The sequence below is a fragment of the Leptosomus discolor genome, chromosome 14 (assembly GCF_034619465.1).
Source record: "Leptosomus discolor isolate bLepDis1 chromosome 14, bLepDis1.hap2, whole genome shotgun sequence".
Classification (NCBI taxonomy): Eukaryota; Metazoa; Chordata; class Aves; order Leptosomiformes; family Leptosomidae; genus Leptosomus; species Leptosomus discolor.
Window position 1 is genome coordinate 17,304,836 of NC_141404.1, and position 55,805 is coordinate 17,360,640.

The 55,805-nt window shown below is 40.1% G+C and overlaps 1 protein-coding gene across 1 annotated transcript; it reads left to right on the forward strand.

The window, feature by feature from the left end:
* The first annotated feature begins 240 nt into the window (after nucleotides 1-240).
* On the forward strand, nucleotides 241-52,721 carry BMERB1 (bMERB domain containing 1). The gene is made up of 6 exons (XM_086473123.1): nucleotides 241-346; nucleotides 28,307-28,430; nucleotides 46,085-46,158; nucleotides 49,365-49,479; nucleotides 51,107-51,189; nucleotides 52,609-52,721. Exons 1-6 carry the CDS (start codon nucleotides 241-243, stop codon nucleotides 52,719-52,721), a joined length of 615 nt encoding a protein of 204 aa, XP_086329249.1.
* The last annotated feature ends 3,084 nt before the right edge of the window (nucleotides 52,722-55,805 follow it).

Consider the following 55,805-nt stretch of genomic DNA (forward strand, 5'->3'; position numbering starts at 1 on the left):
GCGGGGCGTGCGCGCAGCACGTGCCAGGTGACGGCCCCCCGCGCGGCTGCAGCGCGCATTGTTTCCCTGCCTCCCCCCGCCCCGGCCCCGCACTGAGCATGTGCGCAGCGCCCCTTCCCCCGCCCGCGGGCGCCCGTTCCGCGCAGAGGGGCGGCGAGCTCCGCGCCGTCTCCGCGGCAGTCGGGCCGCGGCCCCGCTGGCATGGAGTGAGCCGGGGAGCCCGCGCCGCCCGTCTCGGCCATGGAGCTGCGGAGGTCCATCTCGGCCAGCGCGGAGGCCGCGAGACCGACCAGGCGCTATGGGGCGGTGGAGGAGACGGAGTGGAAGGCGGAGGCGCTGGGGAGAAGTGAGTGGGGGGCGCGGGTGGGGGTCTGGCTGGCCGAGGCGGCCCCGAGTGGCGAGGGGCGGCCGGCTGCGGCGCGGCGGGGCGGTCCTGCCGGCCCCGCGTCCGGCGGCGAGCGCTCGCCGGGGGTTCCGTCAACAGGGCGAAGCCACCGGGGGCTTCTCGGGGAGGAAGGTTCGTGTGACCATTCTGCCCTCTGAGGCTGGTGCTTCCCGAGGGGCCGTGTCGGAGGCGAGGAGCCTTCCTGTGTCGGGGGACAGGGACGCCAAGGGCGGGAGCCGTGCCGGTGCAGCCCCGGGCGCTCCAGCGTTTCCTTGCGAAAGGGGTTGCTCGCTCCGCGAAGTGAAGGGATGAGCGGGCGGCTGAGGAGGGATGGCTGGGACCTTAGCTCTCCTTCGTTGTTTGTTAGGTGGGGTTTAATGTATGGCTTTTCGTAAATATTGGTGGTCTTTAATGTGCTTCACATCTGAAAGGCACAGCTGACAACCACGTTATTCCCTCTTGTTATCTCGGGCAGAGGGTACAGGAGTACAGCACTTGGTTCTCCAGTGGTTGCACTGTATTTATGAGCCCAACAAACGCCCTGTGGTGGAAAAGCTTTCCTGAAATTATAATTTTCCAGAAAGCACCAGTTGACAGAACCTTGGAATGATGGAAAGAGTAGTTAAAAAGATACGTAGTTGCCAATTCAAGTTATCCATGGGAACTTGTCTTCTCTAAGATACTGTTTATTATTCTTTTATTGGCAGAACTATCTTCTTTACAACCTGATAAGCCTGTAAACCCCTTCTAATTTTCCAGGTAACCACTGAGGCAAGAAATCTTGAAAAGACTGTCACAAAAAGCTCCGTACTAGTATAAAGAAAAATATTTTCTAAGTTTCATCAAGTGTTTGGTTGGGCCACAGGAGAAAAAGCTTTCTGGGTATCTGTTGTGACACCTTCATCTTGACTGATACGGGGGTTGCTGATATTCTTGATTCACCATCCATCTTTTGATGTGTGTCCCACATCCCATGGCTTTGCAGCAGCCTGGTAACAGATTTTAGCCAGCACTATGTTTAGACTTTTCAGATACTGCTGTGTTCTGGAATTGTACTTCACATCTGGCTTCAGTTTTTCATGCATATATTATTGTCTACCGTACACTGATGACGGGGTGTAACTCCCCCACTCTGATGCTTCAGTTGCAGCGTTGGTTTTGTTGCAGTGTCTGGCATAGGTTCAGGGCTGAGTAACTCCACACTTTCTAAAATGGAATTGAAGACTGAAATCACTGTTGACTGAGTTGGTTGACTCAGACACACACAAGAGTTTTGCAGGTTCTCTGGCATGATACATGTTCTTATAAATATGTCTGGTTTTGTTCCAGAGCTCAGGAGCCGAGGGCAGTGCAGCACTTGTAATAATATTAATAACTGGTATCTTGAGGTGACAGAAGGGTTACGTCTTGCAAGCTTTGGACAAAAAATCATCTGTTTGGCAGAGGGTAACGTGGAGGCTGAGTGGGAGACCCGATCTGCTAAGAAATCTGTGCTCAGCGTTGAGCTTCTACCCAAATCACAGCTTGACCAGGTACCAGAATGGGCTGTTGGCAGGACTAAAAGCGAGTGTCCATGTGTCTGCACCCTGGCTCTGCTGCTGAGCTGCCCTTGATCACGCTAGATTCAGTTTAATGAGAATATTTTTTCTGTGTATAATGATTTAGATATAGAATAGGAAGTAATCTAGAGGCCATGGTCTGTTCTTTGAAAAGTAGAAAATTATTATATTAAGACTTTGCTATTTGAATAATTTATCTGTTTTGTTTGCTCATAGGCTTCAACTTTCTCAAAATACTGTGGAAAATGCTATTTATGGTAGCTGGTTTAGATTATCTCTGCATATCTTTCCTATTTTAATACTAACACTGACTTCTGGTCACACTTTTGTATTGGTTAAAAATAAATAGATTGTACTATTTACTTCAATGTTCTCTTACAGCATAGGTCCTAAATTGTATGGCATGACCACAGTAGTCTCCAGAAGGTCTGGGAAGAAGCTAAAAAAGCATCATCCCCTTTTTTTACTAATGTCAACAATTAGCCTTTGGTATTTGCATATTGCTTTAAATATGAAATGCTAAATGATAGTATTAATAAAAGCAGAAGCCTATTGCTGCATATGCATTTGCCCTTTTTACTCTGATGATTTGTGGTGTCTTAAATCAGGATCTCTTTGGAGGTAGAACTTGTGTATCTACAGCACTGCATGATGGAGTGCCGTTTCCTGGTCAATGCCTTCTGATGTGAGTGTAGTCATATCACAAGAGAACGTACATGCCCGTTACAGAAAGAATGTCATGGAAGTTAGGTAGTTTCTATTTAATTTGATAAATGGAAAGGGAGCTCTGTGCTAAATTCTCTGTATGTGGTACAGAAAGCATTGCTTGTTATTGGTTATAACCAAAGATGTGTTATTTCATAGCAATGAAATGTAACATCAAGCACATTTCTATTCTACAGTGGCCTCTTTCAGCCAGATTATCAATGGAGTTAATCTGGTTCACAGTAGCTGAGGATCTGACGCCCTACAACCTGAGGGTGTAATGATCTTCAGTGGGTTTGCATGCAAAATACGAAGCAGGTTGTTTAAAGATGTCTCTTTAACAAGGCACTGAAGCCTTTCTCTTCGCATACAGGAGGGAATTTCCAAGGAGTAGAGAACGTTAAAAATGACAGTTTACCATGTACAGAGCAACTCACACATTTTCTAGTAGATGCATGTAAAACAGTTTGGCTTATAAATTGGCAGTCTTGGATGGTAATAATACTGTGGTTACAGCCTTCTCAGTAAATGATCTTTACAGTATAGTCTTGGGGAGTCTGGCCTGAAGCAGAGTACTCAAGCATTTTGGTCAGTCCTCATTACCAAGTGCGTAGCTTCATTTAGAATCATCAGTCTTGCTGTTGGCAGGGACTCATAATGCTCTGATAAAATAACTGCATGCCACACCAGGGAAAGAGCCACAAAGAAACAAAGTTTTTCACCCTCCTTTTGAACATTGCACTTCTTGGATACATTTCTGCTGATCTTTTCCTTCCTCTTTCAGTTTGTGTGAGGTCTGGAATTAAACGCAAAATTCATGATGAATGCCTTGGCTTCAGCCAGTATAAGGAAGCAGAAATGCCAGAAAAGCGTGAAGGTTATGTTTTGATGCAATTTAGTGTACCATGAAATTTGCTTATTGTTTTCATTTGAATGGTAAGTCAGCCTTGGAGGTAAGCTGCCACACTCCTGTATTGCAGAGGTCTGCCTTGTCAACTGTTTTTGAATATGAAGTCTAGATGAGGGGAAAGGGGCCCTATTACAGGCCAGCACTGAAGAGGAAGCTGGAGATTCCCAAGAAGAGACTCAGTAGTAGCATGAAGCCTTTGTAGCCAGCTTTACTTGCTCTTCCTTCGTACTGTGAACGTTGTATCACACGTTATGTCCAGGGAAGGTACTGTGAGATGGCAGGGCACTCCAGAACAGCACCAGTGGGGTGATTTTTGTCTAGTTCTGAGACTGCTCTGATTTGTTCCAACAGCAGAAGTATAGTACTGTTCCCAGGGTACAGAGATCCTGGGCTGACACGTGTGAAAGCTTATATCGCCATATTCAGTTAGTTCATCTTGAAAACCTGTCTAAACTTGTTAGCCAGAAAGAGACTCTTGTATGTATTTATATGCTCCGCTGCTGAGCACTGAGGGTGGTTCAAACACTGAAAATATGCACTATTTAATATTTTGCATTTGCATCTCTTGGCAGCGTCGGAAGGTGGATGGCTTATATCTATCCGGAACAATTTTGGTTCAAGACTTGTTTGTTTTAGAAGTGCTGTTATGTACAGAGATGGTCTTTCAGCTTGCAGAAGCTTGAAAAACTAAAAATAAAATGACCATAGATTGCAATAACATGGTTAGTGGTCCTCTAGCCAGGTTGTCTTTTCTCTTTGGTGAACAAAGAGTGAGGAAAAGGCATTTATACCCTGGTTATGGGCACTTGCTTTATCTGTCTACTGGAAACTGCTTGTGTCACCTTTAAGGCCGGATTTCATTAACAGAACAGAATGGCTGCATCTCAGAACAGGATCTAGGTCATGATGTTTTAATCTTGCTTAATAAAATTTTATAATAATCTGAAAAATTTCTGTGGCAATATTAAAAAATCAATCAAGTAGCAACAGAGAAACACATTTCTCTTGCACAGCAAAGCCTGCACAGCTAGCACCTTTGACATCTGTCTGTCATTCTGATCACCAATGAGTAGTTAGGATGGGTTTGTGTTAATGATATGCCTCTATGTATTAGTCAAAAAGTAGGTAAATTCCAATTTGTTCTTGGATTTTTGTCAGCTTTATAAAATTTGATGATTTAATAGCTCTCTCTATATCTCATACAGACAGTCTGGATAGTATGTTGGTTCCTGTGAGACATCAGTGCACTCCTGTGTATTCATGCTGGATTGGTCCCAACTGACTGTAGAAAAGCAAATGTATTTAAATGTAGCCCTGGCATTTGATGGGCAGAACTGAATTCCTGGGTACACTGAATGTCCTCATTCTTCTTCCTCCTGTATTGCTTCATGAGAGTGAAAGGTGACTTGTGTTGTCTCACAAGACAGGGAAGGAAATGTGATCAGAAAGTTGCAAGGGTGCTCAGGGCTGCCAAGTCAGAAACTACAGAGCAGTGCTGGGAATTCAGGAGTTCTCAGCATGAGGGAAGACTCATGAGGTGGGACTGACAAGGGGATGAAGTTTACTCCACGTTGCCCACAGTTAAATCCAAACCTGCATCAATTCTATATGTTTCTGTGATCTGGTAGTTCAATATTCAAATTACATACCTTTGGGTGCTGGTCGCTTCTCACGGGTAATTAATGATGGAACAAGAGGGAATGGACTCAAGCTGCACCAGGGTAGGTTTAGGCTTGACATTAGGAAAAATTTTTTCACTGAGAGGGTTGTCAGGCATTGGAATGGGCTGCCCAGGTTGAGTCACTGTCCCTTAATGTGTTTAAAGGCCATTTAGATGTGGTGCTTGGAGATATTAGAGTGGGGTTGATGGCTGGACTCGAACTCAAAGGTCTTTTCCAACCTGAATAGTTCTATGGTAGTACCCCACATATTGCACAGACATCCACAAACCCACTTCAGTGCTTTGTATAAAAACTCTGTTACTGTAACACCTCTCCAGTCAGTCGGGAATGCAGTGTGACCCTGCCTATCATGTTTTTGTGATACTGTCCCCCAGTCTCATCATATCTCCATTCTGATTTAAAAAAGAAAAAAAAAAAGACATTTCACAGGCACAAACAGAATTCAGTGATGCCCTTGTGTTACTACTGTAAATTCCCCTAAATTTGTTAATTGTGTCCATTACAGGCAATAAAACAGACAAAACAGGTTATGCTTATTCAGACCATCTATTAAGATAGGTGGAATGAAGCTAACTGAAGGATATATACAATTACATTTCTTCTTATAGAAGCAGCAAATCTGCTGGCTTTATGAAGGTCTGAGGACAAGCTTCAAATAGAGAATATGATTAATATTCCTTCCATGTCTCCATTTAAAAAAAAAAAAAAGTGTAAAAAACATTGAAAAGAGAGTGACCGAGAAATTCAAGTGTGACAATAAAACACTAATTTTAAAACACACGCCTTTTTAGAAAATACTTGACAAAATACTGTAATCAACAAAGAAGTGATTCAAAGGATGATGCCAGTTCTAGATTTTTTCTTGTTTGAAATTATTAATGTTAACATTTATATTGTAGTTCAAGACGAAAAGCAGCCTGTGTCTGATCTGTGAAACCAAGACACAATTCCCCCACTGAAAATCAGAAAGGATTTCTGGAAAGGATTGAGGCTCTTTTCTACAAAACCGTTGCAAAACTCACCTCCTTCAATGGCAGTCAGGTGGCTCTCAAATTCTTCTACACAGCTTAGCGTTTCTACAAGTCACTGTGATTTTGGCTAGCAGTATGCATATACAATTTATCTGCGTTTTCATTGCTTATCCATTTTTACACATACTATGCCCTGATCCTTCTGCTTGTACAAAATATTTCTTAAATACAGAACCTACCATGTAATAATCTCTACCAGGTAATTCCTGCATTACCTATAACTTATAAAGGAAGGGTGTATCTTGGTTTTGTTTTACTTCACAAAGAGCCAGGAGAATGATTTACAGAATGAGACTAATCCAGTTTATATTATCTACACATTGTCTCATTTTTCTAATTCTCCACTTGCAGCTGGATCTTCCAGGCAGCTGCTGAGACAGAGGAAGAAGGAAAAGCGAGAACTGGAAACATTTTAGTGCCTCAGAGTACATTCCTGCTAAAATATTGGTAAACAATGGGAGGAACTGTGACCCTTAGAGCAGCTTCTTCCAAGTGATACTTCATGTTGGTCTCCCAAGTCCGCAGAATTCTATAGCACAGATCCCCATAGAAATACACTTTCCTATCCAGTGACAGAAATAAACTCAGTTAATGGGCTACCCTTGCCCCTACAGTCTTCCCATCATATTGCCTTAGTTTTGCCCTTCCTTCACTTTTCTGTCTAGCTATGGGCTACGTGAGTTCAACATTTCTCCACAAAAAGTGCAGCTAATTTACTCCCTAAGTTGTCCCATGGTTCTGAACATAATGCTCTCTTGATCATACTTTGTATCCTGCAAAGTCCCACCTGCCCTACAAAACACAGACAAATGATAAAAACAACCACCAAACCCACCCCAATCTAATCAACGCCAAGGGGGCTGATTGTAGCAGGAGTCTGGCTAATTCTGGATAGGGGCTACCTTGCAAAAAACATGTTGGTTATTATGGATCAGGATCTTACTGCTGCACATCTACTTGGATATGTTATCAAAGACATTTCTCTCGGCTGAGATATACATAAATCAGAGGATTAATGACTTCCAAAATCTTTGTGCCCAACTGTGTGTACCAGGCAGGAAGTGAACACTGAATCTGTCACGCAGTGTTTATATTCAAACCAGCACCAACCAATAATTCTTGGAAAAGTTATAGATGAGGCTAAAGTGTATTAATTGGAACTGTTGCTCATCAATTTTCCTATTTCCTTTAATGATATTTTACAGAAAAATGCATTAGACCTGGAAAGTAGGACACTTTGAACTATACACATCATCCCTGCTGCTGGTAGCCTGTGGGATTATGAACTCAGTCTGTGTAATTTTTTTTAACTATGTTTGATAATTGATCCCTTAGTTGCATAGCATGTTTTCATCAGAGTAACCACTTGTGAGAGAGTGTGCCTGTCTCAAGGGTGTGTTATAAAATAGGATTAAAAACTTACATTCAGGATTGGGCATGAGCTGCCAAGTACTGTGTATCATGTGTGAAGTTTATAGAGTTTTCTTGTAGTTACTGAGCACAAGAAAGGCTGGAGCTCAGCACTCTAATTCTGAATCCCAAAGTGCTTTTTCTCTGTAGCTGAATATGTTTCATTTTCATATAAGTCTTACTTAGTGAAATAGTCCCAGAGACTCAACAAATAATGCTAGTTTATTTCCATGGAACATGTTCTACTGTCTAACTACATAAAAGGCATAGTATAAATACATTCAAAATTCAAAGATGAAAAATGTGTGCTTGGAGGGCAAACTATGAGAAATCTGCAGGAGCACCCTTGGATAATTATGTTAGTTGCCCTTCAGGATCAGCAATGAAACGTGAATTATCAACATTTTGTCAGTTCATAAAGGGCAAAATATTTGAGAAAATAATTTTAAAAGAATTTGCCGTTAAATGATGAATGATTTTCAGTGAGACAAGCTGCTCATTGCAAAAGCCCAATGATTTGCAAACACTACCAAAATGCAGGAGGTAATTTAGTATTGTAAAAGTATCAGCAGTGTTTAAGGATCTTTTTATTGCCCTGAACTCATCCCCCACCCAAACCTTTATTGGTTAGAGATTTAAGAGGTTTTGTACAGACACATTTGTTTTTTTATATACTGATAAAATTGGAACAAAGTATTCTTATTATAAAGTGTTTTAATGGTTTTGTTCATCGCTTGGAGAAAACAACTCCAAAACCAGAAAAGGAATCAACAGTCAGTTCTACCACTAATGCCCTTTCAGTACATGAGGCCAAAGTAAGTTTTAGCACAATGGTGTTGAAGCCAAATGAGCAAGACAGTGATGTGACCTTACAATGACAGAGAAGCCTGACTGACAATTTCTTAGTTACAAATATGAAACACAATCCTGACTTCATTGACATCAGTGGAAATTTCTTCACTGATTTCAATAAAAGCAAAACTGGACTGGGCTCTGTGCCTTTGTCTCCTGGAGCCCTGTTCACCTCAATTCTTTTTAGAAAACTCTGTTGGGGGAGTTTGGGGGCAGTGTCAGTTCCATGAGGATTCTCCTGGGGAGCTGTGTCAGGCTGCCCTGTGAGTTTGGTCTCTCTGCCCTCACCTCTCACTAGGCACATCCTGCAATGCCTTAGCAAGTGGTGACAAGCATCAGCTCCCTGGAGAACCATTTGCACTGGCAGGGGTAACACTATTTCAGTCTTCTTGTCTCTGAGCAGTGAATCATTAGCTAATACATTGGAGCTCCTATGGTAAGTGGCTGTTCCTCAAACTGTCCTTTTTCACAGGAGAAGAAAGAAGTCACAGAAATTCAGTTACACATTTGTGCCCCAGCTCTCCTTATATAATCTGTAGTTTCTCTCCTCTCATCCTGTCCCATACAGCTTCCTCTGGGCACTGTGCCGGGGAGGGAACTGAAGTTACTGCAGTTTGGCAGATCTTAGGCAGAGACATTTTCCTTCAGGCTGATACATGTCTGTAGCACAGACAGATTATGTGGGATGTGATAGTGAAGGGCACAGCCATGGAGGTTCGAAAGCCAGTAAAATCAAGGTCCATTCGTCTCTGCCTTGCTAAGGTGTGAAACATCCTACGATTACAAAATTTCTTTCTTCTCATACAAAGAGAAGGTGACAGCCAGCTATCTGTTTGTCTCAGTCATATAGATTAAGACTCTGCTAAACTCCCTTTGTTTCCTCACCTCTGAGACCTCCAGGGAGGCAGTCAGCTCAGCCTCTCATCAGCCCAGTGCCAGTTGTGAGGAAGAAAATACTGGCGTGTTTAAAGAAAACTGAATCAAAATAGGTATGCAAAAGCAATTAACTTGGTGAAAACAGAGGTTGCTAGAGAATGACTCCACATTCAGAGATAAAAGGCAAGTGCAAAACAGATAGGTTTGCTAACTGTCATCATTATTTTGTGTGAGTCGAAGAGATGGAGCCCTGTGCTGTTTCATCTGAGTGTACACTGAGAAAAAACCAGCTAGTTTTGGCTCTACTGGCTCTGGCAATTTCATCTTTAAGGAAGGGCACAGGTTTTGCCTGTGGTTCCCTGGAAGCACTGTGTGCCTCATGTGTTGGAGAACAAGATCCCAGTATGATTCTCTCCTGCCTGGCCTTCCACTTTGCTGTTGGACTGTACACATTGTATGCCCATGGCCTTAGGAATAGTAACATTCACCCTCCTGGGAAATTGCTAGTCTTTTCTCCTATGAGATGTGAAACACATTTTTTTCTTGGCTTCTGAGGAGCATCTTCTCAGTATTTAATTACTTGCTGGAGTGGAAATCTGTTATGTGAACCAGTTTCTTTACTATCTGAAGCAATTCTCCACACCAGTATCACTTTGGCCTTTACTGGATTGGACTCGTATGTCTATAATATTTATTCAATGGTTTTAAGGTTGCCTAAAATTATCTACCAGCTGCTTGGAAGATCATAGAATGGTTTGGGTTGGAAGGGACTGTAACGGGTTTGCATGGCAAGGTTTTGGTAGCGGGGGGTTACAGGGGTGGCTTCTGTTTTGGCCGTGACGGTAAATGCTGAGTGATCTCCTTGTCCTTATCTCAACCCACGAGCCTGTTGTATTTTTCTCTCCCCTCTCCAGTTGAGGAGGGGGAGTGATAGAGAGGCTTTGGTGGGCACCTGGCATCCAGTCAGGGTCAAACCACCACAGGGACTTTAAAGATCATCTAGTTCCAACCCTCCTGCCACAGGCAGTGATACATTCCATTAGATCTTGAGAGCACTGTTAGAAAACTGTTTTATTTGAGAGTCATGTCATAGAGGGGGAAGAGAGAGAGAGAAACAAGTTTTCTGGTATGTGATTGGATAATTTCAAAGGAGACTATTGTAAAGATGTGAAATTTAGAAATGTCAGTGGCCATTTTACTATTATTTTGCTCGCAACATATGCTTTTCTTTATCTGTTGATGCTCATAGGAGAAACCATAAAAACATATATTACCAAAGATGTTTTGCAAGACTTTCCGAGACTGAACATTTTGTTGCCTTTTTTTCTGAAACAAAAAAATGAAGATAGAAAAAGTATTTTAAAAATATCAAACTGAATAAGCTTTAAAACCCCTGAACATTAGCTGTAGCTGGCACTGTTACAGCATTTGAAACTTAAATTCTGAAGCTTTGTGTTAGTATTACAGGATCAGAGTATGACTCTAGTGAGGAATAAAATGGAAAGCCACAGGCTGTTTCCTTTGACCACTGAGCAAAGTGTCAGAAGTAAATGAACAAGTAATGTGTGTTTCTTGATGTTACTTTTTAATTCTCTGTCACCTAAGATGAGTTGATGAAGCATGAATTGCTTTCCTTGGAGTGTGGCTTAAACCCAGTCTTGCTCCAGATGGGAATGTACATTGCTTTCAGTGAGAGCTCCACACTAGGGAAGGTACCTACCACAGTAACTAACTGTACCAGTTTCTATTTACAGCCTTCTGACAGCACTCAGTCTCATGCAGGGCTGTGGCATGGTTCAGCACAGAAACCCCTTCCTGAGCTTCCCTGACTCCTGGCAGTCTTCCTGAGCCAGACTAAAATAGCTTCTTGCAGATAAAGGTCTAACCCAGTGCCACTGAATAAAACTGACAATGAGGGCTTTTGGGTCAGACCTTCAAAGACAATTTTCCCTCATTTTTTGTGTCTCATTTTGGATCCATTTTCTCATAGGAACAGCTGTCAGATCATATGCACTGTGCAAACTTTCCCACCAGGCCGCATATAGCTGCACATTCTCCCCATTCTCTGAAGGCCAAACTGCTGTTTAAAAGTGCACAAGGCTGTATTTTCAATTTGTAACATGGTGGGAAAAGGTGAAAGGAATATGCAAAAAACCAATGGTAACGACATTGTCAGCATCATGATTTATTTGAATGTAAACCAAGTTTTCATCTTACAGAGATTTATTTTGAAAAGTAAATTATTATTTTAAGCTGTCAGTCCATTCCCTTGTCCCTCTGTCCTGCGCAACACCCACCTCTCGTGTGAAGGCATTAAAGAACAGATACTGAGAGCTAGGTGCTTTAGGTACTAGCAACTTCTGTCTCTTTTGCACTAGCTTTAAGATAATCAGAGACATACTAGAAAAGGTAGTCCCTGTTCTCACAAATCAGACCTCTAGAAATAGGTAACTAACTCAGTTTGATTTCTGAAAATTTTTTTCTATGTCTCTGAGGCACCGGAGGTCACTATAGAGAGGACTGGTGCTTGTGTGTGAGAAGTGCTGAGGTACCTGGAGGCAGGCAGTGACCAGCATGGTCTTTTTTATTTCTGTATTTATAAAGTGACCAAAGTATTCACTAGAGATGTACCAGTGGTACTAGGATGATAACTGAGGGAGGAGGGGAATATTGAGGCCTATTTCAAGGCTTGGCTACATTTTATGAAATTATTTCCATATACTACCATGGGGTTCTGATCGACGTGGGTGCCAGAGCTCTTGTACTGGCTCCAGCAAAATTTTCCACTACATTCAATCCTTCTTTGATACACAGACACAGTGTGCTAGAATGAATGACTGAGCTTAATTCATCCACTCTCCTTGATTTCTCCTCTCTTTACTGCAGCTCTCTGCCTCATGTCATAAGTATGTTCATTCAAAAAAAACCCCACCAGCTATGACTCAAACCACAGCACTCCTACTCTAGGGTTTGTATATGCAAAACTGCAGTGATTTTAGGACTGGACAGACCACACCTAATGCATATAAAGCACTCTGAGCTTGTGCAGTCCAAGTTGTGTCTATTTAGCAGAGGTATAATACAAGGGTGCTGAAACTTCAGGCTAATTCCCTGTCAAAAATAAAGAGCATGTACGAGAGCTCTTCCAACAGGAATCTTAGCCAGGCAAAGCATTTTTTAAAGGATCTTCCTAGTTTTATTTTGTTGCAGTGATTTCGTAATTGCTGATGTGAATTTTTTCCTCAGTAATTGTTAAGAAATTTTATTGTGTTTACCTTTTATGTAGAATAGTCTGGATATAAAATACCTTAGTAATAATTTCTTATAGTGAAGAATATCATAGTACTTAATTTCATTGTTTTAAAATTATGTGGCTAGTCACAGCAGAGTAAATCTAATGCTGGGAAGGTGTTACACCACTGTGTTGCAAGCAAGAAAAAACTGTCGCCTTTGGTGAGTCCTCCACATATACAGGTATTTACACCAAAGAAAACATTGTCCTTGTAGCATGTTTTCATTCACACTGCACAAGTGAGAAAAGACATTTCTTAGGAGGCCGATCATTTGTGTGTTCATAAGGAGGCCTTCTGCTGCTCTTCACAGGAGTAAAATATACAAGGACCAGGAAACAGAACCCTTGCTCATAGAATATCCTTTTAATAATTTCCCCAGGCTTCCTTATTCTGGAGTGGTAGAAAGGCAAAATACCCCAGCTAGAAACCATTTTATATCTACTAGAACAGAGGATCAGAATTCTCATCAGTTTCTATGGGAAGTGCTCTTCTACGATCTGTGGGGAGTTTTCTGTATGCTATCCAAGACAACTGGATAGCAGTGACATTTCTGTGGGAAAAAACAGAGCGTTATCAGATTAGAATAAGATGGATGTTTGCTGGCAAGTCAAATAAACATGGGAGATGGTCGTTTTGAGATGTGGATCTTTCTAAATGAACCAATATTGCAAATGAGTTGAAAATTGTGCAAACAGATGTAAATAAAATAGGATGAACTGTTTACAGTAATACTTGACTTAGTTTATACCCCAGTCTGCACCAACACAAATTAGGTCAGAGATAATCAATTCAGAAGAAAAGTTGCTAAAAAAGGAGACTCATCACCAAAGGCTTACTTGATCCAGGAAGTAAGTGACTTTGCATAGTGACTTCCGAGGAAATAATTAAAAGGAACTTACCTTTTTTTTTCCCCCAAATAAATTCCCGTTAAAAATGAGAATTTGTAACAAAATTGCAAACAAAAGGTAAATTCATTACTTAATCCTGTGGAATTTACTTAAATCACACTTCTGTAAACTTTATTATTAGTCTGCTAATGGCAACATATGTGAACAGTGGTCTGAGACAGGTTATAGTGAATGTGTTTTGCCTATTCAGTCTGTCTGATAACACTCCCTGAATACAGTCACTGTTATTTTCTTTGCTTGTTGCAAGTTTTCGTATAGCAACAGGGGAGATACAAACACCTAATGAAATAGGAAAATGTCATTGTGAAGCCAAAGAATTGGATGGGAAAGATTACCTGAGGGGGAAAGAGGAAGAAAAAAGGAAGCAATTTAGCTTAATTAATTTTTAAAAACAACAGATTTCATGCTGATGGCATCTCAATATTTTACCGAATGACAATTCTGTTTCTAGCTCTTTTTGAGCTTATGTTTAATTCATATAGGGAATTTCCACTTAAGAAACAAAGGAGTCTGGTCTGTTGGTTTTGTGGTGGCTGATTCCCAGAGATGTGTATGTTCAGCATATGTCAAAGATCTAGACCTCAAGCTTTGTAATGTGGAGATGTACTGAGATCAGATCCTGGGCTCAGATGAAAAAAAACTTTGTTTTTCTAAGACCTCCCTCATAAGAAAGCTGCCTTCTTATATAAGAGGCCTCCAACTTTGTACCAAGTATTTCTATCACACACATTGATTTTTGCAAAACAGGGAGTATTCTCTTTCATTTGCTGATGTGAGGGGATGAGGTACTGAGGATTTCTCTGAGCAGCATTTTAAATGGGACACATTCCCAGGCTGGGTATATAATTAAGAAAATCTTCTCTAAGGCTGTGATATGTGATATAGCTGTGACTGTGGTAAGAAACAGCTGGTTCTTCAAGAAAGTAAGCAGCTCCCTTTCCATCCCCAAACTGCTCAAATCTTGGGTCTAAGCTGCTTATAAATACAGTAGAGCAAATTAGGGGCCTGTATCTTCCCTAAAACAGGCAGGTGAGGAGGGGTGAGGAATGGGCATGGCCATCACTCTGTCCCTCTTCTTGGCTGCTGGAGAGATTTGGCAGGTGCAAGTTGAAATGGAAGGATGTACAGCAATTGACTACACACCTTCTCCTGAGCCAGGAGGAAGAAGAGAGCACAGCTGGATGCAGAGATCCTTGTCTGGTGCCCCTGTTCTCAAGCTCAGGGACAACCAAGCTCTGCACCAAAGCTCCCTGCCACTTGACCAAATCCAGGTCATGCTGAGGCAGGAGGACTTGTCATTCACAAACAAATGAGCTAAATCGCTGGCTTTTCTGCAAGCAGCACTTACTTGAGTGCTGAAACAATATCATGGAAGATCAGCTAATTTGTCTCATCTGCAGAGATTTATTATTTATTTATTTATTTATTTATTTGTGTGTAGGGGAAGAGAGAAGAGAGAAAAACCAGAAGAACAGGATATTAGGAGAAGCTTCTTGTTTTAGACCTGTCGGGATATTGAGGGCACCCTTCCATCAGGTTAGGTCAATAGGAGAATCACTGATGTGAAATACATCGTGGTACATCTCCTAGAAAGAGCTGGAAAAATGCAACCCTATTACTTCAGTTACATCAAGACAAATAGGTTGCTTAGTTTTGGACTGACATATAATGTGGTCTGGGGGGAATTACTTTCACACCTCACCTAAAGCCACCAGCCAAATGTGTGAAAAATCCTGTTGTCAGAGCATCTGGCAACAAGGAATGTGGTACTGACACCCAAACTAGGGTTCATTTAAAAATTGTAAATAACAGTAGGAAGTCTGTAAAATGTTCTTTCACAATTCAATTACAGTGCTTTAAGTCTGTCATAATTCTCTGCAGACCTAATTATATGGACAGCTCTTCTTTAAATCCCACTCAAAACCACTTAATCCTTCTTTATACACAACAGAAATGGCTGGATGAGATACCACAGGCTGTTTTGCAAATGGACTGTTCTAGTATTAGAGAGAGTTTGTGGCTCGGTTCAGGCACTGGGGGTGCTGGAAACTGAAGTCTGAAAGAAATGGTCACACCAATCATGATGATGCCCTTCCAGTGTGCTGTAATTGCTCTGAAACATCTCTGTACGTGAGCAAGTCCTGTGCTTGCATTCTATGTTACTGGATTTTTATTTCTGATGTGTGATAGGAACTGTACTGAGCTGGCTACTGAGCAGTCACTTGCAGACCACCTTGCATCTGAAGGTGTGAGCTGTAGTGACCTTATCACAGCCACCATAAAAAAAAAAAAAAAAAAAAAAAAAAAAGTTAAATCTGCCAAATTTAGAATCTGGATATTCGGAAGCTGTCTCAACTCAGAGATGCAATTTATATTACAACAGAGGATTCGGTTTCAGCTGAGTGGAGAATCAGATGTGAATCCACAAATAATGGCTTTGGGGTTTCTTAATTCAATGAGACTTGAGTTTAAAAAGGATTTTATAAAAAGACATTAATTCCAAACTCCCTTTGCTTTTTCATGATTCTGTTTTTCTCATTTTTATGCATTTGCCCTCTAACAGGCTGAAAAGATGTGTGCAACCTTGTTATCATTGACTGTAATGGAAATTGGCTGGGGCATGCAAATTGCTTAGACGGTCTTGGAATCAACTTCAAGGTTGCAAGGTTGAACTCTATAACTGGAGTGTCAAAGCCCCTAAGGCTTTTCAAGACCCAATCTGTGAGTGTCCTTAGGGTAATTTGTTAGTGGACACACTTCTGCATACCCTGAATTTATTTACATCAGAAGCACTCCTGCAAACTTAGTCGTGTTAAGTCAAAAATACAGACTTTTTTTTTAATATTACGGCACAATCAAATCAAGCCTGGGGCTTTTATTTCATTGTTTATGGGAAGACTTTCATAGGAAGTTATATTTGTCTTGTATTTTCAAAGAAAAATTTAATTCAATATTTAGTTCTGACTCCTTAGGCATTTATTGCTGTGAGTGCTGAAATTCTGTATCCTGATCTGTAAATATAGTTTGTATTAGCTTTTAAACTGTTGCCAGAGGGGGTATTATGGAGGAAATGTCTTCCCTCTCCCCCTAAAATTGACCATTTAGGGGACTATGTACTAAGGGACTAGAGGAACTCTCAGTAGTAGAAAAAACACTACATGTAAATTATAATGATAGTGCTATAAACCAGCGCCAAATCATATACAGATTTACAGCTAGAAAAGCAATTATTCTAGTTACAGATAATTAGGTAGCAAATTGTCCTATTGTACTGAGTCAGTTCCTAGCATAAGGAACACCCTTAGATCCGGAGATGGAAGAATATGAAAGCAGAGATGGTGCACCATCTTGAAGTGCTAGTTTAATTTGATGGGATGCATCCTTATGACTTAATACATGGAGGAGTCTGGAATCTTTCTGTGGGCAATGTCTGACTGAAGAGGACACTGGACCACAAAAAGCTAAATCTTGCCTTAAAGAGTAAAGCTCCAGATAATGGTCAAATTAATCTTTTCTACTTCCTGAGTCCACCCTGCTGCAACTGCAGGCAATCATTCAATACCTGAGCTTATTCACAGGACCTGTACTTTTTTTTCCCCCACAAAGTGAGGACAGACCTTTAAAGATCCGTATGTTCTCATCTTAGTTTAAAACAGCTTTGGTTCCTGTCCTCCCATATCCTACCTGAAAGACTGCTTCAGAATGTTATTGCTTTGAATAGTTACTAGTTTCCAGTCTAAGCTTATTCTTTACTTCTACTTAATTTTACACCAGCCATTATCATTTAACATAAACGATCCTTTCCCTAGTCCTTGATCCTTTCCTCTTAGCTAGCCAAAATCTCCATCTTCACAAGTAGATGAGTACCACAATTCTGTCAGCATCAAAAGTCAGGAGAATCCTGGAGTCTGAAAGCTTAAGTGCAAGATAGAACAAATGGAATTTATAATCCAAATACAGTATGGCAGTATAGATTTTAAGATACATTAAATCTGAATATCACATTAAGTCGTGTGCATCATATTAGATTTCTACAAGAACTCCAGACTGGTGCAGATTCATTGTCAGAGAAGGACGAACAACTATTGAGAGATGAGCTGTTTTTTCAGGATATGATTACAAGCAAAATGGAGTCTTGTATGCACAGAGAAGTTTCTTAAGACTAGAGAGATCTTTTTCCCAGGGGAAGTGTAAGATTAAAGGGTTGCATAATTGCCTGCTTAGGAAATTCAAACCATCATAAATTGACAAAAGACAAAGCCAAGAATAATTACTGCTTATAAATTTCTAAGGATAACAAACAAGACAATTTAATTGATGCCTTTTTTGAGAGGCAAGATCTTTATAGATCTTATCATTATGGACTTGTGCTGATACATAAATTTAAATAGGGGACAAAGGCAGAAAATGGGCCCTAAATTAGAAAGTTGGAACCATCATTTAACCATAAAATTCTAGTTAGCAAAGTATTGAAGACCATCCTTAATTAGCAAACACTTTTACTGCCTGGAAATATGTAGTTGAATTAGAAAACTCAAAGCAGGCTCTCTTCCAGGTTCAGTTTTTAAACCAGTCTTTCTTCAGTGAAATACTACTTGATCTATAGAAGTACAGCATAAAAGATGCAAAGCAACTAAGAATCTCATTTGGGCACTGGGCAGGTACAAGCCCTTTCTTACATCAGATGTGAAAGGAGTCATTGTGTGCAATACTTTGAATATGATACTATAGAAACCAAAAGGTCTTTAGAGTTGGAGGAAGGAGTTAATACTCATCACTCTGAATCTGGAGTTTATATTTCAGGAGAAATCTCAATGAGACCACAGTGTACAAAAGCCTGAAATGGAAAAGAATAGACTGCTGCCAACAGGCTTTTTGCAAAGGTGTATAATGAAAAATAAAAGGTCAAAGCTTGAGGGTAAGAACAAGAACGTACAAGATAAGCAACTAAAAGAATATTTTTATAACAAGAGGCTCTTAGGTATGGAACAGGCATGGCAGTGATTCTGGAAATGCCGTGGGCAATCGCACACAGTGCTTTTTATGTTCTCTGCTTACCTAATTTTAGAATGGGGTCATATGGTAGAGTGTGAATGAGACACTTCTGAAGTGGAAACTCAGGTTGTAATATGTCTGGACTGTAAATCTAACTGTGATAATTTTAGTATAAATAAGTATTCATGACCTGGACAAAATAAATCCTAATATTATTGTTGTGCTATTGCACTCAGACCACTGACTGTCAGCAAACAGGTGACTGTTTGAACACAGCCATCTCCAGTCACATCAGGTGATTTAATATACCTTGGAAGGAAACGGTATGGCAAACAGCATGATCTCTGGTGGGTTTTAGCAGTAGGGGTTTTTTTTGTTACCATGTGGTTGTTCAAAGACTCATTCAAATTCTGTTGAATTCAACAAAATTATGAATGTCAGTTCTGTCTTACTATTTTGCTTTTTTCTGACATTCTTTTTTCCCTCTGCATTGACCAAAGGCTAGCATATCATAGTCCAGCTCCACAAAATTCACCAGGTTGTTAGTAAGATTTAGAGAATACCAACAGATTTCTATAGATTTCTGAAAAGCCAAGTCTGAACTTCCAAGACTTTTTCGAACTTCTTCTTCTTCGAAGGCAAAAGTAGCTGCCTGTCTGGAAGGGCAAGTTATGTATGACGCATGCCAAAAAAAGGAAAAAAAGTAGGCTGAAATGAAAGACTCCTGTTGAATTTCAGTGAACCTTGGGTTAGGAGTAGGGACAAGACAAATTCACACTTTCATGTCCCCTCAACCCAGCTGCTTTTTCCTCTGCAGAGTCTATGTGGTGTAGGAATTACTACTAAGATTTCTGCATAAAAGAAAACTCCAAGTTTTGTTTTGTTGCTAATTTTGAAGTTATTTACATGTGCTTAGTGAATGCTGATCAGACTATTCAAAGATGGCAGAAAATACATACAAGTTATAAACATTCAAGCTATGCATAGAAGTGCATATACTCATAAGTCATGGTAGCCTATTAGGAAACAGGAAGGAGTAATTTCATATATTGCAGAAACAGATTATCTTTGATATTCAATGTTGAATACTTAACAAGACTGAGAGGTGGTCAAACACTGAATGAGAAGAGGCAGATTAATAGAGCAAAAGAAATAAGCATACTATCCATATATGACTTCTTGCAAAGGTTGATTAATTTGACAAATTAATTCAGCAAAATTTGAAACAAAACCTTCCAAAATTGGTGTATTTGCCATATAATAAATACATCTTCTTAGGTTGTTCGAGCCTTTCCTAGTCTTTACTAATGCTGTTAATATGTACTACAATCAGAAGCTTTTGCTTTTGATTACAAAAAATAATAATCTATTTCCATAAGCAATCTGTGCAAAAGCAGCTGTCATCCTAAGGGATGGTAGAAATTATTTTATATTCTCTCCAGTTGCAAAAAAAAAAAAAGTTTTCACTACAGCTCATCTGCAACAGTGCTTTTCCCAGCGATTCTACCCATTACTATGAAAGCAAGATTTCCTCTCCTCCCACAAAGGGCAAGTTTAAATGCATGATAATTCATTTCGATCATCTCAGAGAGATCTCGTGCTTCTCCACAGCTCTACCAGAGTGTCTCTCTACAGACGTGGAATTCTGATCTCTTGACTGAGGAGCTGCTGAATGGACCACAGATGTGAAGGGATTGCTCTGTCTAGCAGTTTCTTTCAGGACATAAGTGATCTTTACACAGCACATTACAGAGTTGAGGTGGCCAGTACTTGTATTTCAGGTTTACGGGAAACGTAGATGCACCATGATTCCCCATGAATCAGAAAAAATCCTCCATCTTCTTTTTCTCCTTCCCCAAATGACTGTTCAGAAGCAGGGTATTTGGTGACTGTGGCATTCCTCTGGCATTTAATCAGCTTTTAGTGTGGATCTCTGGTTCCTTCCTGCCAAAGGGGTTCCCAAGAGCTGCCAGATTTCACAAGTGCCTGTTGCAAAGCCAAGCTGGAAGGGGAATCAACAGCCCAGAGGTTTACCCTGAGACACGGAGCATGTGAAAAAACAGCTTTGGGATTTCTAGGTGCCCTACTGTCTGGCAAAAATATTGGAAGCTTGGATGCTTAGTTTAAGCCAGTATTTCAGGGCTTCAAGATTACCTCCTGTGCTCTGGGAGCTGCGCTGCAGTTGAAATTTCTGCTTCCAGGTTTTATGGAGAAAACATCTCCAGAACTGCAAGGCTGCTCTGGATCCTCACACACTGATAGGAAACCAGGCTCTTTGCACAGAGGCATTCCTTTTGACTTCATGGTAAATGTACTGAATCCAAGATGTTATCCCCCAAATACTCTGAATACCACTTGGTTTTGTCAGAAAGTTTATGGCCACCATTACTTGCAGGGACAAAGCACATCTAGCAACCTTTAGCAGGGCCCATTGCAACAGTACAAGGATCAATGGTTTTAAACTAAAAGAGGTTAGCTTTAGACTAGATATAAGGAAGAAATTTTTTACAATGAGCGTGGTGAAACACTGGAAGAAGTTGCCCAGAGAGGTGATAGAAGCACCATCCCTGGAAGCATTCAAAGTCAGGCTGGACAGGGCTCTGAGCACTCTGATGTCCCTGCTTACTGCAGAGGGGTTGGACTAGATGGCCTTTAAAGGTCCCTTCCAACCCCAACTAGTCTATGGTTCTGTATGTGCTCAGTTTGTGTCAGCTCAAAGTATATTTCATGGCTCTACATGCCAAAATAAATAACTGTGTTGCTCAACCCATGGAGAAGTGTTAATAGGGATTCAAAAGCTGCAACAGGCACAGAAGAAAAGAAAAAAAATTTAACTTCCTGCTAGAAGCAAAATTCAGCTGTGTCATCTCCAGTATTTGGTGCTATTGATGGCAGTGGAGGCAAAGTGATTCTGAAAACTTTAGCACATGTAAGGGGAGTAGAACATTAGTTTTTTACTCCTCCAGCAATGGCCTCCGCAGACTGCTATTGTTTTTAGAGATTACTTTTTCCCTAGTGTTAAAGCTTATCAGGTATGTGCGCTCCTGTTGCCTCAGTGTAGCCTATTAGCTGTTTACTGAGGCCTGATACAACCAGCAGCATGATTCCAACTTTCACTAAATTGGTTGTCATCACCAGTCTGTTTTCAGTGCAAGAGATGAAACAGGAGGGCAAACTGACAAACAGAGGGAAGGGATTGCCTTGAGGATACGGCGTTTTCTAAACTAACCCCCTGAAATGGATGTGGACTGTACTCTGCAGCAGGATGAGGACTGATTCCTGGGATGCATGTAGAGCAGCCTCTATTTCGGAGGCATGGCGACTCCCAGGCAGTACAAAAATGTTCATGGAAAGAGAATGTGAAGCACTGAGTTTATGCAGTGCACTTAGAAGCAGGTAATACGCCTGTGCACTGCTGTTTGAAACAGATGCGCAGTGATCTGGTACCGGTTCCCACAGTCTATATTTATATATGTAGATTCCTTTGGGATTTCTCCAGAAATGATCAAAAGAAAGAAAAGGAAACCCTGGTGAAGTGAGCCTATGTCCAAGGTTCACTGCAGTCATGAGGAGTATTTCCATTAATAACTGTAGGTGGAGGGTCAGTGTTGGGTACAAGAAGGGCTGGCAGCTCCAAAAGGGTACACAAGCCGTGTGCTGAGAGTCATAATGGAGCAGGCAGGGGCAGGAACAGCATCCTCACCAGTAAGGGCACAGCCCAATGAGAGGAGGAGAGCAGAGCAGATCTGGTGACAACAACCAGGGTCAGCCACAGTCCAGATCTCCAGGCAAATCCCTAGTACAAGGCGGGCCCAAGGTCAAGTGGGAAGGCAAGTCAAAGCCAGACCCCTGCACCATGTCCAAACCAACCCTGAGCCCAGGCAGTCAAACCAGCAGGAGTGGTGGGATGTGCTCAGCACCATCACAGTCAGGTCACTTCCATACTGGTACATGTGGTACATACATACTATGCCATCTTCCCCCTTTCCCCTATTCTACCCATTTTAAGTTCCACAATGTTGTCTGCCTGTTAGGGAAGCCAAGAATAAAATACATTGCAGCTATAGTTATTAGCTATATTTATGTGGTAATTCCAGTATAAAACATTGAATAAATACCATTTCACACACATGCCAAGTTTAATGATTGTTAGGATTCACAGTAATAGAATGCTAGATTAAGAATAAGGAATTGGGTGTAGCGTTTTTCTGCACAGGTTAGTTATTGGTCACTGCATCCTGCTCAAAAAAATCAAAGAGAAAAAAACCCACTCTGGTCCTCTGAATACACTTGAGGCAACAGTAAAAGGTGTAGTAAAAGGCCTGGCTACAAGACTAGTCATTTGTGCCTCCAGGTGACAAGCTAGTGACAAACTACAGGCATCATCTGATTCTTTTCACATGGACATTTTTTATCTGGAATATTTTGTACTGTAACAATTTATTTTTCTGCATTATGCAACTATTTCAATTTCCACCAAGTGTGCTGTTTTTAAGTTGCACCATCTGGTTCATTCTTCATCTGTCTCTAACCTGTGCCTCCTGTTTACTTCTGCATTGACCGATCAGCTAATAGTGGTCTTGAAAGTCTTGATTTTCTTACCTGAAACAGCATTAAGAGTGTACTTGCTGCACCGTACTCTGTTAGCATTTAATATACTTCAGTGAAAAAGGGTTAATTTGAGAATTTCACTGAATTCTTTGAGAAAGCCTCAAAAGTACTGACTCAGATTTGGAACAAAACTTAGCCATTTAACAAGGATTATCTTATTATTGGACAATTTAAGGGAGTGGAAATAGGCCTTAAATTGCTGAGTTTAAATCCAATCCAGGACAACAATGACTTAAAATTATTTTCAACTGAAGCACTGTAATTGAGTGGGCCGAGCAGCCAGATTTGTTGCTGAGTGGTGTCCACATTAGAGAAGCCATGCAGCTAGTTTGTGCTGCAGTTCTTTAAAGAGCTCTCAGCAGTCATGCGTTGAACAAACACGGAGTCTCATTTAAGATGGTTTATCCATGTCAAAGATGAAAAAAAAAAAAAGTGGCAGAGTAGCTGGGCCATTACTGTTACCTGTGCTGGAGCTCTTCTGTTGCTAAATGACTGAGATGACTCTTCAAGGCTGAGTGACTGATAGTTTCCAACAGCAACAGTTTCACAAGCAAGAAAAAGGATAAACAGTGTCCTGAAGAGACACCATGATCCATCAGACCTTGTACTGACTCTGCCACAGGCTTGCTATGTATCCATAAGCAACTCATCACTCAGCTCTTGCTGCCTCTAGACTGCAAATTGCCTGCATACCACCTTAGGTGTTCATGGAGTAGAGGTCTGATTGCTGTTCAGTATGTGGATACCACCAGAATAACAATGACATAGTTTTGGGTTCCTACAGCATAGGTTTGGGACCCTTTGTGTTACTGATACACCTCATCTTCTCCATGTCTTTTACAAAGATGATGATAACAAAACTACCAAATTAGAATTAAACCAGCTCATGATTGTAGAGCACAATGAGCTTCTCTGTCAACAATATGCTCGCATCAAGTGACAGCAAGGATTTTTGCTGATAATTACTTTCTCCTTACAGCATTCCTTACCAATTTGTCTGAAACTATTGACATCAGGTGTGATGCATTCTCACATTTCTCATTGTATCACTTCAGGCTTCTTTTAAAGTTTTCTTTGCACTTACTGACTTAGTAGGCATTTTATTTTTTGTTGCTTTTCATCACAGGTGGCTAATGTTCTGCCTGGCACACTAAGGATGAAATGCGATCATTAAGTTAATACCTAGTTTAACTATACCAGTGTGCATTTAAATTGAAGCAAAAAATATGCATAAATAGTGCCAGGTTTATCTCTTCAGTCCCTCTCATTATATGTAATAGCTTGATAATTTTATTTCTATATAGTAATTATTTTCATGTGAATATCTTTTTGTGCATACAGTAATAATATTTTACTTGTTTCTTTGTCACTGAAAATTATCCTGGAGATTGCAGAGCAGACAAAATAGTTTCATCCTGTCACTGGCTGTGACTAATCTCAGCATTGTCTCCATTTTTACATTATGAATTTTGGCTCATTACCAGAAAGATAGCTTAATAACAATAATATGTTAAAAAATAGTTGATTAATGCATGCCTGCTTTAAATAAAAGGAAAAGTTTCTTTCTTTTATGAAAAGGTAAGAGACTTCTGTGTGAAGCTATTCAGAATCATGTCTCAAAGCACTAAAGGTATCATTCATCACTGGGACAGAGCTAGAGCTTTACTCAACTTTACTCAAAGGCTTAATAATGTTAACATATTCTTTCCCAAGTGATTTACATCCCAGGAGCTCAAACTATTTTATGAAAAATAATTAATTATCCTTCAGCATAGCTGCTGCCATGTTGGGTCAGTTATCCACAATATAAGAAGAGAAATTCAGACATGAACAGGTTGGTGATTTGTGAGAATCACAGTGGTGAAGGTGTGGGGTGGGAATTCTGACCTGTGGCCTCTTCAGAGGCTTGTATTTCCAGAGTGTCCTCACACCCGTGCTCTACTGTTTCAGGTTTTCTGCGAAGTATGGTGTTCTAATTGTGCCTTTTCCCTCAAAGCCTGCCTTAAAAATGCATTGTTTTCAGAGGGGGCTGAAGTGGGTAGTATACTGCAGCTGTCTTGGGTGTAAAAGACCTATGGACTCACCTATATAAAGGGAATTGGCAGCTGTCAAAGAAGCTCACTTAGTCTTTACCTGTTAGGGAGGTTTAGAAAAGCTGAAGAACCGATGCAAAAAAGTTGTTGTTCCTTAATAGTGCACAGGTGAACATGCATAAAGTATGGATTGACTTCAGTTCCTTCTCCTTGGAATACCATGCTTGCCCCTCTAGAATGGGCTCTTAATCTCTTCAGGCACCACAGTGTCTCCATACTCAATTCTCTATATCCTCACCTTCAAATTTCTTCCCATTTCAACTGCCTGGTCTGTTTTTTCCTCTCAAGGTCCCTTAATCCAGCTCTTGCCAATCGTCCTTCCAGTTTGAGATCTCCATGAGAATTAATCACCTTACAGTATGTTCACAGTAGACGTACTGCTGTGAAGATAAATGAAACCACTCCTTATACCTCCGTATTATTCTAACTACATCTCTTAAGTTTGCAGACGAGTTGCAAACTAGTGTCTTACAGTTTCTATATTTATTTCCCTCCACTTTCAGACTTGTGGTGACTTGCTTACATTTTTGATTCTTTTAAAAGCATTGCATAATTTTGGATAGCCTTCAGAAATATTTGCTCTGGTTCAAGCACATGTTGAGTGGGATGTGAACGAGAATCTGTGACTATGCTGCAAGAGGTCGGACTAGACTACTGCTTGTCACACTAATTCTTGTGTTGGCTTTAAGCACATACTCAGGGCATAAGGCTTGTTCATGATTCCCCTCCTGAATTATTGAAATCACAGTATGATAGCTGATCTGATCCAAGGGGTAACACTGGGGCATTCACAGCTAGAGTTGCAGAGTGGAAATAAGACAGTTACTACCCACCCCCGCCCCTTGACTGTTTTCTGAGCTCATGAGAACTAATTTAAAAATATGTATGTGTAATAAGTTTGTGGCTTATCTTTCTAATTATCGGTATTATTGGCTTTAATTCATGGTAGCATCAGAATAAATTCCTAACTCCTGCTTGATATTGTTGGAAAATAAATTTGCACCAAAGCAAATTATGCTGCAAGCAGTTAAAATAACTCCAGAACCCCAAAAAGCAACAAGAGGGAAAACTATACTTAGAGAATCTTTGCTCTAGTTTCTTTCTACTGGTGTCTGATAAACATCTAGTGAAAACTGAATTATAATTCTGCCCATCTGTTGTTGGTAGCACAGCATTTTAGGTACTCTGCTACTAAATTCAAGCTATGGTTCCTCATTCCCACCCACGCAGATAAGGGTGTGAGGGGAGGGAAAGGGTGGGGCTGGATACAGTCCCTAAGGCATTTCCTTCCCATAGCATTCAACCTTCCTCAAACAGATCTAGAATTTCCAAGGTTTTTAGGTTCTATTTCAACATCTAAGTTAGTGGCTAGGATTTCAAGACTCATGTGCTTTACTGTGAAGCTAGCCATCAATGACAGAGCTAGAACAGCACTTCTTAGGACATCTAGGCTATACATCAACTAAATACACCTCAACATAATGATTTCTAATAGGAAAATCCATCTTCTACAGGCAGCAGCTGTGTATTCAGACACACCTGATAGCCTTCCTTTACCAACCCCTTTTGCAATTTGAATTTTAAAAACAACTACTGAGAAATGATTGTTCTCTCATGAGAGACGTTTCAAAATGTGTCATTTTTTTTCCCCTCAAGATTGTTACCTTGAAAAAAAGACTGATTTTTAATATTTATTTGCCCACTTTCTTCGTTATGAAGTGATGCCAAGACTTGCAGACAACACTAGAAGGATAATTTTTTTAAAAATATATTTTTTACATATAAAGAAAATAGATTTTCTTTTTTATCCTATAGAATTTCTTTACTTTGCTTCCATTTTGGAAGAAGAGGTCTTTGTAAGCTAAGCTCATGCAGGGGCTCTGTTGAGATTTTGTAGTTTCATTCCTACTCCAAGTTTCTGTCAGAAACCATTCTCAGCTGTTTGTGCTTAGTCTGTCATGAGGGACTTGGAAATTTGTCTCCTCTTAATTAATTGAACAGCTTTTTATCTCCTGTTTTCTGCATAATCATGCTGAGTACATACATACCTCTCCATTTTCCTTTTTTAAACCAATGCATCTGAAACAGGCCTGCTTTCAGCAATATGTCTCCATTCGGGTACCAAAACATTCAGGCACTCTGTTTTTTACTCTCTAAATTCTTATTCAAAATGAAGGCCAAGTATGGTGAACCCTTGGAATAAGGTTTTCAAGGGGCCAAGTTGCTCCTTCCCAAATCCACCTTCTATAAATTAGTTCCTTCGCCCTTCAGTGAACACAGTTCATAGTCCTGTTTCTCTCTGGACTAGAAGAGGTAATACATCAATTATAGAGAAATAATCATAGAAGGACCCTGGCCTTACCAGTTGCCAAGTAATTACCACAAAATGCTATTTGTTTCCTCAGCTGATTTCAATGCCCTAGTGAGAGACACTCAGCCCCTTGAAGGATTAGGCCCTACATCATTTCTGATCACAACCTTGGCTCTTCTGTAGTGGGTCTGGTGTTTAGCTGTTAGTCAAGCTGACATGGTGGAATGGCATGAAGAGTTATGAGAATTAAAGATGGGAAACCCTCATCAGTTTACATTGCCTGCACTTGTGCCGAGATGGGCCTCTTCAAACTTGCGAGTAATTGAGTTGAGTGAATTTTGTAGCAGTCTGTGGCTGTTCTTTCAAAGTTTGTAGAGACATCAATTAAGGAACAGTAGTTACAGTTATGTACTGTGTTGGGATTCCTTAGAGGTATGATAGATTCTGACTTAACAAAATTAATGTCACTTTGTCTTAGGGGTTCTTTCACTTTAAAATAGTTACTTTGAAAGTAATAAGCAAAACAATAGAGAAACCAGTCAACGTAGCATCCAGCTAGAATATTCTTTACTACTTGCATTAATTACCCCATAGTCAGACAGCTCTGTGATTAAATTTACATTCCTAAAAAACCCCATTACAACAGTTTGACTAGCTTAATTCATTTCTCTGCTTTTACACACAGATCAACTTGACATCATTTCAATGGCTGAAACAACAATGATGCCTGAGGAAATTGAGCTTGAGATGGCAAAGATCCAGAGACTTCGGGAAGTCTTAGTCAGGAGAGAATCAGAACTCAGGTTTATGTAAGTATCAATACTTCTGGGAAAACACTATGCAAAATTAATCAAAATAGGAAAGAATGCTATTTAGAAGACTTTCATCTGCTTGAATTTTTGAAAGGAAGAAACATAAAGAGCATCCCAGTTAGGTGAATGCTTGCAAAATGCCATTGGGAAATGATTTTGTAGCTGCAATGGAAATCACCTTTTTTATTCAGTATGATTTGCAGAAGACATAAAAGGGACTTATTACTTACAAAAGGAAATTTTAGCAAAGTACATGTCTACAGAGCATATTTTTATAACTGACTTCAACCCTTGGTGGGAAGGATATTTGTCTGAAGAAAATACCAACAGGTAGGGGATTTGGAGCTTCTGCAGTCAAACCTAATTCAGGCTTTATTCCTCACTTCATTAGTGGTCTCAGACAGTTCATGTCACAAGAGAGCACACTATGTTTTGGACTAATAGCAGCCAAGATCTGACATTTGTTAAATGGAAGCCGTTTGATGTATCAAATTAAATAGCAATATTCCAAGAGAGATTTTTCAAAACTGCCAAAAGGGTCAGGCATAGGAGCCTCCCTGACGGTTAATGAATATTAATCCAGTTCTGATGATGAAATCAATAGGGTTTATATTACTAAATCGCTGAATTTAGAAGACGGGACTTTTTATTAATAAGGAGTATATTATTTTTAATTCCCATCTGTCTGTGAGTAGCTGAGGTCAGAAACTCACACCTTTGCTGACAGGCGAAGAACCTCAGTAGATCTAAACCTGCCAAACCCAGACCCTTGGCATTAATAAAGCTATAGTAGCCTGAAAAAACTCACTTGCTCTTTCCTCTCTTTAAAGTACAAAGATAGGACTGGTACCTTAACCCTTACACCTGGAGGTTAGTTTCAGTGCCCTGTCTTGCACTGCCAGAAGTTGAAAGCCTCACCCTCAGACAGCACTAACATCTGTCACCTCAGAAGACTGCAGCCCAGAATCACTGCTTAGACACCTTTGGAAATAAGGTTTGATAACAGCGACACTAACCTTTAATAATGCTGTCGTAGTAGTGCAAATAAGGTAAACAGGAAAGGTTTTGTCACAACTGCTCCTGGTAGTCAAATAACTACTTGGTTATTGGCTTGTACATAAATTTAGTGCATCATTGAACCCTGCACTTCTCCTGACATTTTCTGTATCAAAGCACTGAAATAAACTGTCCTAGTGAACGTGAGCCATGTCAGACATCTGCTTGTCATCATTTTGCATGTTCTTCACTTGTTCTGTTTGTTCTTTTATCCAGTCTGTTCTTTTTATTTCCACCATGCTCACACTCATCACACTGTATTGCCTAGCAGGTGTTTGAGTAAGGAATTTAACAGAGGAGCTTGCTTATTGAAAAGGAAGTATAACTGACATTCATACCACGCAACAGCACTCTTCCTGCATTAGAGATCATCCAAGCATGCTCTGCCTAGAACCACCCAAGAGCACTCCCCAGCCATTCACTGGCTGAGGAAAGCTCTTATGAGGATCAGTCTCCACTAGGTTTGGCCCTAGGTATTAGCAAAGCACGCAGGTGACAGAGGCAGCAACTGCCAGAGATGTCCCCTTTTTTTTGTCTTTTCTAATTCATGGAAAGCCAAGCTTGTTGCTGCTGCCACTGTCTTCAGCAAGAGGGACTGAGGTCTGTTGCCACTGCCACAGACTCTCATTCCTTCAGCAGCAGTGGGCCAAGATGACTGCTCTTCCAGGGATATTCACACAGCTTTCTAGCTCAACTGCTCCCTTCTCTGTGGCAGAATACCCTGACACTGCTCATTAATCCTTGAGGCAGTTAAATTCACTTTAACACTACTGAATGAAACGGTGAGATAGGATCTGTCTCTGCACTGGGACTCTACTGGCAAACCAAGACTGCACTGATCATGATTTTTCAAGCCTCCTGTAGGCTCCCCATCTTTCTAAGCCCATTTACAATAGGCAAGTTCTTCATACTGGCTCATCAAGTGTGAAAGAAAAAGCAGGCTCTCTCATTCACAAAGGCCTCCAGAATTAGAACATGCTTCCCTTAATAGCTTTTAGGGGTCAAAAAAGTTGTCTATTTGACTTTATTTAATTTTTAAAATGTTTTTACATTTTATTCCTGACAGGTGAGACGCATGTTGCTGGTGATGCCCAAGTAATAGAGCAGCACCTGTTCTTTACTGCCTTTCATTCTGGATAGTTCACACTGACAGAGGGGCTTGGTGGCATTTGTCTTCAATGAGAAGCATCTTTTAACGACCTCTTGCTGAGATTAACAGCACGACTCATGGTTACCTCAGTGGTCCAAATTTTGTATGTGTTTAACTAAGCAAGTTACATAAACTAATTCATATACATATTGTGGAAGACTTTATGTGTGGCCATATTTTTTTTTTTTTCAGTTGTTTCCTGAAATAATGCATTGCCACTGTCCCAAGACCAGAAGTCTGTATGTAGGTCATGAATTTTGGTAATTGTTTTCTTCTGACAGGACTAAATTCCCCTATGAATGACCTATACAAGCAACTGCATGAAACTGAGCCGCCTCTGGTTTAAGGCAGACTTGACTTTGAGCACGTGGCTGCTAACTAGTGGTACTACACCTACACTCAGGCTGCTGACTTCAAGACCAGCTTTAATGAGAACCAGATCTCTTTAGTTCTTGTACCTGCTTTAGCTTTTTGTTCAATTATAACAAAAGGACAAAACACAGTAATGGAGAAAATGTGTGATATGTTTGTATTCTCATTTTTTCCCCTCATGCTGTTAGCAACAGAGTAGAAATTCTCTTGAGGTAAATTGAGCTTTTTTAAGCTCTTATAAAAGCATGAACACGTTGAAGTAATTCTGTATCACTTAGGCATCCAGCCACAGCTTACATCTCTAGCTACATTTTTAAAAGTAATGGTTCATTCTTCTCACTGTCTCTTTGTATGACAGATCTTTTTATTTACATGTAGCCAGATGCTAAAGCTAGGACAAAGTACATTGTAGCTGTGCTTTAAAAAATAAATAATTAAATAAATAAGCTCGAGGGCTTCTGCTCTGAGTGTATCACCAACCCTAATGGTGGCCACGGCTCCCTCCTGGTAGATGCATACAGCCTGCCAGCTTTACTTGCACACACCAACAGCTACTACAACTCTTCACGGCACAGACACTGTACTTTAACAATATTCACACTCAAGAATTAGAAAACAACACTACAAGCTAGACCTGTTGCTAATGGAAATCAGAACAAGCTCTTCCCGTCAGTGATGTGCGTTTAATCCATGGAAGGAACTTGCTCTAAGACTGCTAATTGAACTTATGGTTTTCCTTGAAGATGTACAAAAAAGATCAAGATGGTATAGTAATAAAATTCAGCATTACTGACGTTGAAGCAGCTCTGCAACAACACTGTTGTCTTTAACTGTTACATCATCATTTTGGCCAGACAAATGCAGTAACCATAAAAATAAGGGCATTTAGCAGAGAACCGCTCTGGGTTAGCATATCAGCTAGTACAAAGAAAAACAAACAAACAAAACAGAACAAAACCCAAATCCAACTAAAACCAAAAAAACCCTAGCCAGATCTGGATGCGCAGCAGACCTGGAGTTGGTTTGCATTTTTGTCTATGTTTAGCTCATATCTGGGGCCAAATTATAACACTCTATCACCCCATGACCCCTCACCAGCCGGGAAGGGGGAATCAGAAAAAGGAGAGGAGACCCACAGGTTGAAGTGAAAACAGATTTGATGAAATAGCACTAATACCAACAAAGGCACACAAGGTTGTACCCAGCTGAACAAATGCACAGCAGTCACAATTGAAAGGGAAGCAGTCCTCAGGAGCTCTGTCTCCCCAGCAAACCTTCCCCTTTATGATGACCAGACATTATGGATGGGCTACACCTGTAACTCACTCAGGTCAGCTGCCCCTGGCTGACTCGAAACTGCTAATGGCCTGCCTAGCATGGCTGGGCTGTGATTCTGTCCCAGCCAAACTGGGACAATTTTTCACACTTCTGTGTGTGAACCAGTAAAAACTTTTCCTGCTGATATGTGAGACCATTGATAATGTAATATTCTTTTAGGTAGTTCCTCAGCTGTGATCTGTATAGCATGTCTCTCTTCAAGCAATGTAAACTCTACATGAGGGAGTCTGTAGCAAAACAGACAGCTCTTCTTGCTTTGAAAGTTAAGGCATTGAGGCTGTATTTTTACCATAGTAATACTATGAGGTCTGTGTTCCCTTCCCCCACTGAACAAAGTAATACCAATGTATTCTGTAGGACAACAAAAAGCATAAAATGAAATATGTTGCTCCTACGTCACTACACAAATGTTACATTGCAGTACTCACAGTTGGTAACACTTCAGTATCTAAATAAAATCTTTACTGAACAGTTCATCATCGCTAAAAGCTTTACAAGAGTCACCCTGCAGGGGTGAAAGAAAGAGTGGGATGGTGAAGAAATAAAAGCCAGATACTTAATCATCATTATTTCAAAGGAAGTTCTAAAGAAATTGGGAATCAGGCAGTGGGATTAAACTCAAAAATAAAAGGATTTAATAGTATTAGATTTAAAAAGTGGTACTGAGTAGTGTTCAAAAACCATACAAAACTGTATGTGGGTATTTTTTCTCATACATATCTGAGCAGGCTGTGTCTCATCTGTTAGCCTATGTCTATCAAAGATACTGTTAGTTAACAGACTCAGATTTTTAAAATTAAAGTGAAGGAAATTTCAATTGTATTTGAGTAAAATTCACATGCATTTCTGTGATTAAGCTTATTTTTTTAGTTTATGAATTTCCCTCCACCTCTTTGCAGCTGTCACATTGTGAATAAGCAAGTTGCTTTGTGCTGTACTGGATATTAAAATTACTCACGATCTTTGCCCTGGGCCATCAACAGAAAGGTTAGTCTTCTCAGGAAGAAATTTTCCACCTTTAGAAAGAGATTTGGACACCCAGTCAGCAACAGTAACTCACGTGATACTGAAGTTAGGCACCAGGTAAGAGACCTCACCTGCCTGCAGGTTTGTGATTCTGGTTTGAAAAGGGAAAGGGCAGCAAAAATTCCTTTATTTTCAACGTTTAGAGGGAGTCCTTCATAGAGGCCTTTCCACTGCAGTGCCATGCAAGGCAGTGCTAACTGCTTGCCCTCACAGGCAAAATGAACTCTGTGGCCACATGAGACAAAATGGCCGCCATTCTGTGGCAGCTCAGCCACACAATACAAAATGGCTGCCCTGCCTGTGGAGCCACTGCAGCAACACTTCCCCTGACACCCACCTTCCTCTTGCAACAGCTTTGAGGAATTTTTCTCCTTCCTCACAAACTCTGTGCGCTCCCCTTATTGTCTGCTGGGCTGTGTGGTGTAGAGGGCTGTGGGCTGCCAGCTAAGGCCTTCAAAAAACTGTTTTCCTACTGACCACCTCCCATGCCCCTGGCTCTGGGTGGAGGCAATGGAGCACTGGCAAGTCCATCCCAGGAGGCCTGTGTGAAAACAGAGATATTTATGCAGGGCTGTTAAATGCATGTGTCCTCCATCTGTCCTTCAATAAAAACATTCACTCAGATCACCCGAAGTACAACACCCAAGAAGGCCAAGCACCCCGGCCCAAACCTGAACTCAGTGCAGTTTACGGGCCACAGCTCTGAAAATTAAACTCTCTGGCAGACATCTACTGACAGCTTCCAGAAATGGCATCATTCCTGACTGGTGAACAAGTCAGGTGTGTACTAATATACATCAAAATTATTTCAAAATTCAGAAGATATCATTAAGAAGGTGCTGCAATTTGTCCACATCTCTATACCAGGCCCACAAGTCATGTACTGTCCACAGCTCCACAGAGCAATGGGTTTTAGTGACAGACCAATAATTTACCGCTGAAGGGGAATGCCAGTGTTTGCTCTTAGACTAATATAGATATTTCTGTAGTCTACCTATCATTGTGTTAAAGAAAAACTTCCCCAAAATACAGAAGAAGCGAACACTCAGTGGGAACAGTGGAAACAGGATTTACCCTGTTTAAAAATGAAACACCAAAAATTTTTAAGTGAAGACTAGGTATATCCGTACAGTTGCAATACATGTGGTTTTCACTCTTTTGTACTGCTTTGTAGTCACTTGTACGCTCTTTGTCTCTGCCTTGCAGATAGTGGAAATTCCTTACTGGTGTACTAAACATAATGTGAGACCTCTTTTCAGTAATTAAAATGTAAAGCACTTAAAGAGAAAGTTACATTTAAACAGTAAAACTTTGTGGAACTCTGAAGTAAAGCAAAAACATGCAGTGCAGGAAACTCCAATTGATGTCTCTGATTTTCAAATATGTGAGGCTTCTTTATTGCAAAACACAGCTTTTAATTTTGCAGAGTGAAGTGCAATAAAATTAGGTGTTTCACAGCATGTTCTTAGCCTGTCCCTTGATCTTTTTTTTATTTGAAAAGCAAGGGAAACAGCTGAACTCTTTTATCTATTTAACAGAATACATGCTGTATACCCCAGTGAAATAGTTCATCTTGCAGTGTATACTTTAAAAGAGGCCAGCTTTCTGATAATTCTTGGTTTTCTTTTTATCAATACAAAGAAATAAAGAAGGCAAAATTGGCTGAAGCAATTAATTAACAGGTCATGATATTTCTCAGACCTTGGTGCAAACTGCAAGTCAGATAGTAGCCTTTGCAAGTCTGTCCTTTGCTTTGCTCCATGCTGTTATTTCCTCCTTTAAAAAGAAAAGGAGGGCAGCTGAAGACAGCTGCATTCTTCATATCCAGGAAGTCCGTACTATTTCCAGCTGAATACCTGCTTGCTATGAAGAATTACCTAAAGTTTACATGGAACCAATTTTCGGATTATAAAATCAAGCCTTCCTCAGTTAGGTAATGCCACAATTTACGTTATGCAATCACATTTTATCTCAGGCAACCATAGTCACAGCAGAGCAGATACACTGTGATTTGCTCTGTAATTACATTATCAAATCCTATTTTTGTCTCAAGACCCTTCCTCTCTTAGTGCCCAGGGTGGACCTCCAATACGCGAAGGTTATGTGGCAATTGTGGCTGTCTGTAGCATCTCTCCTTCTATGTTACTGATACCGTGAAATTTCATAAACTTATGCCAGGAGCCATTGTGACCATCTCCACCCAGCCCAGGAAATGAAAATACAGCTTAAAGCCATCATATGCTATCTCCAACTCTTCTGGGTTTATTTTCAGAAAAGCTGAGGGAGGACTCAGCACGTATTGAAGGAGAGAATATGTACAGAAAAGCATCAGTTTATAGCTAGCCAGCATTCCCCCTCATTTGCTTCTTAGGCTTCTCAGCTCATTTCTTATAATGTTGTCTATAAAAACAGTTTGGGGTCAAACAGTGAATTTTCAATCTGTCTTTGCTGTTAAGGAAAGCAAACGTACCACTTCAGAATACGCACACCCTCCCTTTCTAATTCTCCTGTCCCACTTCCTTTTTTAATTTCCTGGTGAGAAAAACCAGACCCAAAAGCTGAGGGAGTGCTCAGGCAGCATCCTCTTCGTTGCACATTTAATGTGTTACTGCTACGGATACTTGTGTGTGGCTTCAGAAACAGTTTAGGATTCATATCACTGGGGGGGCATGGAAATCTACCGTGCTGAAAGACATGATTGTAAAAACGGATAATGTGTGTGTGTTAGCTGAGTTTAGTTGACAGAGGAAACAGGCAGCAAAAGCTCAGACCTCAACGTGGTATAAGAACAGATCAAAACTGAACCTCAATATAATGTGTAGTGCAAAATTCATGCATTTTAAAATGTATTAGCATATTCTGACCCAGTAAATATTAATAGTATAGGTGAGATCTTATCACCCACAGTTACTGCCTATGCCTGTGAAAAGAAAAGGCACGGAGTTCTTATAAAATAGTATTCACTGTCATCATGAAACATGCTCCTTGGGAAATGTGCCAGCGCCTGATACTGCTGGCTTTCCAGATGGAACACAGCACTTGAAGCCAGCTATATTGGATGACCTTGAACTAAAACTGTGGAAGTTGCTTCCACCTGTGATAGCTGTCTTGGGAGTGGTTATTTCTGCCTTGTAGGTGATACTGAATCTCAATTTTTTAATCTATAGGGAATACAAAATATTAAATAGTAAGCCCTATTAGGTTGCTTTAGGCAATTATTGAAAAGTTTTACTTACCTCATTAAACTTTTTTTATCTGTAAAAATATTACAAATATAACACACAGAGTGTTTGCTTAATGCCTGTGTGGTTATTATATTGCTAAACTAATACTGTGAAAAAGCCAAATTCACTTCCACATTGATTTAGCAGAATTAAAATTGGTCATTGCCTTTGTGTAATCTCACTACACACTATTAGGTTACTCCCTCTTCTCCAGAGTGCTCATAATATCAACATAATCCAAATTCTCCATAGATCCATTCAGGTTTTTAGATCATTTTATGCTATTATGTTTGCTTACTTGTAATCCCAGGAACAATTACCTTTTATATAGATAATTTTGCTGCAACTTGACTTTGCCCTGGTAATAAACTCATACCAGCAGTCCCACAGCTTCGTTAGCTGTCCAGAGTACATAATTAATCCCTGTTTTCTTTTGTTTTTTCTTGCTTCCAGTCAGGCTTACTTTTTCTTTACTTGCCTTTTTAACATTTATCCTTTTCCCACTTTGCAAAAATACCATAAATCTCTTTTGCTGCTGTGACATTGATGTACCCATTGCTTGTAGTATCAGAGGTGGGATAGTCAGTAATAGAGTGTTGGATATAATGTTAGAATCTCGAATTCAGGGCAAATTCATCATGGAGGAAAATGTATAGTCCATATTCCTTCTAAGAATAATAACACTTCAACAGAGGTCAGATAGGTTTCTCACCTTTATGTCTTTTGCAGTATGCACAGCACATTGGTATTTTAAAGTACAAAAAGGTATGTCTGTTGATTGCCTAGCTTTATGCAACCACTGCAAAGTGAAGCAACATCAAGCTACACAAGAACTACAGAAGTGAGAGGTTAATTCCTTTGGTGATGATAACCTTCAATAAACCAACTTAGAAATCCTATGTTTTAATTTAGGATGAGCGCAATAAATCTAGTAGACTCACACAAAGTGGGAGCATGAAACAAAGTCTCTTGTCACTGGCTAAACTCAGAAAGTAATACTGTACTACAAAGCCTGCTCACACGCAGTGTTTCCTTTCTGTAGTGAGAAAAGGCAGTAATCTTAGTATGAACAAAGTTAATTTCAAATTTTAATTACTTTTTCAAACAACTTTCTCTGTTTCTAGTGACTCACTAATGTAGCATCAACTGTGACTTCTCAGTGGCTTAATGCCACATGTGGCAACAGTGACATACACTAAACTTCACCCTGGGTAAAGGTGAGAGGCAGGGAGAGTGTAAAGAGATAAACAGGCTGTCAAAGGTGTGAATAGTGGTGGTAACTTGCTAGTTATATATTGCTAAGCAGCTGTTCTGACTTTCACTTTCTTGACTAGTTTTGATTCTTTCTCTGCTACTTTTTGTCTTTGTACTGTATATTGTCTGTCTTATCATCTCTTAAATTATGCATGGAATTCTATTAGGACTGTTTACTTACAGGTACAGCATCTAGTACTTTTCTCTGAGTTTGGCAGCTATCTGTTACTGTAGTGCAAAGAAATAACACCAACAAAACCATATTTTTTTCATGAATAGAGCTGTTCTTGTTGTCAGTGTTTTCAGATAAGATCTGTCTTTTCATGGAAAGGAGTAATAAATCTTTTCTCCTTCACAGTTCTGTAATCTTAACAATACAATATAACTTACTGTGAATTCCTTTTTTATTTTTCTGATTCTATCTTGCTCTAGGAACATAGGATGCATTTTGAAATGCTGTAGAGAAGGAGGCAGTTGTGTGATGATACATATTTTTCAATAAATATACATGTCAGGCTGTCGACTTCATAAGATAAGTTACCATTAGGGAAAATACCAAACCTAGCATTATGAGGGATACCATAGCTGTCCCATTGATATAGCCTGGTGTGGCACACACTGTTCTCCAAGACAGGATTAATTTGTGGCTGTGACTGTACGCCCCCATTTACCTTTCCCATCTCAAGCACATTGCAATGGCTTCTCACCTGCAAATACTCAGAGTGCTTGAGGAAAAAACCAGGAAACTGTAAGCTGGGAAATGGTGCAACCTGGTTTCTGTAAGGAAAGTTGTCAGATACTCAAAGCTTGAGGCTTCTCAGATTGAGGACAGCATTTCTAGGGGACTGCCTAGAAATCTGTAGGCCTCAAGGGTGTCAGCATGCCCGCTGTAGAACTGGGAACTCCTGAAAGGTCCAGCTCTGGTGAGGATCTCCCAGCTCTTCAGGTAGGAGCCTGGAAGCCTCAGGAACATGACTTCAGGACGGAATCGCAAAGTTCTGGACTGTGCGCTTTAAGCTGAAAGTATAAATACAAATCAGCTCTCAGAGAGGAAAGAAAAATGCCTTTGCTCAGTTTGATCTCTCTGCAGAGCCATCTCTTTTGCCCTGTTTGACAGCAAACTATCAACCCCAGAGGAAAATATGACATTGCCCTTTCAACTGTGTGGCAGTAAATATGCTACGTTAAAATGCTCGGAAAGGAAAATCGTTCTTTTAGTGGTGTATGATAACAAACATATCATTAGCAAATATAATGAATTATAGACACAGTACTTGTTAGTTGAGATGTTTGTGTCTTAAAAAAGAAAAAAAAATGTAAAAGGAGAAATTTTCATTATTATCTGTGTTGGACAGCTAGGAAAATAATTATTTAATGGAAATTTTTCTTTAATTATCATTTTCTGTGTTGAAGATGTGTTGTGGTTGTCACAAATTGCTGATAATAGAAGAAGGAGCAGCTCTGGGTATCTTTAATCTTTTGACTTAGTAATTTTTAGGTCAGTAATTTAGCACTGTATCTTCGAATGTAACGTTTCATCCCAAACTGATTCTGATTTCCCATTTCTTAGCTGCCTGTGATCTGGTTTGTACGAGTGCATGGTAGAATGAATTGTCTCCCCTGAGACCATGTATCCAAGATAATTTATTCATAATATATCATGCATATATAGTACTCACAGTTACTGTGGCCCACCCTTTTGCACAGTTGATCTTCCTGTAGCAAGGATGCTCTGTAATAGTGTGTAACTCTTGATCTGTGGTATTTCAGTGATCTCTCTCACTTGCCTTCTGTTGTAAATAGGAGAGTATAGATCAGTGATGATTCAATAGTGGATTGAAAAGTCCTGAAATGAACTGACTGTTGATGTTTAATTTTATACCAGGTATCTTTATATTATTTTCAGCTTTGATACCGAGTAGCTGCTCTTCTGTTTTTAAAAATAAGAAAAGGCAAATTAAGAAGGAAATTTATCATCGATTCTGCTAGAGACAATACATAGCCAGAGTAAAACCTAGAGTTTCCTACTTCCGCTGTCTAATAACAAAAAAATAAAACTACTAGACCAGTTTAAATGAACTGTGCACATAAGCTGGCCCTATGCTTTTACATGCAATCTTCTATATGCTACTGAAATGAGGTTAAATACTTCTGAATTTAAATCGATTGTGTGTTTTTAGCCAAATTAACTTAGTCAATTTTTGCCACGATGAGAAATATTCCCCTCCACAGTGGGTCATTTCCAGGAAAGCTCCTCTTGTTACTGTTGAAGTTGACAGTAAAACTTCATAACTGGCAGAGGAGATGGCCAAGCTCAAGAGAATTTAACAGTGTCAGTGAGAATGAAATACAGACAGCTTCTTTAGACACTGTTCTGAATTTCTGTGAAATATGCCTTGAATATGACCTCCAGGGACTGAGATTTTCAAGTCCTGCCATCTTCAATTGTCTCAAAGGACAGCTGAACTAAAACATTACTTTGCCAATTGCAGTCCAGTGCTTCTATCCACGGTTCCTCCATCAGAGAGCACTTTTAACAAGACAAGATAGACACATTTATTTTAGTAGTTAATCATAGGACTTTTGATTTGTAACCTGACCTGCCAAGCAAGCTGGTCAGCAATCTGTTACCTTAATTGCAAGCTCAGTGTCTTCCAGCCTGAGCAGCCCCAGGTGCTGAACTAAGTAACAAGGTGATAAACACACACCATAATGACTCAGAGAATGTGTGCTATATTCGTTAAATGTTGCCTGTGATTTCACAGATATATAATTAGAAGCTTTAAGAAACTAAGATGAGTTGACAGGGACAAAATGAAGTCAAATGTAGTAGAGGGGCATACATAAACTTGTTTTCTTCCGTTCCCAGAATACTTTCACCATTCTGGATTCCCCACAGCTTTGGCAAGGCCTTTTAAACACCTGCAGTCCCCCAAAGGCAGTCTCCACTGATGTCCTTCCTCCCCACCTCAGTCCTTAACAAATCTGCAGCTTGACAACACATTACCATCTCTGTCTGTAGCAGTTCTCTTTTATCTCTACACAGCTTTTTGCTTCAGTCACCCAAACTTCTGCATTGTTACTGTCTGCTCTTGGCTGGTGTTCAGCATGTTCTTTGGTGACTAAGAACATAGGAACCACTAAGGAAAAGATCTTCTTCTCCCTATATTGAGATCTTCTCTAGATACGTGTAATCATATCGACTTGTGACTTAGCATGACGTATGATTCTTAGGCCATCTCCTAGACTGGCACTATCAAAGTCTTCAGAAACTCTAACAATTACAAGCATTTCACTTCTCAGACAGGAATATATTAAAACAGAACTAAAAATAACCTAAGTGCCTGCAAACCCTCTTGGAAGAGAGGGAAGGAAACCAACAAAACCACTCCACGTGCATTTTTTAACTTCAAGCACTTTAATACAATAACAGAAAACAAAAGAATCTCAGACCTCCTCTTACAGACATGCTGGAGGGAGCACAGATCTATTTCTAGCTTTGAAAGTCATTCAGCAAAGGCAGCAGCTCTTTGGACACACTGAACTGCTCTGCTTGTCCTGAAATCAGTGAAAAAGATATTTGATGCTTTACGTAGCTGTTATTAATAGTTCTTACTCTCAATAATTTGACAAACTTCTTGTCCATCTCTCTCTCTTTGGCTGACCATTAAGGTGTAGTGATTTTCCTACTGCCTTTTACTATAATTTTCCTTTTTTTTCCATCCATGGATCTAGATGGTACCTAGGTCTTATACTAGGGAATTTGGTTTTCTTCCTCAGCTGAAAAGAAGACAGAAAAATTTAGCTGTTGTGGAATAATTTCTGTTGAAACAAAACAAAACACTTCCTCTGTGTCCAGTTCAGAATGTTTCTTTTTTAAGTCCTGCCTGCCATTGTTTTCCACAGCCTCTGAGACCTGCCAGGGCACAGCTGAACGGGAGATCTCCCTGTTTCTTTGCCCTGCTCGCCCTCAGTCCAGATGGTGCACGGCACCGGTGACTCATGCTATCACCTCACTTGTGGATCTTATGGGAATGACAGCGCTGAGAGCATTCTTCTCCTGGTAACTGGACCACAGAAACATGTATTGGGGCTGAGTCAGTGTGCCAGATTACTGCAGACTCTTATGACCCTCTTATTTTCCTGTCAATTTTGTGACAAGTTTAGAAAATCTTTTGCTTATGCTGTTTATTCATTATGAGCTATTTTATCTTTTTTTTGGGGGGGGGGCAAACAGAGAACCTGCTTTTAGGTTTTGATTATATATCTTGAAATACCAAGAGAGAAAAGAATAATGCATGCTTATGTGATATCTCCAAGTATACAGAAGGTTTCTTGCAATAAGCCATCAAGAAAAAGAAAAGCAAAATTGCAGGCAGTGTGTCAGGAATACATGAAAGCACACTGAGAATTCATGCCTAGTTCAACTTCAGTTACTCCAGGAACGGATTTGGGCTCTTAATAAGATAAATGTTTTATTATACTCATAACTCATGTGTTTAAGATTGCTGGGCAGACATTTAAAGCTGAGCTCTGGGGGAGAAACTGACATATTGTAACTGCTGTTTGCTTTACTGGTGTTTTTTCTACAAGATCAAAAACAATTTCACAGGGACTGCAAAGAAGGTACTACCTATTCCAGAGAACAGAGAGTTCAGCAAAGGTTATTTGTATATTGCAAATGTTATGCAAATGTCTCGAGCAGCTTTGCAGATAACTTAAACAGGCCTGGAGGGTGTCATTTCAGTACCCTATGCCATGCTGTATCTATAGGGAAAAAGCCATTGCATTCTGCACAGACCAACAACCTGACTGCGCTGCTCTCCTTAGAGAAAAGCACCGGGTGCACAGGGAGCATAACAGTGCTCTTAAGTAAGCTGGACAATACTCTGTGTAACTTCTCCTCTTGCCCATCTTGCACTCTGATAGATTTGACTTAAAACTTAGGAGAGAAGGTGCTGCAGAATTAGGCTCAGCATGTTACTACAGGTTCTCTGTAGAAGGTGAGGGGACCCAAAGGACTTTCGTTTTCTCTACTCTGCCTATTCCTGCTCTCTTTAAGATTCCCAAAAGCTCTTTTTACTTCCTAAAGAGGTCTGACAGTAATACAAATATGCTCTCAGTCAAACCCTCCTGACTATCCATCTTTCAAATGAGAAATCCACAGGGATTTTTTTTTTTTTTTTTTTTCAGAAGCAGCATTAAATTCTCCTGGGCCTCCTGTAACTGCTCACATCCAAGAACCAGAGCATAAGGAGGAAAAAGAGAGGAAGGTTCATAGTACCAGTACAAATTGAATGGCCTTCCAAGAGCTTTCTTTCCCAGGAGTTCCTCCTTTTCCCTTTTCTTTGAAGACAACAAGGTGACTCTTGCCCAGGACAGCAGTTGTAGCCCTACATTCAGTACTATTTGCTAGCAGATGTGTGTTGTGCTTTATAGTTACAAGCAACTGTACCTCCTGCTTTTCATTAAGTCAGATGGATGAAGCCTTCGCGTGTTTTTTATGAATATGTCCCATAACCCTCCTTTAGTCATTTAACCATATCTTTTAATTACTTTTTTTCCCTAATCAGCACCATGGAGTGGATGAAACTCAAGGCTGTTTGACACAGATGGGAGGAAAGGTGTTCCACGTGCTTAAGGGGGTTGGTACAGATGGTGGGTTTAGTCTTTGTCCATCATCAAAACGTGCTAGCCTACAGAGCTGGGACTCTGCAGGGGTCATCTGGCTTACGACTTTTGAAATTCAGGTCGTCACAGAGTTGATACAGCCCTTAAGTGCATGGCCACATACTTATTCCTTTCCTGCAAGTTACAAGACAGGAACAAAGTTTACATCAGGAAAAAGAGATGCTAAGAATATACATGGAGAGTGCTAGCTGTATGCTCTCCAGTGAGACTAAAGACCATCCAAAATAACAGGAGTAACTGCCACTGCAGTTGCAATATGAAGCCAGTACCTTTGCCACAAATTGATCTGTAGGGACTATTGTGTATCAATGATCTTGCTCACTTGGAACATACTGCCAATGATATTTTAAATTTTGAAAAACCTGAGAAAAGAGCACTGACATTAGCTTTTAGGAGTTCCTTGAGGAGGGCAGGGAGCCAAAGTGATACAGTGAAGTATTTTAATTAGTATTTTTCAGATCTTCACAGAATGAAGCCCAGTTTACCTGCTACAGAAAAAAAAATATCCTCTCTCTGTCTGTCATGGAGATCTCTCATTGTTCTCTTCACTGGTTGAGAGTCTGGCCCCTAGATGTCATTTGAATACAACAGTTCAATATTGAACGTTTCTCGCCCAGAAACTGTTGTCTTTGTTAACCGTGGTCATTTTCCTCAAATATATTAACACTGATTATATTAATATGACACCCAAACTGCATGAACGTTGAACAGATAAGGAGCTGTGAGGCTTGCTCACATCCCAGCACATTTTGAATATTGATTCTCCTGAGGGGATAATGTTTAAGATACTGTTAATTGAGAAAAGTAATTTCAGTACCATTTAGCATGATTGATCTCAAGAGTAAAACAGGCTTTGCTTGTGATCAGCATGAATAATATGGAGAACTCAAGTAAGAATAATCATCAGTATAAACATCTCTGCCTCCAAGTGTCCTAAACACATACAGCAGTGAACCATGGACTAGCCCTGAGGCTAGCATGCTGATCTTCCCCATAAAAGTCAGTCTTACAAGACAGATGTATGGTGGGAGAGCAGATCCCCAGCAGAGGTGACAGTGGCACCTAAACAAGGAAAAGAGATCAGCAATAAAGATTATTATCACATGTATTTCACTGTCATATTTTGGAAAGAGAGAATTAAAAAGGCAGCAGGAAGAGCTGTCATAGCACAATGAAAGTAGCAGAACAGGCAAGATGGAGTTAACCAAAGCAGCAAATAATAAAAGGATCAACATTTTTTAATAACATGAGCAAAGCAGCTGAAGGACAGCTCCCTGCGGAAACCTGTGTTCCATGCAGAGGTGGCAGGGAGGATGAAAGCTGCTGGGTTGTGATTAAAATCTTATTCGTGCCAGAAACACCTACTTTTCCCACTCCTCACTTAATTCAATAATTTTGACTGCATTATCCTTTGTGCGCTCGCTTTCACATACACATGTTCTAATCTCTAAGGTTTTCTCTCTTGAAATACCACTGTGACAACGCATGTTCTGATAGCACTTCAGCTACCTTCAGGTGCTTAGGCAACATGAAATCCAACTCTCAGGCACAAGATTATGAAACAAGAACTCTGAGATCTGTTGGCAAGGATAGCATTGGTGACATCCGAGTTGCAGAATGTACGATTAATCACAAAGGCTGTTTTTTGTATTCTACAGGGTGTCATTTCAAAATGGAAGCCCATGATGCAGCCTCAGAACCAACACCTGAGCCTTGGCTGCCTAGATGGCTGAAACACTAAAATAAAACATGTGCCAGGAAGCTAACGCTGAAGTTCGCTAGCTTCCAGGGGAATAATTCAGCGTAGCAGCTCTCAGGACAGGCATCAGTTTCAATAAGAACTGAAGGTGCAGTTTCTGCTAATGTTACAGATTTATTTTTTTTAGCCATCTTCTGTATCTTAACAGACTTTCTGCACACATGAAGGATTTGAAGAGCTCACATCAACCGTGGAAGACATTCACCCAAGGCACAAGACCTCAAAATGGTTATCTAACCAAATTATGACAGTTTCCAGATCTTTGGTCTCGGGGCTAAGTTATTAGTAAGGTCACAAAGAAAGTTGGTAGTGGAATGTAAACCTTGTCTTGGCTGTGCCAAATAAAATAAAGGCTTCTGCTGCCCCTTCCCAGGCTCACCCTTGCACTTTTCCCTAGTGAAAAGCGTGGCTGCAGTATGTGCAATATGGCACACCTGTCTTTCGTGAATATTAAATACACAGATACCTGTTCTAGAATGTTCAGTGACATTCAAGAAAGCAAAAGACGTCTGAATTAATCTGCAGTGGCAGATACGACCTACGCACAAATTAGATCCCAGTAAGACAAATAATCAAGGACTCCGCAGGCATTTAGTGTTAAATACCTTTTGCTATGTGTTAAACTTGGTGAATGAACAGTATCAATAGCCCAAGGTTAAACCTTTGCATTTCAACGTCTCAGACAAGGGACAGTATCGTATATTCAGATGAGATCTAGCCGATCCCATCAACACAGGAGAGAGTTTGCATGTCTCTGACCATGCTCTTTCTGTTTCTGCAGGATGGATGACATCCAGCTGTGCAAAGACATTATGAACCTTAAGAAAGAGCTGCAGAGTTTGGTAGCAATCCCAGGTAATGGCTATCTCTAACTCAATATTAGGATAATGCTTGGGTGATGCATGGGTGGGGATGGTGTCAGGAACACACCTCTGCCCCTAACAATCAGAAATCCCCTCCAAGGTGGTTTCATATCTCTTTCCTCTGTCCTTATTTTTTCTTCCTGTTTTCTTTCCCATCTTTAATTTCCTGGTCTCTAAATTTCTTTTCATGCTATATTTCACTGCTTCCTTGGCAGCAACCCTGCAAATATCACTCAAGGTACACATTCCTTAGTGTTTGCACTCCCTTGGCAATCTCAAGGGAACGAAGTGGCACGGAGGTTGTCAGGTAGAAAAGACAGAGTGCTGAGATACCCAAGATAAAATGGAGAAAGGAAAGGAGGTTATAGCCATCACTGTGAATGTGATGATTGGTTTTTTTCCTAGATATACCAATACATTGTCATGCCTGTAGTTAAGCCTACCTTCTAGAATAAAGTAAAATGGGTTTCTACAAAAAGCAACAGGCAAAAGTCTGCTTTGTGTTTTGCCTTAATTTTCTGTGCATTCGCTGCCCCAAAGAGGGACAGAGTTGTGGGCAGTTGAACTCCAAACTCCAGCTGAAATCAATGAGGAATTTTGCTTCGCTTAACAGCTTTGCTGTTTTAGATCATCCACAGGAGCCCTACTTGGTTCAAGAAAAACAAGTATAAACAGAGCAAAACACTCAGCAACTGCAATGGGCCCTGTACACCAGATATTACTGCATGGCCTCTTGCACCCTTCAGAAATAGTTTGCTGCTGCCTAACTATTAAGGACAAGTTTTGACTCTCCTTTGGTTGTCATCACTTTCTCCCCGCGTCTTATTGTGCAACTCTAAAGGACAGCTTCCTCCCCAGAAGGGAGAGAGAAGGTCAGTCATGAAATAGGAAATATGTCTATTCTGAGGCCACACGTTCTTAGTTGAATAAGAACTTTTCCACTTTTCTTTGCACCCAACGAAAGTGGATTCATAATCTTTCTTACTTTTTCTTTCTTTGTACTTCTTAGTTATAGGTCATATTTTTAATTTCTAATAACACTGTTGGTACATTATTGATTTAAATGGTATTGGAAGTATTATGAAGCTTAGAAAATACCTATGAATGATTCCCCTTGCCTCGCTTGTCCTAGTCTGCAGCTTTTCTACCCATACATTTAACTTAGAGTTGATCGGTTTTCATTTTTTTGGTGGGCTTTTTTTTTTTTAAAAAAAAAAAAAAACTTTTAGAAACAATTTTCCAGTCACAAAGTTTTAAGCTGAGATCCACAGACAGCAGTTTCTCCTTAGCACGTTGCAAATCTCAGCAAACTTGAGAATTAAGGATGCGCAGTTCCAGCAGCACCACCTCTTGGCAGACTCACAACAAGAATACTTTTGTCTTCACGAAGACAAAGAAGCGGCTGGCATTCACAGAAAACTAAGTGCTGACAGAGCATGTGCCTAAACTAGAAAAACACTTTCCAAAAATGTGTTAATTCATGACATCTTTATCGTCATTTTCCTGTTAGTATACAGATTTGTATAGAGACACCTGCTCTTTGGTTTCAGAGGACACGGTTTAGCCAATTTCAGTAGATGTGGGATTAGTCTTCTAGTACACAAAGTATGCAGAACTTTGCCACAATTCAGGATGCAGGTATTTGGCAGGCAGTTTCTGAAGGATATCATGGGAGAGCACATCTCAGTCTGGGAAGGGGATGGATTGAAAGGAAGTAGAAAGTAGCTTCTGCCTTCAGTAGTGAGAGGGGGAGGAGATCCCTTGCTCCCTAGACAAAGAGGCAAAGCAAGAAAAAGCAGTGATTTCTAAGCATTCTCTTTTGTTCTGTGCTGCAAATTCAGCATTAATCACAGGAATGCTCCACAGGTAGCAATATAGAGGTCTTGAAATAGTCATAGCAGTCAATAGCCCCCTTCATTTATCATTTCTAAAAGATAAAACACAGAAAATACATCCCAACAAAGCAGCCTTATGCTATATTACAAATTATTTCCTCTGCTACTGGCAGACCTAATTTAAAATTCTCCAAGGAGTTTGACTTTGAGATTAAGACTTAACAAAATTTAATTGTCTTGAAAATATATTCAAGGTGCTTTTGTCTCACTTACTAAGGAATAGATTTATTGCAGAAATTCCCAGCAGTAAGTGTCCTGAAGCCCATGATCCAAAAATTAAGCTGTATTGAACAATTGTTTTCAAATGTCTTATTTAGCTGTTTAAAATATCTTGTAAGTTCAATGAGCAGTCATACACAGCTCAGATGCATGAGACTGCAGGCAGCTTGCCCTTCTTCTCACAACCCTTATAGTACTTAATTTTATGGTTCTCTAGATGCAGTTCTACTCAAAACCAAAACTCTTGATTTAATGCAAAGTGTCTTCTCAGCTAATCAAAATTTTCAGCTTCTTGAAGAAACACATGGGCTGGGATTTGCCTCTGGCTTTCTTATCTCTGCTGCACTCTAGGTTTGAAGATTTCTGTCTTAACTACATTTGCTTTTTAACCTTAAACTACAGCTCTGTAATCCCTAATATTCGTGAGTTTTGGTTTGTGACAGGCACATCTTTCATGTCACAAAAATCATTGTTTATAGACAACCTAGTCATTACAGACTGGCCAGTTGACAAGAATGTATATTACTCAGATTTTTGAAGTACAGGGAAAATAACACTTCCATTTATTTTTCCACATTTTACAATTGATGCTATTTGTGTGAATTTGCAGCTCATCTGCCTTACCAGAGTAGAAAAAAGTGGTGTAGTCAACAGCCAAAGCTGTCACGAAATACAGAGAAATGGTTCCTTTTGGTGTGGTCTCATTTTCCCTGAGGTCAAAGGGAGTCTGTACCATGCATTTTAATCAAGCATCCTGGACTGTTTTCTTACCAAAGCTCTTTAAAAAATGCAAAGCGGTGTCTTGTAGAGTAATTTAATTTTAAAAGTAGGCTTGGCAAGCCCCACAGTGTTTTCAGACCATTAAGCTGATCAGACAACAGCAGCAAGTAGAAGCGGGGGGGGGAGGGGGCGGGGGGGGGAGAGGCAGTGACCAGAACTTGCTGGGGTTTTGGTGACTCAGGTCTGAAGAACCATTGACTTCAGTCAGCAATTCAATCTTAGACATTCGCAATGCCCACCCTCCAACCCCAACCCCACTCCCTAGAATCCAAAGTAATAGTTTCTTTTCTCTGTTTTTGACCAGAAAAAGAAAAAACAAAGATGGAGAAACAAAGAGAGGATGAACTGATTCAGAAGATCCATAGACTGGTACAAAAAAGAGATTTTCTTGTAGATGATGCAGAAGTTGAGAGATTACGGTAAGAACTAAAAGCAACTGAACTTTATATTATTTAGTCTACTACTACACTGGAGTGAGTGACAAAATTTACATTGACATTAATGGGAGAGAACTGGGCCTTTAAAACAACTTACCAAGTTAAACACCTCCTCCCAGTTCCACAGGCAAAACACTAAGTCTAGATTACTGCACTTCTGTGACTCTTTATCCCATTAATGATTCAGTAATCCCATGACCACAGCGGGTTTTGCTCTTTTACTTTCCTACCAGGAAGCATCTGGGCATTTAGTATTAAAAAGAGAAGGATTTTTGCTGCTACCAGAGAATCCTTTTGGCATGAGTAGACGACATGAAATGGAATTCTACAAGGCACATATTTGTAGACATCTGAAATCTGACTTTTTCTAAGGAGTTATCAATGTGGTCGGGTTTTATTGTTACTATTCTCACCCTGCCACAGCAAAAAAAAAAAAAAAAAGAAAAAAGAATGCAATGGCTAATCCAGGGCTACCTAACCTAAAGTGTGAATTCAGAATGGTTTTATCTCAGCCCAAAGTTGCTGAGAAACCTGTGGTCTTCTAAAGTTTGTTTCCAGAGGTATGCTGGATACCTGACTGAGATACCAACACTCTACAGATAGTTACTGTTACTTCCCCTGTCTCTTTAAACAGTGAAGATTCAAGGCTTGTCAATCCTAAATTATAGTATCTTTTTCAACACATTTAAATTCTAACCAAGCAAAGGACAGGAGGAGAAAGCTTGCCAGAGTCCTGCAGCTGATTGAAGGGAGCTGGCCAAAGTCAGCAGCTGACAAGAAGCGTGAGCTAGTAATGTAATCCAGAGCTCTCAACTGCTAGTTTGGTGTGCAAATCACAAAAGCCTCAGCAGCAGCCAGACAATTCAGAAGGCTAATTGTGGGCTACTGAAAATGTACTGCTATGCACGGTGCAGATGTGAATACATTAGCATGAATTCACATTTGCAGTAAAACCTGAGACTTTTCGTTAAACTCTTGCTAGTAAAATCTGCTTTTCCTCTAAACTGAGATATTCATTCAGTGCGCTCATTGCTAATGTTTGAGTAACAAAATAGCGAAGAAACTAACATGGAAATATCATTACTAGATGCAAGCAAGGTTAGCATCACAATCTTTTTATTTTGGGCCTAATGCTGTCATCTTCAGGCAAAGAGAAATATACTTGGTAAACACTAACAGCAGAAAACCATGAGATCCAGTCTTTTGTCTAAGTGGGCCTTTAAAAATAAGCAGTACAATCACAGTAATAGGTGTCCTCTGCTTTACTTTGTAGAGGAAGCATTGTGAAGCACTTGAGGCCAGCCTAAAATAGGTGACATGTTATGGTTTAAATCTGCTGACTAGGGAATATGATGAATCCAACGTTATCAGAGACAAGTAAAGAACCTTGGGGATAATTCTGTCTCTGAATTCTACAAGAAGTTTCGTACTGTATCATTTAGGCAAATATTTTGCTCTTTAATAAGCAGAAAAATGAAGTGTTTTTAAAAAGAATGAAGTAGTAAGTTGTTTACTAATAATTTGATCCTAGCCACTCTAGCTTTTACCATCCCATTTACAGAGAAAACATTGTTATTTCTGTATCATTTATTTTCCTTTTTTCTATCAGAGAGAAAGAAGAAGACAAAGAGATGGCTGAATTCCTTCGCACCAAGTTAAAACCCCTAGACAAAGCAACACAATCTCCTACCAGTGAGTTCCTAGACATTAAGAAAAACAAGAACGACGGGAAAAACTCCAGAGACAACTGGATAAAAGAGCACTTTCAAAGGCCATGCTGAGCCAGCCTCTGCCAAAAGCTAGGCTGATCTAGCTAGATCACCCTGAAACAAGCTAGTGTGTCAGTGATTGCTGGCCACTTAGAATTCAGGTGCCCAATTACCCCTTAAAACTGAATCCAAGTCATCTATAGCCACTTTAAAATTGCTTTGTATGTTTTAAATATGCAAAGTATATTTGAATACACATTGCCACAACCTGGTTTTGTAAGCAACTAGATTTATTTTTGCCAATCATTTTCCCACCTGATTCTGCAAAAATAACTGGAAAAAAAACCCCTTTCAAGATCCATGCTGGGGTACATGAAGCAAAGTTAGTCTGTTTTACTGCAGTCAACATGGAAACTAAGGACTGCAGACTTCCACATCTGCCCCAAATTTCTCACATCGTACCAGCATTAAATAGGCTTTTCAAGCACCTCAACGCAAATCAAGTATAGACCCAACTGCGAACACACTAATTTCTCAGAAAGTAAATTACGTGATCCCTTGGAAGCTTTTAGCTGCAACTTTCAAACAAAACAGTCACAGCATGAGCTCTAAAAGTTAACAGATTGATTTTGACCCGTCTCAAACTGAGTTCTTACAGGCAAGGAGATAGTCAAGTGAGAGGTGGTACCCTTCTTAGAAAGGGAATTGGGTCCACCAGCTGAAGAGGTTTGTATCCAAACACACTGCCATTTTGCACAGATCAAGATCTTGCTAAAGAGTTTCCAGAGGGATGTGGAATGACTGTGAAGTTCAAGTATGAGGTTGATAGAGACATTTTATGATGCATCACTGATTATTTATACCCTTTTAGTCACAGGGAGCATGACTCATCTCCCTTGTTAGTTTACTTCATGTCATTGCTTTTAAATGCAATGTCAGAGATGAAAAGATTCTTCTCACCTACCTTTATTTTGTTCTCCTAATTACAACATCCAAGTTGATGAGAGAATATATTTTAGCAATATTTGTCTTTCAACTCCTTAGTTGTTAGGGTTTAAACACGGTAAGATGACTTTCTGTGGAAGGACCTGTTTTCTGACCCTATGGCTGTGAACAGGGACACCTGGATTGAACAAGATGCAAGAAGTTTACCCTCCCACTGAGATACCTGGATTCTTTAGCCCTGCAACTCCCTCCCCTGAAGCGATAAAGCTTCCTGAGCAGTTTGAATCCACATACCAGCTTGGTTACTATCAAAGAGTTAGATGCATTGTTCAAACAAGAGTTAAAAAATCCAGGGGGGTGGGAGGGCAGGAAAGGCTTGCATTTGTTAAGCCAGAAGTAGGAAGAAACAGTCTGACCAGCTCTTGGTTTTAATGGTGTCCTGTTTTGAACGTTACAGGCAGCCCAGCAGAAAAGAAGGCAGAACCTCCTCCAAGCAAGCCCACCATTGCCAAAGCAGGATTGGCTATTATTAAAGATTGTTGTGGGGCCACACAATGCAATATCATGTAGCTCTGGCTTCTCTACCGTGGTTGTCTTTTCAAACGTTTTCATTGAATGAAACTGTAGGGTGAGGGGAACTAACAGCATCCTGCTAATGGAATCAAGAGCACCTGGTACAACGGTAACATATGGAATGTACAATGGCAGGTTCTTCACTGTTGCATGGATCACTCAGCATGCATGCCTAAAACCAAAAGAAATCTATATAGTGGCTGTCCAGTGACCAGAAAAGATCTGTAGTAGAGTCAACCAAAACACTCCAGTGATAAAAGTGAATGAAAAGAGGGTACACTTCATCCTGTAAGGTGTAAAACAGCAATTTTAATAGGCCATCACTTTGTAAGAATTTGTTGTACACTTTTTCCCCCTTGACAAAGTACTCAAAAAACCGCTGAAATATCCCTTTTTGGCTACTTTTCAAAACAAAAGCCACAGGTAGCAATGCTGTGTGTAGCACAACTGATGAAGCAACTTTAGGATAACTGATGGTGCATACAGCATACTTATCAAACTAGTGTGATGTTCACATATTAAACACACACACAGACTTTGCTGTGGAGTTTCACTTCCAATTCTTCCTAAAGAATGAGGATCAATGACAAGGAAGCTACAAGTGGAGATCATTTTTATATCCCATGTGATTTCTGAATTACTCAAGTCAAAGGTATATTGCTTGCACCAGGGAAAATAAATCTCTGGTAAATCTTTAGCAAGCACAGCTACAGTAATCTGCAAATAGGTGTCCAAAGCTGTGTCATTTCTCTTTTAGATCTCCACCTCACATGGAATCAGAGAAATAGTCACCCAGAGAGTTTTGTCCAATATTAGAAGCTACGTGCAGCGTGAGATTACGTGTCACTGGTAGGTTGCTGGGAGGAGAGTGGAGGACAGACAAAATTTAACCAATATTTAAACAATGCTTAAAGCAACTATTAATTGCATATTTCATGACCATAAGAAATATAAACTATCAAGCACAGGAAGACACTAGCCACCCAAGACAAACTGACCACCAGACAAATAAAAAAATATGGAAGTAGATATTGTGGTAGGAAGATCACATTCTACACAAAATGAGTTTAAAATTAAGGGAAATACAGAAAGACTTACCTGTATTTCACCATTAAATGTGTTTCTGGTCTCTATGCAGATTAAGCCTTGTGGAATCTAATATATTTATATTAGCTGTCAGTAGCTGGTTTGTCCATGTGATGGTATTCCATATAAATGTACTGTGATAGGTGTAAATAGTAAAATAAATGTATCTGGATCTAGTGTGAAAATCTCAGGCTTAGAAATAACAAACAGATAGCAAAAAGTTCCTAAAATAAATTTTTTTCAATAGGAACTTCTGTTTTGTTAAGCCAGTCAAGTGAAGTGTGCACTTAAATACAAAGGAACCACAGTTATAGGAGAAGAGAGGGAAAAAAAAAAAAAAAAAAAAAAAAAAATCAACAGCAGTTACCCCAAAAGGCTAAACAGTAATATTTTTTAGAGACAGAAAGAATCTTACTGAAGTGCAAGGAGAGAGACACCATCTAAAGTAATGCAGACTATTCTTGTACAAATAAAACCTAATCCCCAGCATTGGACCAAAGCATTGAAGATCATTTGCATCTCAAGAATCATTCGTTTTAGTATTGCAGACTCACTTGAGACAAAGAACCTACGTCACTAAATTCCTTAAGGATCTAGGAGGTAAATACACAAAAGGTTTCCACTAAGACATGAAGAACTTTAATTACTTCGACCAAAGATGCAGGAAAGAGGACAAAAATATATCCAAAGGCTGAATAGCCATATATAGTTATTGCATCCTTGTTGATACGTACAACATCACATTAAGCTCTGTAGCTGTTAATCTCTACTGTGTCTGGTACAGGCTGGACTCCGCGTAGCACTTGTGTACATTAACAGAGTTACGGGGAAAACTGCTTTTAAGGAGAACACACACTGGAGGGGAAGAAATACCCACTGGCTTCTGTAAGATTCAGCTTTTTGAATTTGCTGGTACCCAGTGAAGACACCAGGAATTATCAGTATCTTAAGACAAGAGGCAGATGTTCAGTGCCCTTAACAAAAGCAAATGGAGGTTAGGAACAGAGCTGTAGCGAAGCACCGAACTTAAAGCCTTAGAACCATCAACTGTTGCGACCAAGTATTGTGAACAGTGTAAGTAAAGGGTCCTGAAGGACTTCACACACGGTTTTTGTAAGGCAAGAGGTGACTTATACATGTAAGTGTTTAAACCAGGCTGTGCTGATGATAGGGGTGATCCCTGCATGCTGCACAGAATGTGTAGTCCCTCGGGAAGAAGAGGGAAATCCATAGAATGTAGGTTTGTATGAAAAAGTGTCATTAACAGGAAACGGGGCGAGACATTTCTGGGATGCACCACTCAAGACTAGGCTACAGAGCCCCCTCCTTTAATTAAATGAAGAAGACACAGCAGGTATGAATATGTGATATTCATATACAGTTAGCACTGGTAGCCAGTGCCTCAAAGGAACTTGAACTACAGCAGTATTAGTGAGAGTGAACTTCATTTTCAGAAGTTCTAGCTTGGCTCAGCTGAAAAGTTTTCTTTGTGTTTGTTTTGTTTTTAATTAGCAAATACTTCAGTTCTGGTTTTATTTGGGTGCATTTGAACAGGTTGCCTGTAGTGCACCAGTAGTTCCTTTAGAAGGGGGTTGGTGATACTGCTTCACAATAAAGTCCTGGACTTTTTAGACTGTGAGGTCAGATTCTCAACTGTGTTCCACACCGGCTTGCAGTGTTGTCCATCTAGAACACAGCAGAGCCCTAATGGCTTATTTCAAACATAATGGTTGTAACTAAACAAATTAAAAACTTAGGAAGGCATTAACTGTGTAAAAATCTTGGTCCTTGATTTTAAAAGTTAGGCTAAACCACTGAGTATTCCCCAGTACAATGAGGGCCTTTAACTTCCACGATCCTATGAACATAGCACATTATGTGATTCCCCATGTAAAATCCGCAGAAAATACTCAGCAAGTATCTTCAGGTGACTGCATCAAGTAACTGGCATCATTTCAGAGCTGATTTTCAGGTATCTGTTACTGTCTTCAAAGA

Coding starts and splice junctions, on each gene's coding strand:
- BMERB1 (XM_086473123.1), top strand. CDS start 241: ATGGAGCTGCGGAGGTCCATCTCGGCCAGCGCGGAGGCCGCGAGACCG. Junction 28,431..46,084: donor GAATCAGAACTCAGGTTTAT/GTAAGTATCAAT, acceptor CTGTTTCTGCAG/GATGGATGACATCCAGCTGT. Junction 51,190..52,608: donor AGCAACACAATCTCCTACCA/GTGAGTTCCTAG, acceptor TGAACGTTACAG/GCAGCCCAGCAGAAAAGAAG.